This window comes from Perna viridis, chromosome 3 (assembly GCF_037379345.1).
Source record: "Perna viridis isolate PV_CMFRI_1.1 ecotype Kerala chromosome 3, ASM3737934v1, whole genome shotgun sequence".
In the NCBI taxonomy this organism is placed as follows: domain Eukaryota; kingdom Metazoa; phylum Mollusca; class Bivalvia; order Mytilida; family Mytilidae; genus Perna; species Perna viridis.
This window is the reverse complement of record NC_142447.1, coordinates 27225685-27297773: the sequence shown is the minus strand read 5'-3', so window position 1 is coordinate 27297773 and position 72089 is coordinate 27225685. Positions and strand designations below refer to the sequence as shown.

Below are 72089 nucleotides of genomic sequence, written 5' to 3'. Positions count from 1 at the left end.
GGAGCAAAATTTATTTCATTTGTAATTTCCACCCATTTTCGTTTTTTTTTTTTTTTTCGTCGAAATGAAAACAAAACAACTGGATATCTATATTTAACCAATGCTCGATATCTCAATTGTAATTGATTAAATGACATTTTAAGGAATTTCTAACGATTAGAAAATATGAATATAAATCATAAAAAATGCTTCTTAAGAGCAGTGGAAGTGTACTTTTTTTTCTTTGGAAATTTGCGTAAACCTTGTAAGATAAGGTTTTCTTGTTGTATGTGTTTTAGATTCATGCATCATCACATCTGTATAAGTGGTTGAATGAGACGCTACTGCCATACGTGTTTCCTCGGTTTGAAAGTAATGGCAAAACACTTATTGCTGACAAAAGACGTTATGTAGAAGATCAAGTCAATTTCAGGGTCGGTCCGATGCGACTTCGACAAGTTAGGTCTAATTCAGGTACTGCACATTCACCAGTATAAAATATTTTTTCTTGCATTCAAACTAAACAAGCAAAATAAAAATAAAAATGGTCCTGAAGTGGTTGCAGAAGGGTTCAACTGAAAGAGTAACTAAGAGAACAATACTCTAGCGGAAATTAAAAGAATGTTATCCAGGGACAAAGACCGGACATGGAAAACAGACAAACACAACAAAAACATAAAATGACCAAATAAGACATACAAAGCAAAAATAAGTAAATGAGCAACTTGGACTCCACTAAAAACTAGGAGAATAGACTATGTATACCTGTAGAGTAAGTGTCCTCTGTTTTTCTAGAAACACCCACCACGCTGCTTATAAAAAGTCAAGTCCATGGTAAACAAAAGAGGAAAGGAAAACCATAACACGTTAAACATACCGGTTCTCATGGTGAAGATGGATAAATGATAAATGACAAATACAAAAAGCAAATCAAATGAATTCAATAAGTTAAAGATTAAACCGTTTAAACATGTTAAATATATTATAAAAGTACTTATTATAGTATTATAATGCAAGACTATGTTCTTACATTGAAAGTTGTTTAGGGTTAAATAAGGAGATCTTACAGCGTTACAGCAAAATTCATCTTATACTTGTAACCTGATATATATCTCTCATGCATTTTTGTTTTTATTTTATTTATTTTCTTTTTATGTATTATAGAACAATGTGTTGGATATCGCTTTGAAAGCTCGACATGTTTTGAGAGTTATTCAATACTAAATGAAGATAACCAGAACTATTGTGTCGGGTGGAATTCACCACCATGCAACATTGGACAAAATGTAATGTACTTAACATCAGCTGCTTGGAACTTTATTTCATCGATTGATATTTGGGGTTTTCCAGTGAATGGCTTCCATACAATTTACAATGGAGGTGGTTTCATTTCCGAATTCATGGTTAACTTTAATGTTTCACGTAAAATGTTAAATGAGCTTTATGAAAACGCATGGATTGATCGAAAAACAAGAGCAGTTTTCACAGAATTCACATTATACAATGCTGATAATAATGTCTTTACTTATACATCGCTCCTTTGTGAATTTGCGGTTACTGGTGGTGCGTTAACGAGTTACAACATTCAGTTGTTCCGTCCGTACCAACACGTTGGAAATTTGGGCCTATTTGTATTTATATGTGAACTTATTGTTTTTGTTGGAATAATAATCTTTTCGGGTGGAAAGATGATTTATATTTACCGCCATGGCAAGAGAATACTGAAGGAATTCTGGAATATGTTGGACATAATTATTATCATTCTTTTTATTTTATGCACTATAATGTACATTGGACGATGGATAATGATAAACTTGGCAATAGAAAAATTTGAAGAAGATAAGAACAAATTTGTCAATTTTAGCCATATTTCATACTGGGATGAATTGTTCAATATTTTTCTGTCGTTTACAATCTTTTTCACATCGTTTAGGATGATGCGAGTTTTAAGCTATAATGAAAGAATAAACCAGCTGAGTAAAGTACTTGCTTATGTTAGTCGAGAGCTGTGTGGATGTTTTGTTATGTTTTTAATCGTATATGTGCCTTTTACTATGTTTGGATATCTCGTATTTGGCCGTGAACTAGACACATACAAAAACTTAATGGTGTCGTCGACTACCTTGGTCAATGCCATCATTGGAAAGAACAGCATTAATGACTTGTTTTCTATTGAACCAGTATTAGGTAGAATGTACTACTTCTGTTTCGTTTTGTTCTTGTTATGGATTTTAATGACAATGTTGAATGCGTCTTTAAATTTTGGAATAACTGCCATAAGGTCAAAACCAGTACCTTCTTTTTATGGTATTTCTGACATAGTATATGACATTTGGAAAAGTGCGGTTGGACTGATATTTCAAGACAATAAACCTAGTCCAAAGAAGACAAAAAATATGGATTCTGAAATAATCAGCACGGAACGTCCAACTGATATTGACATCATCAAGCCCGTATTGTCAAGAGGATTTCGCAACAAACCTCGACGAATCTACATTAATCAATAAACAAGATAGTGAAGCTAAGCAAGAACCATAAAAGTATTATTTTTATTTCAACTATTATTAATTTGTAAAGTGTTTTGTTTTGTTTGTTTTAACTGTTGAAGAAAACACCATGCGGAAGGAGCTTGTCAAAACCAATCATAATGAAGTGCAGAGTTCAGTTGATCGTGAGTTTTGGGCATTGTATGTGTAATCTTTAAACATTTTAAAAGACTTTTCTTGTATCCATGGTTGTTTTTTTTTTAATTTTGTCTTGTAGCTTGCTGAAGATGAATTCACTAGCGATAGATAACCATGTAGCATGACATGACATCATGTATCAACATGCATAATATACAAGTCGTTGCGTTCCTATTTAACTAATAAAATGTTCGTCTTTCAATGCCAGTATTACAATAATAACAAACTATGAGCCCAAATTAATTATCACTTAATTATCACAATGATTCAAACTGTTCATACATTTTAGCTCACCTGGCCAAAGGCCAAGTTAGCTGAAGCCTTTACTTGGCGACTGTCGTCATCGTCCGTCGTCGTTAACAATTTCTCAAAACTCTTCTTCTCTGACACTACTTGACTAATTTGAACCAAACTTAGTATGAATGCTTCTTGGTGTATCTTGCAAAGAACTGATGTGGGGATTTTTGATCCGTAGAAAAACATGGCCGCCGTTACTAATATAGAACATAGGGATCAGACTAGTTTTTCGCATATATTTCAAAAACCGTTTAGATAAAAGTATCCGACATGATGAGACCTATCTGTGTAAATTATTCGTTTTAATATATTAAATCATGTGCTTATCTCAAAAACCGTTAGGCTGAGCCAAATTCTGATATATAATAAAATTGTTCAGCATGATGAGATCTATCTGTGGTCCAATTTTCTTTTTTATCTTTTAAGTCATGTTGGAGCTATTGCCCTCTTTGATATTTTTCCCATCATAAAACATGACTGCAATAACTAAAAATAGAACAGTAGTTTTTTGTTTCGCTGGACGATCTGTTGGTGAGCCACAGCTTTGGTTCAACAAGTAGACTTGATTTAAGTGCCATTAATTCATCGCCCTTCTCATTTTCTAGCCTATCTGGTCTAGTTTGCTCATTATACCAACGAGGCTTGAAGTTATGCCAATGCTACTATTTGAACTGTATTTTATTTTTACATTTATTAAATCTGCCGTTTAAAAAAGAGAGGGACATAGTAATCACGATGTCCTCCAGTTCGTCAGCTCTTCCCCGATTTCTATCCGCAACGCCTTTGGAATAAATGAATGGAATTATATAAAACTCATTCTTTATCATGTATTGTGCATCGTTTACATTGCATTTCTGTTTAACATTTGAGCTTTTCTGCTTCAAAATATGGAGTTTGTCGTTCATCTTTAGTATCCGTTTGGGGTTTATCTAGTGCAACAATTCATACAACTTGAAGAAAACAAAACGCCACAAATACGAAATCAATAAATGTCGACGGAAATTTAATACGTTATTTGTTTTTCAGCGGTTTTAAAAGTAACTTTACTACGTTCAACAACAATTTTTTTTTAAATTACTAATCAAATAGAATAAAAGTAATTATTGCTGTATATACATGTAGGCAAACAACTATTCATCACGTTTGCGATTAAACATAGGTACCGGAAAATACAAAAACGCATAAATGAACTTGAAAAACGTAGTTTTAAAATCATAAAAAGATATCTTTGAATGTCTTTGATTTATTTGTCTATTAATTAGTGCTTTGTTTCACTCATCATTCTTGCTTTTAGTGCAGTGAACAAGATCTAATACGTTGCACTGAATAGTTTGGATCTATTTTAGGTCCATGTTAAATGAATTTATTGAGTATTATATTTTTTTTCGTTTAAATGTATGAATAAGTGTCAGACCTAAGAATTCACCTTGGTAATCACAAAGGATATTTTATTTAAGAAATAAAACCATCTCCAAAAGCAATGATCACAAGACTTTTTAATTCCTATTTCAATGTAATAAACAATTCTGCCATCGAATAAATCCTACCGATTCATTCCTGAATTCTGAGTATTGATTTTTTTCTTACTTTGAACATTCTAACATACTCAGCCTTCAAACCACAATGTTTTCCATTGTTCTACAATTGAAATGTACTAATTTTAATCCTGACCTCATTTTGAATGTAGCTATCTTTTGCACAATATATCAAAAGCGCAAAATTAGTGGTGATTTATTACGTCAATACTTACGACAAAGGAGAAAGTACGTTTTTGAAGAAAATCAGACCTGATCCTAAATTTTCAAAAATATGCTTTTAATAGTAAAAAGGTGTTCAGATGTCATTATTAAAAATAGAAATTTAGAAGTTGTGTACCTGAGGGATCTTATGTGGTACCGTAAAATAAGGGACCAATATTTTGAATGAAGTTACCTAAAAAACAACATTTTAGGGGACGTCATTTCAAAAAGGGTGGTCGTATATGAAGTATTACGCTACTGTAAATTCTACATTACTATCTCCTTTAAAAAAATAATAATTAAGAACAGCAGTTTACTTAAAATCATTTAACATTCACTTTATTGAATTCAAATATACATTTACAGTGTGTTTTGTTTGGGATATTTCACAAAATCGTATTTTTGACATAACTGAAAAAATCAAAATCATTAATACAGAAAATTATTTCTAAATGTGCAGTTCGATCAAATAGAACATGAAATTGAACATTTTGTAAGTTATTCTTTCGTGAATTTGCCCTCACTGTCATTGGCATCCACAGCATCTGGAATTTTTTAACCATCATCAATATAGTCTAACCACTTTTTACTACCATCATTTCTGAGACCAGAATGTCTGGCATAAGCAAGGTATCATATGATGATTGTAATATGAGCGCACGGTCCTACGAATCTCGCTCCCATTTTGCATTGACAATATATCATCTTTCCTCGTTTATCTACCCCGGACTTGACTTTTTATGAGCAAGTCGGCAGGTGTTTCTAAAAGCAGAGGACGCTTACCCTACCGGTGCACCTGGTCCATGCTCTCAGTGTTTGGTGGATTCCGAGTTGCTCATTTACTGTGTATGTATAATTTTAGTTACTTGATGTTCTTTGTTATATTTGTCTGTTTTCCTTGTCTGATCTTAGGCCCTGGGTAACATTCATTTGATTTCCGCTATAACCTTGGTTCCCTTGATAACTCTTTGACTAATGTTTACTATAGTTGGGCAATTATTTGAAACAAATGTGCTATTAGTCCTTTAACAAATGTAATTAGAATCTACCAAGCTTCCAAGAACGTTTATATCCTGTACCGTATGAAATGAAATTGAGTATAATACAGATAAATCATAATTTTGCATTTAAACATAACTTCGGCGCCATGGATCCCAACTTAGTTTCAGTGTTTTAACTCATTAGTTATTAACAAGATAATAATAATAATAATAATAGTAATGATAATAATAATAATAGTTTATTCAATAAATATCAAGCATGATTAATTTATAAACATAATAGATGCATGTAGACATTAAAGCATAAACAAGTTATCATTCTATAATGTACGTACAACATCTAAAAGTGTCGATAATATTTATAAATGGTTGATATTTTATCAGGGATAACCCATAAAGCTCGAAAGATTGTTTCCAATGTGATCATGTAAAACACTTATACATTATGTAGTTCCGAAACACAGAAATGATATTTAAAATCATTTTTCAGACAAACAGACATCAATGAAATGAATACTATGTTATAATAATACTGGAAAGCATCTGATGCTGAAGCACTAAGGGTTTCTGTTAAATATTCTTTAAAAATGTATTTAAAAAAAACTAAAATTCTTCTTATTTTTAAACACTATTTTGCAATATATTCCAGTATACAACTATTCATCACGTTTGCGGCTAAACATAGGTACCAGAATATAAACAAAACACACATAAATGAACTTGAAAAACGTACTTTTAAAATCATAAAAAGATATCTTTGAATGTCTTTGATTTATTTGTCTATTAATTAGTGCTTTGTTTGACTTCTTGCATTTAAAGCAGTGAACAAGATCTAATATGTTGCACTGAATATTTTAGAAATATTTTTGGTCCATGGTAAATGAATTTTATAGAGTACTTATTTTTGTTTGAATGTATGAATAATTGTTAGACCTAAAAATTCACCTTGGGAATCACAAAGGAAATATTACTTAAGAAATAAAACCATCTTCAGAAGCAATGATCACAAGACAATTTTTTTAATTTCTATTTCAAAGTATTATTTTGATGTCCAAACCTTACAACTTTGCCACTTCCTTAGTCGGGTGTTCACATCGCTTATCCTGGTACAACGAACCGGAATGGACACAACGTACGCAGAATTAAAAATTTAAAAGATTTTGACACAACAGATCGAGGTGTATTTTTTGCCTGTGATCCGTTATGTCAAAACTTACTTAGATAAATTGCTCCGTATCGTTCTATCTACTCCCGTTCGTTGTGCCAGGATTCCCCGGTGTGGTATTCTACATAAAAAAAGGTAACGTCGATGAAAAAAATTAATTCTATAGTTGTAACATGAAAGTCGTTCTTCCTTAATTGAACAAACACATTATCAGTTATTCGATCTCGGATAAATTTATTAAAATATAGGTCTGTGTTAAGTTATGAGTATTCATCTGATTACTTTACTAAGCATATTTCCTTATGATCGAGGCAAATACTGTAAACTTTTGCCGGATAGCATAACAAATCAGTGCATGTTTAATTCACAATGAAGTTTTGAACTACTGAACAACAATTATAATTGTCATCAGACAGAACGATACCTAAGACAACTTTTCCTAAGAAAGTCCTGTGGTTAATCTAAAATGTTGCGAAACATACAACATTGATCCGAAAAAAAGTTACCTTTTTAAAGTTTCAGGAAATTGTTCTTCAAACAGCTGTCAAACCAGTTACAATGATTAAAACCATTACAACATGTTAATATGAGATGCTGCAATGAAAAGTATGTAAAAATCAAAATTTGTTTTTTTTAAAGAACCATTGTTTGTTTTGTGATTGCCCTAGTTATTTTCAAACTAACCCTGTTAAGGTAGAAAAAAATAAGGAAATATGTTAAGTAATCACTAATACAGTGTTGAACTATACTGTAAAACAAAATAGACAAGCTGATTTCGAAGTAATATATATTTCTATCTATCACTATGTATTACATTATTTAAAAAATAAATTGTGAAAAAGATTAAATATACTGAATATTACATGTCATAATCTGTATCACATGTCGTATTAACCCTAGACTCCTGTATCACTCCAAGAGCCAGCGGCTCGCGGGGTGATTTAGATCAATGATTGATACCATATGTTATACAGATATTCACATGTCATGCTTAATATATTATACATTGTAACTATATTTCAAGTATGTTCTGGGAGTGGATGCGGTGTAGGGTATGTAATATAGGTCTATGTATATGATATAGGGTATGCGATATAGGTCTAGAGGAGTGTTGTAGGATATGCGATATAAGATGAACGATTAAAGTTTAAAAAAAAAACACTTATAATGAATAAATGAAAACGGTATATTTTAATCTAAATACATGATATAAGTCATTACCCAAGGATGGAATGCGCTTAAAGAACATCTACAGAAAAAATAACAGAATTCTGGGAAATAGAGCCACAATTTTAATGCCTAATTACAAAATTGCATAAACAAAGCAGAAATGATACAAATATAGTTTTCCATGCGACAAAACATGATTTGAAAAACTGTGATACTTCATACATACATGCACAAATATAATATACTGATTAAAATCACAAATGGCGGTACATCTTTCAAAAGAAAAGCTTCTCTACAAATACATAAATATTTGAGGCTCGAATTATAATAGGTTACAACGAAGAACATAAAATAACTAAAATTATACACACAAAGTAACAAAATTAAATATGCATCTCGGACTCCACTAAAATCAGGGAGCCTGTACCATATAATTATATAAAACTAAAGCAATAAAGTTGAAAAACATAGCACTTTCCGTACATACATTCGCAACTCATTGAGACCTTTGTCTGTTTCAATGTTTCTGTTTTTAGAAAAATGTCGTGTTTAATGACTAAAAGCGCTGAAATGATCCCCGGTTTACTATTTTAAATGAAATTTACTAATATATTTATACAGCTCGTACAACAGCTAATCAAACAAAGACTTGACGCCACAAATCGATATGACGCATGAGCAAATTTTTGGCATTTCTGAGCAAAACCCTTTGATATTTATACGCAGTTCGTACTCCATAGGGACAAACAAAGCGGATAATAAGGTAGTGAATAAAGTTTGTATTTTTTATAGTGTGTGTGTGTGTGTATTTTGGTCTCAATATCTTATTTGACATTGATTTTTATGTCATATTTTCCTTTAAAATTTGTCAGAAAGTTTAAGTATTATACATCTTTGCAGCAGTTACATGCACCTTTATCATTTTTTTCTAATGAATGAAAGGTAAGGAACAAGTGGCACCCACGTCCATACAATCGGAAGAGTTTAAATTCAGCATGGGGTTATGCAAGTTAACACTATGTAAAGTTGAGTTTTTAATACAACATGACTGTAACTAGAACGGCTGAGTAGTTCAGATTGTAACTTTACTTGTACAAGAGTTATCAAGGGAATCAAGGTTATAGCGGTAATCAAAAGAATGCAATCCAGGGACAAAGACCAGACACGGGAAACGGACATACACAACAAAGAACACAAAGTAACTAAAATCATACACTCAAAGCAACAAATGTAAATGAGCAACTCGGACTCCAGTAAAACTGGGAGCATGGACCAGATGCCATGGCAGGGTAAGCGTTCTCTGTTTTTTTTATGTTGTAAAAGCTATGTGCAAGCTATGACAAATATCATTGAAATAAATAAATAAGCAGTAATGATATATATATCGACATAATGAAATTATAAAAAACAACACAATGCATATATGCAAAGGTCAGACCTTAAATTATAAGATCTAGCAATTACTTATTATGAAAGTTCTTGATCTACAACTCTAACAGAGTCAAAACATTAATTTCCTTAAAAAACAGTCTTAGTAATTTGAAGGTACGGGTATAATGTGTTTACATTAGGCCAAAGGTAGTGGAAAAGAAATTGTATTCGTTTTCAATAATGTTCATATTGCAGCACTAACAGAGTCTATTACTTTGTGACTGGTTAGACCAGTTTCTAATTTAAAAATTAAGTTTGAGTACACCCAATGTAAGCAATGACAAAATCTTAACACCAAAATCTTGAGATAAATACTTTTCCATCTTAAACTTGTTTTTACAACTTTAAAAGAAATGATAATTTTTCTGTACTATAAACAGACACATACATAGTTAAGATCAAGAAAATACTGTTAACCACGTACACTAGTAGCCCATTTATTTTTTCCGCTGTAACAGTAATTTAATAATAATTGGCATACATCAAAAACTACAAAATTTACCCAGTATTTCAAAAAACAGTTTTTTTGTCTAGAAAATTTAATGGTCATGGAATGTATATCACATGCTAAAAAGCAAATCAGATGTGACTTATTTATGCAAATAGAAAGTGAAAATACTGACACAAATATATTTAGGGATAAAGGTCAATCTTTGAGATGTGCACGGTCACTATGTAGGTTATTTGGACTTACACAAGCTGGTGAACACCCCTCAGAATTACATTTGTCACATGAACCAATCAAAAGTGTCAATTCCCCTAAAACTGATGGTCTACAGCTAATTTTAAATATCGTGGATAGGCCCACCACCAGAAACTATGAAATTTACAAAACATAATTCATTTAGATAAATTACATGAATTTGTTTTTCAGGCTACCTTAAGCAATTTTATGAAAACAATTGACATGAAATGTTCACATGTGACCTCCATGTTTACTGCTTTGTCATCAACCGTTTTATGTTATAATGCCAGATTGGTATCTATCGGGGTCAAAACATTTAAATTGATCTGTGATTTTTGCTTGTGTTTCCCGTTGAAAAAATACTTTGCAATGGTTTATTTTTATTTTTTTTATTCTTTTTTTTCGTATAAATATTAACTCTTAAATCTTTATAGAAATATATACTTACTTCAATTCTACATTAAAGATAGAGTCATAAAATTGCGTCATTCAAAGTACACTTAAAGGACATTTCACTCACTACATTTATAGGTAAAGTTGTAATCTTAATGTATATTCTGATTGTTTCAAATTTGAAATTACTTTTATGAGTTTTTAATGCTTACTGTTGCCAGGTCTAATTGATATATAGAAAGGTTTTATGTCTTGAACAAAACGTAAACAAGATGTGTTTACAGTGATACCTTCAATTCATTATAATTATCAAATCAAAATTAAAACTAGGCTTTCATAAAAGACAACCATCTCTAAATCGATTTTTAAAGCATAATACATTTTCAAGATGAATTGAAGTATCTAATTTTTACTAACTATGTCTACTTCAGTTTTTAAAACAATTTTATCAAAAATTGACCAAAATGAGTTTATTTTGGAAAGTAAATATTGAGAAGTGTTTTCGAAAGGAATGCATCAATTTTATTACTTAAGCAAGAGAAGGTAAATAACATACAAAGTAATATATTATCAGTCAGCTTCATTTCCAATACGTTCCACAATTCAATAAGTGTATGTGTCTTTATTTATATATTCACTGAATATGGCCCACTTATTCAACAGCATAATATGAACAACGCTCTGACATTGTTTGCGAAGAAAAAAATATAACTAAGATTATATATTATGTCTGAAAAGACGTTCAATAATAATTATTCAAAATTCAACCCAAATTGTCTGTTTCTATATCACTTTTTGGACACAGTAAGTGATCGATTTCACTAGACAGCATTATGTTAAATTTATTTAATTTTTATGTAAGAGTATTCTATGAGCACCAGAATGTTTTAGATTTAATTAGTGAAAAAACATAACTGAAGAGTTTTTTTCTAATGGAGGACTTCCTCAGACTTGAAAAATACAAAGTTTTCGTCCATCGTTTGGTAATCTGCTCACTTATCCTTGTAATATAAAAATATTTATACAAAAATGATAATCACTGTTTTATTTTCCACTTAAGTATCGCCACACAGAATGGATAATATTACTAAGCACAGTTTGCATATGATTAGGCTAATCGATTGGCTATTGGTAGAGCTTATCTGCTTTGGTACAGTTCTGCAATTTGCTTAGACATTATCTATCTTTTGATTTGTAAACTATATTTTGTAATTCCGCATTTAAGTACACCGGATTCTTTACTAAGAAGATAGATACTGTCAAGAGTAACTAATAAGTACATATTTAATGCTGACAAATTCATACAAAATATGTCAAGAATATAACAAATTCAAGGCATTTTCAGACATTTGATACTTTGCAAAAAAAAACGTTTTTAAGGGCATTATTTTTCTTCAAAAATGGCTAATAAAATCACACACTATTATTTGCGCCACCTTAACAACATACATTTTCATTAAATAAACTTGCTATATTTTAAAGTCTACTGTTACTGCATATTGTATATTTATTTTAGGCTTGACCTGATTATGAAATGTTGTTGTCACCTTTATTGAATAAAATTGAATAAACCCTTTCGCTGTTTCCGCACTTTAGGATTTCTTTCTCATTCATTTGTCAATTGCCCCAATCTCCATTACTATTTTTTCGCACATTTCAGAATTAACTGATCGTCCTTTTTCACTCCTTACTTCCAAAATCCACACTCCCAAATGGAACCACAATTCTTCATATCCCACTAGCATAAAATAAGCAGATTCTCCCATGGGAAGGTCTTAAGTATCATAGCTCAATGGCAATATTCTTATAGTCTCTTTACATTATCTTTACATATTTTTCTTCGATCAATGAATGCTATGGATAATATTTTACTAAACTGCATTTCTTCGTTAATGTAAGTACTATTTGTTGTCTTGTTATATCTATAAACTTCAAAACCATTTCAATTTTTTAATTTCAGTATTATAGCATCTAAGTCATGGCGTACCTTGATCGGTACAGCTTTTTGTCGTCGCTGTCCCATATTTTGTTTATATCAATCAACACAAACTTTTGACGAGTTCAATCAACCTGCCACAACCTGGTTTATGCTCTTGTTCTTTCTCATATATCTATTGTTTTGTTAACACGCGATGAAATTCGTTTGGTTTTCATGCATTCTTTTTCTTAATTAATTCCCGACTTGGAATGAAAATTATATTCTTTTGTATCTTTCAATTCATTTGCAATACAAAAATACCAATTATATGTATTGCAAATTTCAATATGCTGTTCTCATATTCTAAGGAGTAATCTCTCATCAACTGCATTAGAATCAAATATACACAAGAAATATTGAAACATATGTTTCAAAACAATTGAAACATATGTTGAGGGCCGATTTAGCAATATATCTTTTTTGTCCATTAAAACTCATGAACTGCATATTTTGTCGGAATTAAAATGAAATGGGAAGTATTCAATTACCTATCAATATTTTAGTGGGAGGGTATCATATATTTATGTTTTAATTGAATACCTATGAAAACCATATGTTTTTCACATGTTTCAGAAAGATGAAAAAAAAAACATATATTGCAATTTTCCCGTTTATAGGAAGATCTAGTCGATGTAGTTGGGACACAATAAATATAAAGGTCAATGGTTAATTTGAAAGTTTAGATGCACGTTTTGCCCATCCTTTTCCTGAAATCATGCAGTTTACTTTGCTCTAGGCTGTTTCAAAAACTGTTTAGGAAAAGAATAGCAGTTAGCAATAAGCCAGTCTATTGGACGTTAGAAACTCAATGAAAATTACTAATGAACAAAAAATCCTTTGTAGTATTTAAGGGATGATTTTTAAATCATTTGGGAGTAATTCATCAGGTTTAGATTTTGTGGCAAATATTTGAAAGTATATAAAAAGATTATGGAACATATATGGATTGTTTCATTTATTCTTCTCATACTCGGTAAGAACTGCTTTAGCTTTTATCATTTATTCCTAGTCATAGAAACAACATACTTTTTATATTGCTTTTTTCAGATTTATAACAGTATTAATTTACTTCGAACCCTTAAGAATATTATGGGATTTTTTATGTAATCGCCTTGGTCTCGTAAAGAGCAATTTAACATCCATTTATGAATCTGTATACAATTTTACATGCTGTAAACTTGCAAATCTTTTGCAAGTTAACACCCCAGCTTAAATAATTCAATATATAACAGATGTTTTTGACTTGCCTGCGGCGGTAAATTATGCGTTCAAGATTTAAATAGTTAACTATTTTAAATGAAGAGATACCCGTTTAACACACAAACTAATGTAAAATGTTGGTGTGAAGAGACTTTTGTTAATACCAATAAAAGCAAATAGTAAGTCCATAGGCGATCTGTCTCTTTTGCAAAGATGAACTTTGCTTAAAATTTCAACCAACTATTTTTGCTAAAGTGTCTAAATGAGAGAAAAAACATCGATCAATTGTGCAAAAAATATAACAAAACTGCAATCTAATCACGTAAAGGTTGTTATTGCAAGGATTCAACAATAATATATCAAAAAAAATTATTTGTATTCGACCCTTAACTGTTTCATCAAACATAATCTAAGAACTATTCTTGAATCGGACAAACATGTTACAAAATAGTATTCAGTCTTTCGATTTTTTCATGTAACTCCTCTCAGTAGAATTGCTTGAATTTGGTGTATTAAACTCTTAGAGAATTTTTTCTTCATTTCCGTATATTTTGGGATCTAATGTTATATGTTACATAGCATTGTAAAGTTTATTTGCGAACAATTTTGAACATGGCCCTGTAAGTTTTTCCTGAATGTTTGGGTGCAAAACTAAGGGTTTCTGAAATAAAATAGACAAGATATAGAATAAGAGTGATTTTACAGATAGGGGTTTTATTCTAATGACAAACAGTAATATGGGTGTAATTCTTTACGTATCTTTATTTTGGTTGAACAACAAGACTTTTTTATGAAAACAAGATTATGTATCCCCATTCTTTTTCATCTAGGGTGTTGCCGACATGCCTCTATACCCATTTATGTCTGCATTTTTTTACACATTTGAATTAAGTATGAATTGGTCTACTATCCAGATGGGAGTGATTATCGAATCTCCATATAATCAACGAAACTGCTCAAATGCATTTGTTACTGACAAATTCCCAACGATGTTAGAACTGTCAAATTTGCGATGCATGGTAGTTCCCTCCGCCTAACTCGAACTCGTACTGCTGTGACATCTATGACAACACCGCCTGCACAAAGTCCAGCGCTCTAGAAACCGATAAAGATTTTATAAGATAATATAAACGAGGAAAGTTTTCAATCAACTTATGACCTTCTTTAGTGCTGGGCATAAACTGAGTGTGTGGGGTGGTAAATGTCGTGAACACAACTCACTGCACAACTAAATTGGCTCCAAGGAGAGTGAGAAAAGGAAGCGAGAACTTAACTTTAGAATCTTTTATAGATAATGTAAAATCTGACCTGATTAAAATTGTTAGAGTGAACACAGACAGTAACGAAAACTTGACAACAGGTGAGTGCACTGCTCTACAAGACCTAAGAACCAAAGAAGAAAGTATAATAAGCCTACAAACAAAGGCATCGCAGTAGTGGTCATGGACAAATTCACCTACATCCAGCAGGCCGAGCGTCAACTTAGAGATGACCGTTTTTACACTAACCAAAATGAAAACCCGACTCAAACATTTGTTGACGAAATTACAACTGAATTAAACAAATTGTACGAAAATTACCAGATCGACTAGGAACCACTTGAATATCTTAAACCTGAAGACCCAAAACTTGGTCGATTCTATCTACTTCTAACGGCCCACAAAGTCAACAATCCATGTAGGTCAATAGTCTCTGCTAACGGTCATCCTACCGAATATAATTTCGGAATTCGTGGCCTACGCCATCTACGCCCACATGTCGAAAAACTTCCATCCTTTATAAAGATACCACCGATTTAAACAAAATGCGAGCTCTGGATCCTCTTCCTCCTAATACGACCTTATTCGGCTTAGTCACTATGGACGTTACTTTACTCTATACCAACATTCTTTATTCTGACGGCAACAAAGCTTGTAGAGAAGTTGGCGATTCTTGGGAGGTCGAAAATCCACCTACTGACTGCCTAGTAACATTTTTACCCAATGGTTTAAAAAAACAACTTCACTTTCAATGGAGACTATCATTTACAAATAAATGGCACAGCTATGGATACCAAAATTGCTCCATCTTATCTTAACATTATCATGGGAAAGTTTGAAAAAGAACCGCTTGAATCTTCGCTTGAAAAGCTTCTGTCCTGGTAAAGGTTTATTGATGAGGTAGACAGAAAGTGGACCAATGACGAAGAAGAGCTTAACAATTTCATCACCCGGACAAACAGCCAACACCCGTCTACCAAGTTTACTCATGGAATATCTACCACAACCATCTGATTCTTCGATACCTCCTGTACATTATCGGAGGATGAGCTGTCCGCAGACCTATACTCAAAACCATCTGACACCCATCAATTCCGGATTCAACTGTATGAACTGTTTATTAGTTAAACTCACAGCCGCAATTACTGCTTAACAGGAGCTTATACCCAAGAGCTGTCATCCCCTGCACCTGACTTAGAGTATACCATTTAGTCTCTTAGCCCAAGACGCATTTGTACCAACTATGAATCTTTAATGAGGAATTTGCATCAACTAAAAATTAAGAAGATGGGGTATCAGAATAGAACCATCAAAGAAGGTTTCCGGAATAATCATAACATCCTAAGGAGTAGCCTGTTACAGTATAAAGCAAAGAAAAAATATATAAAAACTCCTTGTTTCCTTACATACATGTACCACCATTGTCTAAAAAACAGCCACACTACCATTCGTTAGCACTGGACCTCTGTCGAGAAAAATTATACACTATCCAAAATATTTCCTGAGCCACCTATGACTGCTTTCCGACAGCCAGTTTTAGTAATCTGTTAGCACGGGCAAAAATATCTAAGCCTAGCTTACCTTCTGGTGCAAGTCGATCATGTGATGACAAAATGTGTAAATGCTGCAAACAGATGTACCAATCGTCAACAATTACTAGCACGGTCAAGGGGAAACGTTACAAAATATTTTGTTATGTGCACTGTAAGATTGCAAATATGATTTATTTACTTCGCTGTCCCGTCTGTGACCTCCAATATGTTGGCAAATCCAAACAACCATTTCACAAACGTTTAAACGGATGCAGGAGCGACCTAACATAAAAGCCCTTACTTCCAATAAGTCAACATTTCAGGTAATCAAACCACGACCTCGAGAATTTCAACAAAATGTAAATTCTAATCGTGGAACCGAATACGATCTTGAGCAATCCACAGAGGCTGAAGCTGAAGGGTTTTAGATAAAGAAACTCCATGCCATCCATCCACACGAAAGAAATAAAAAAAAAAACATTAAGTTACACACAGTTCAAGATCATCTCAAATTTGAGTTTCAATGTTTTACTTTCGACAATAATTTTAGTACCTCACAGATATTCACTTAATGATGCAGTGAGTTGTATTCACGATATTTACCATTCTACACACTCAGTTTATGCCCAGGACTGAAGAAGGTCATTTTGCTCGTTTACAATCTCTTATAACATCTTTATCGGTATCGTTGGACTTATATATATTGTTTTTTTGTTTATGCTGTATTGTCATGACTCGACAATCCGGTACTTATTAAGTTTACTAGTTGGTTACTTCCTTTATTCCCTTAAATATATATACAGTTTTTATTTCTAGTATTATGACTGCGATGTACAATGTATTTAAGCTGACCCTGTTCAATGTACTCTTTTTTAGGTGAAGTCTTTCTTGTATCATGCGAAGAAACGATTAGTGCTTGGTCTGAATGTTCGAACAACAAGGGACATCAAGATCAAAACTGCTATGGTTCTCAAAATAGAACGATTACCACCATAACATATACCTTTTTTGGACAAACAGTGTCTGTAGAAACCGAAACCAAACAATGTCTTTTGACACTAGGTATGCAAATATGTTTACTGTATAAAATAAACCCGCATACGTAAGTAGGTAACGTATATTGTGATTGTCAATCTTTGTGTGTTCCTCCTAATATATTAATTCAATTATTTTGTTTTTGCATCTTATAGATAATTATATTTAAAGTTTTGTTTTCTTAAAAGTAAGTGTACTAAAAGAATAGGATGACAAAAGTAATTTTGAACAATCCAATTTTAATTCCCCAAGGTACTTTCCATGTGGGTCGATTCATCTATCTTCACCATTTCTCGGGATTGAAGAAATGTACTTAGTTCATATACATTATTTATTATTGCAAAGGCATCTGAACGCATCAGACCAAATATTGTTTTTTTTTTGTTTTTGTTTTTTTTTTTTAAATTGAAATTAACATGATGAACTTGTTTTTCGTTAAGTGAGATTACTGAGAAAAACTACGTTCATTCGTCTATCGTTATACCAACTACATGTAGTATATTTGGACAGCGGGGGTTTGGTTAATCGTTCCCCTTAAGGAGGTAGACCTAGGGTAAGGGACATAACTCTTGAAATCAGTGATATTTTGGTATCATGTTCAATTTCACCAAAGGTTATCAAGCTTTCATTTGAAACAGAATGAAATCAATCCTCGTTACTTTGATGCTTACATGAGATTGATCTAATATGCTGAATATAAACGTCACTATGATTTGCAAGAGTTATGTCCCTTACCCTAGGTCTACCTCTTTAAACTATTAGAAAGGGATTTATCACAGTCCTAAATACTTTGCAAATTATTCATACTGTAAACGGAGTATCGTAAAGTAAAATGACAACTTTTTTAAACAAAATCTTCATAAGATGAGAATTCCTGACTTAAAAGGACGAATATTTTAATATTCTAACCAAAACTTGGAAATTTATAATTTTTCGGTTCTCATATACATTGCATGACATCTGTTTAATTTTTGATTTCGAAAAATCATCATAACTATGAACTGAATTACATTTTGATTTCTTAGAAGAACGATATATTAGCTAATCTGAAGAAAAAGCTCAGATAAATACGAAGTATAGTTCCGCAAAAAAGGTTGGCTTATTGACTTTTATCATGCTTATTAAAATAATTATAAGTAGTACAAAACAAAAACAAAACACATACGAAACAAATAAATTGAATTATACAACATACATGCCAGCTGACCTCGTCATAATTCGCTTTTGCAACTGCATCCCTGAGCAGAGACGCATTACACTTACTTCGTTTTAATTTGCACTTCAAACAAGGTCAAACTGTTGTGAGTTTGACTGTTATTATTGCTGCAGTATTGATTGTGCAAGTAACATCCGGGCAATACCGTCGAACTGTTACCAAATGTCTCGTTTTAATGAAAACCAAGATGAAAATGCATTTTTTTTACTCTCGATTTGATCGTGGGTTTTAATGAACAACTCGGCGTGTGTTTCTAGAAAAAGCAGAGGACGCTTACCCTACCCGTGCTCCTGGTCTATGCGCCCAGTTTTTAGTGGAATCTGTGTTGCTCATTTACTTTTGATACTTTTTTATTAGTTTGGTTATTTTGTGTTCTTTCATGTGTTTGTCTGTTTTCCTTGTCTAGTCTGTCCTTGGATAACATTCTTTTGATTGCCATTAGACTATTGGTTGCGTTGATTGCTCTTTCACTTTATTTCAATGAACACCAAAAATTGTATTTAATACTTTTGGTAAGACTACGGTTCGACAACAAAACCATTTTGTTACTAAAACTTAAAAAAAATAAATAATGATTTGAACAATGATAGCAATATAAATACACAGAAGAATCCCGATGACCAAGTTAGGAGCAATAAAAATAAAAAAAAGAGATTATTTCCTTGCCTAAGATTTCCGTTGAAAGGTTTAATATTGTAACTTAATTCGTTAACACTGGAGATACATGGGAGAGAAAGTATTTCGTTCATTGCTCCAAACTGTAAGAAAAAAATGTGAAAAAAAGTACACATGTTAAAAATGTCAAAAATGCATTTTTAACGACTAATGCTGCAAACATGTGTTCTTTTTTTTCACAAATTTGAATTTTTGGGAACACTACCTGTGGTTAGAGTCCTTAGGGAAATGGCCTATCCCTTTGTTTTCAAGTCAAAATCTACAGTATCCGAAAAGAATTTTTATAATTTGACCTTGCAATGTAGAAGAATGTATTGAATTAATGAATTAGTTGCGGGGCCATAAAAAATTTGAAGGAAGAGAAATTAGAACATTGTTTATAAGAAAGCGTAGGTACGAATAATTAAACAATCAACTCAAAGGTATAATAACAACAACAATAAAACATTCTTAGAGAGAACGGGTTTCATGTCAGAGCATTTTAATGATGTCAAGAACCGTCTGTCTAGTTGCTATAAAAAACTACTCTAAATGATAATTCAGATTTATGGGGAAATGCTTATGCTCTTATCTACCAACAATCGCTAGAACTTCTGAAAGCACTGCATTAAATGGACGACAAATATGAAAGTGACATTAATCGATCTAAATAAAAAAAACAAAGGTTACATGACGAGACACTTCAAACAATCGTTTCTGAATATGGAGTACAAAACACTGTAGAAACTCTCACTATGCCGATAAAGTCATACCACAAAGCATTCTATAATTGGTAGATGTCCTGCCTTTTCCAGCAAACACGGTGAATACATGGGTAGATAAGAGTTACAACAAGTTGCTTTACCTTTGATTAAAATAGTATTTTAGTATTTTGGCATTACTTCTAATTGGTGTTTGTCTATTTTCTACGTCAAGTACCTAAAAGTATATAGATTTGGCAATTTTTCGGTCTTTTTAAGAGATAAATTAAACATACATTCAATAAATCAACACAATTTACATATTTCTCATGTGATGTATTAGATATTTATCTAATTACGAATTTTTAATTGAATTATATATAGAGAAAACCGATGGTGGATATACTCCTTGGGGTGCCTGGGATGACTGTTCAAATAAATGCGGCCAGGAGACAATACGAACGCGATCATGTAACAATCCAACACCTTGTAACGGAGGAAAAGATTGTAGCGAATTCGGGCGAGATTATCTGACGAAAATTTGTCGTATGTAGATTTCTAATGACCTCTGGTATTGAATTTGAATAAGTAAACAGTCAATCATGTCTTAGCAACTAATAACTTAAAACTGTCATCTTAACGTATTTCCTTATACTGAATATGCATTTGACTGTGTGTAATACAATGGTACCAATAACGTAACATTGCAAATTTCAATTGTATATGTTCAAACGCGCGTTTATGTAACTGATGTAGATGAATAATATAAAATGTGAAACTTAACATAACAGAAAATTAATATCATAAATTAAAAGATAAACACCGACAGTAAATGAGTGTTTGTAAGACATTAATATCGTGATAGTAATAGCGTTTTAACTGCAGAAGTTTGCGACTGTTCTCATATCAATTTCTGTCACGTTTCAACATACCTTGATCCAGACGAACACATTTAGTTCTCACAAAAAATAATTTTGATTGATCGATTATGCATGTATTTAAAGGTCTGTTCAGGAAAATTAACTAATTATAGTAACTTATTGTAATATATATCTTATGATTGAGTTTAACTGCAAATAGAAATATTACAAAAAAACTATAATGTTTTCAAACATCTTCATCCAAGGCCCTGCGATTGGTGAGTGGGGGGATTGGGAGCCATGGGAAAGCTGTGAAAGGTCACCAGAATCCAGTAGTTTGTACGGAACTGGTACTCGTAAACGGAAACGTTATTGCGACGATCCACCTCCGGTATGTGGCGGTGATTTCTGTGTTGGAACAAATAACGAGACGGGAAACTGCAGGGGTACGTGTTAATATTATGTATTATATTGAACATATTTTGGTTGATTTAAACAAATAAAAATCCATATTTTGTTCAAATATGGAATAACTGTTTGCTTCTATAACAAGTAAAAGATTTTCCTGAACAAATGTATTGTGATGTGCAATATATATGCTATATAAATAAGGTGCGAGATTTATTTTTACCATTCTAATTATTTTGTATCTTAATGACTTATTGTTTCGATCTGTCTTGCCACATCATTTAAATGAAATACCCTTTCTGCATTTTAGTTATACCTCCGTGCTTAACTTACCAAATGTTCAGCGAAAAGTTTCTCCGAGAAGATAATCCATTGGTAATTTACACATCATCCCAAGTTGACGTGTATTTGTTGACTAAAAACATTTGTTCTACGAAGGTAATAGTATCTACATATTACGAATTATATAAAATGAATAGTTCGGCAACTGAAATGGATGAAACTATGATCGGCACAAGGACGTGGAATGTAAGGTTTATGTTTGATCCTGGCAAATATGACCTCGGGCTTTATCGTCTGTATGCTTGGATAGGATACACAAAGGATGGCATCAATCATTGGATGGAAGAATCTATGTATGTCAAAATAGAACATCCTCCTCCACATGCTTTCATAAAAGGTGGAGTTGGTAGAACTGTAGGTCAAGGCCATGTTAATTTTGATGCACGATCAGTGTCTTACAGTTTAACGAAAGGTCCTGGCGACCCCTCTGGTCTCACATTTCAGTGGCGATGCTTGGGATTTTTAACTAAGGGCATTTATAAGCTTCTCCAGTTCAATATAGATTCAAAGTTGGTCTTCAGTGATATTCCTGAAATTACAAAAAAATGGTACGAAACAAAGTTTTTAAAGTATATTGAGAACAAAGTATCTTTTATAAAGGGTTCTTCTTTGAGCAATTTAGTAAACACTTTGAAAAGCTCAGAAGCAAGCTGTGAAACGGCTCATGATATATATGTTAAGATGGAACTTAACAAGTATAGAAAACAAAAGGTATCTGATGATACAACAGAACCAATGGCTGAATTAACAACTACAGTAGAAACTTCTACAGAACCATGCTACACGAGTATTACCGAGTGTTTAGATGTCGTCCAATGCATAAATAATACAGAATCCAACTCACTTGAGTGTAACAATGTAACACGGTGTTCGGATAATCTAAAAGCGTGTACAACCACTCCAAAAACGACAACTGAGTCACTTACTTACGATCTGATACCTTTGACAAAATTTTATAAGATAACCTATATGTATGAAATGGAATCTTTACCTCCTCTATTGCATTCTGAAAAGCATATTCTTCCTTTGCCGGAAAACAATACACTAATAAAAAATGAGTTTGACGAATTCATACAATCTCTGAACGATGCGCAATCTATCTCGTTTCCCGATGACACACGTGAATTCTTTGAACTGTTATCCGGGAGTTCTTTGACCCTTAATAGTTTATATCAGCTGAATGGGTTGACGGGAATACCAGAAAGTGCAAACGAAACATTTTTCATTGCCCTGAACACTTGGTTACAGACTGCCAAGGTTTCACGAGAATTCGCTTATAAATTGGTTGATTTGTTTAAAAACTTCCAGTCAGTAGGTGTCTATATTTCAAGTGCATTGGAGTTGGTTGACATATTAGGTATGAATGATTTTCTTCGCCTTTCGGTTGACGAGTCCGGGGAATGCCTGTTGAACCAGTTATATGATTTATTTGAAGGATTTAAAATGATAGACTCTTTTGATTGGAATGATATGAAGTTAAAAGAGAAGTTTTACCTTGACTGGATGGAAGAAGAGCTATTGAGTTCTAGCGCCTGCAAAGGGTTTTCTAGTGACAACAGCGGCCGTGCTAATTTAATTGTTTCTGCGAATGATGCCACTCTTGGTCTTGGTTTCCTTGTTTATCTAAGAGTAGAATTTGATGGATCTGTCAGCTATTTTATACAGCATGCACAGACTGTAACAGGCGAACCACTTGATATTGAAATAGAGTAAGTTATCATTCATTAAATCTACTGAGTGATTTTTTTCTCAACAGCCTTCCTCGTAGTACGGTAAATCATCAAGTGTCAAAAATGGGAGCATGGGACCTGTGCAAACTGTAGTTTCATGGTGAGAAAAGCAATACTGTAAACCGAGAATCAATCAATAACCTGTAGGAAAGTTTTAAATTCATAATCATTCCTCAAGTCGTATTACGATGTTTTTCGAAAAAAATACTCACGACAGTAAAATAATCGCGTTACATTTCTTATCTAGAAAATTTCACGGTTTACAGTATACAAATCATCATTGCCACCTTCAATCGAATGATTATATTGTTGTCCTACACATGTAGGAAATAATGTGTGTAGATTATCAACAAGCTTTAAAAATTCCTTATAATTTGAATGCCATTTTGTTTATTGACATTATGTGTATCTTCAAGATACATGTGACATACTAAGTCCATAAAAGCGGCAAAGTTTTGATGGAAGTTATGCAGAGCGAAGGCAAAGATGTTACCGCTGTTTCGAATTACATTTGGAGTATAAAATTATTATTTATGTATGCGTTCACATAATAAATTTCGGGATCTTGACAATTGAACGGTTAATATAGTTATGTAAACATAGATGGTGCATCGATTTAGAATGCGATACATTTATTAGCCCACGTGAAATTTGGTGGTTTCATAAGTTTCAGTTTCTGTTTTTAATTAGTGAAATGTACTTAGTCATGTTGGTATTCGATTTAATTTAGGTGCAGACTCAACTGTATGAAGAAGACTGCACTTACTTCTATCATGTCTTTAAAATCATCATGTCCTACCTGTTCAGCACATGAGCAACGAAACGCACGATTTTGGTGGGATGTCAAACATTTCGATCTTTTTACTCGAACAGTTGCTGTAAACGACCAGTGGCAATCATGGATGTTGTCTGGTACTTACATTTTATCATTTACATATGTGTGTGTGTGTGTGTGTGTGTGTGTGTGTGTGTGTGTGTGTGTGTGTGTGTGTGTGTGTGTGTGTGTGTGTGTGTGTGTGTGTGTGTGTGTGTGTGTGTGTGTGTGTGTGTGTGTGTGTGTGTGTGTGTGTGCATTGTAATTCTAGTAAGTGTCATACGTGCATCACTTGGTATATTTTTTTTCTTATCTTCCGTCCACGTCTGACATATAAATAAATCGACAACGGAGGTACTAATAAACATTGAATTTGACTGTGTAAAACTTTTTTGTCACGTTATTTTACTTCAAGGTCGTTGGAGATGAACGTTAACATTTTATGAATGAGACTGAACTTGAACTTTAACCTTATATACGAATGAGACTAATGTAATACGTCAGTGAGCAAAGATGTTGAATAGGATATTTAAAATGAGCTTCTTTGTTCTCAGTCTTAATTTTCTTTGAAACCAATGAGGTATATAGGCATTGCTTTTTACTTCTATTTTTTTTTGTTCCTCTTAAAATTGATGAGGATGCGTTTCACATTGTTCATAGACAAATAAATGTGAGAGAGGTGTTTCCCCCTTTTTCAATATGGCTATTATAAATGGTAGTGAGACACCCTCAAAATGGAAGATGGAGTGACTGAAATCCGAATTTCTCATTGATTGACCACAGTACCATTTATTTATTCATAAGCACTGGATTGATTGATTGATTGATAAATAGGGTTTAAAGCCCGCGCAGCAATATTTTGGCTATATACAGGCGATGAACATGAAATGGGTGATAAAATGAACATGAAATAATGATGAAATGAAAAATGAGATGGGGCACAAGGATAGTAGGATCGACAAATTTTGATTGCCGCTGGAAATAGGGAGAGGTGGGTAGTGTCGGACAATTTAGCCTCCTGTGGCGGAGCCCTATGGTTCCTACTCCAAAAGAATACCACAGTAGGGTTTCTTAACGTGCGAGGAACCTGGCATCTTTCCCAACACGGTGCACCACTATGGTTTGCGGTCAGGTTTTCCGCATTATAGTCTGACAACCCAAGCATGTTACACGCCAGGGGTACCCCATTCCACCACCTGGGGCACACAACCCAGTTGCTCTATGGGCAGAGCGCCCTAGCGCCCGGCCCCGATGGGGCACAAGGGTAATAGGGTCGACAAATTTTGATTGCCACTGCGAGGAACGTGGCATCTTTCCCAACACGGTGTACCACTATGGTTTGTGGTTAGGTTTTCTGTATTATAGCCTGAATAGGGTACCCCAGCATGTAACACGCCAGGGGTACCCCATTCCACCACCTGGGGCACACTTAATAGTTCTCTGTAGGCAGAGCCCTCTAGCCCCAGGCTAGGGTTCAGAGAACTATTAAGTCGCCTTATACGACAAACCTAGCGCTACTGTGGGACTATTCTTTTGACAACCGGACCGGCACGTGTCCATAAGCACTGGATATCTGAGGATATATGAATAAATATGGCATAGTATGTTTTGGTTGAAAATTCATATAACATGTATTAGTACGACACGTGTATTCCACAGTGAAGAATATCTGCTATCGTTTCATGAATTTAGTTGTAGTATTTATACACGGCAATTCAAGGGTGCAATAACTGCTTTGAAAGTTTGAAAAAAAAGTCCAATATTTTTTATCGGAAAAAATTTTTGAAATTTTTGCAACGTTACCGCTTTTATTACCCGCCACAACACAAGGTTGTGTTCATGATTTTTTTTAATTGTAGTGTTCTACGATTCTGTTAAGTCGAGATTTTAGATTATAAATTAATGCTTCTTCCTTCGATCCATTAATAACTGGACTGGAACTGGTATATGTATAAACGGGTGTATTTTATACCATTTCCGTGATCTTATTTCTTGATAAATACTTATTGTTTCCAGAGTTAAACACCCAGAGGTTTGTGATGAAAGCCAATGTCTTGAATGCTAATTCGGGATATATATTAGAAGCGTTTGTAGAAGTAAACGGAAGGAAAGGTTGGGCTGTTTTGACCATTGGCACGAACATTTTACCATATGACGGCTCATGTCAACTGAGAGATGCTCGTTGGGGTAATTACATTTCAAATTTCAACAACTATTTATTAACTTATAGGCATCTTTTGTTGTACTTGATAAAAAATCCAACTAAATAAGATCGCTTATAATAGAATATTTCGGATTTGCATATTAACCTTTATGTGAGATTAAGGTCAAAATAAAGGATGCACACATATATCTATATGTCACAAGTCACTATCGCTTATACATAGTAAATAAATTCCAATAAATTTCTTCATTTTAAAATACATTTTGTTTGTTTTTGTTTTGTTTTTTATGAAATATGAAATGATATGATATGAAATATCAATTTGTAAAAAATCTAAAAGATTTCTAGACGCATTTTAGGTGAAATATTGTGAGGGCACGGTAAAATAAAATTAAAATTTTCAAATGTGCAGTTATTAAAGTTTAAAAAAAAAATTTAAGTAGCAGAAATGGCAGATAAGTTCCGAATGCAGTTGTAAGTGTAAACGTTTTGTATTTAATTTAAGGTGAAAAGAAAATAACAACATACGGTTGGAAAGACGAAGGTTTCCGCTCGTCTATAGACAAGTCTTTGGACTGGAAGGAACAATTAAACTACCGCATCATGCAAATCACTTCCGATGGAAAAGAAACGTTGCTTTATTATGGGTGTAAGTGTTTAAATGATAAATTATATATCTGATTAATAACCGCTCTTAACTGGTATTTAATTTTCTATCTGAATTTTGATTCAGTTGGATTTACGTTGGCATACGTAGTAGGTTCTATTTTATTTGTAGTATTAGACATTCAATAAAAGAACCCTATATGCAACTTAAAGAAAAAACTTATTTGTCTATTGTTGCAAAACTTTCGTATAATCAATTCCTATAATTATGTAAAAGAAAAAAGAAAAAATTAAGGACTGCCTGCTTGAAATGTCCGACGCGCCAAGTGAGAAATATAACCCTTTGGCCACAGGATGGATGGTTCTTCTTTATGTATTATATTTTTTTTTTATTATTGTTTACTTTTGTTTGTTTATAGTTTTTTTAATTGTTTTGTTTTCAACAAACGGTCGTACATGTCAGTGAGAACAAATTGTGCTCCTCTACTTGCTAACCTATTCCTTCACTCTTTTGAGGCTGACTTGATAGATGATCTAATCCAAAGAGAGGAGCATCGTTAAGCCAGATCCTTTCATTTCAGTTTCGCTTTATAGATGATCATGACGTTAAACAATCCTAGGTTACACATCGAACTTTAGATAAAGGACACCACAGACACTGTGAAGTCAGCCGTCACTTAGAAATCGATGGTAAAAGAAAACTTTTGACCAAACTATACTTTTCATACCGTATTGTAAATTTTCCTTTCATCTATGGCAACATCACTTCAGCACCTGCGTATGAGGTTTTCATATCACAACACATACTATAAGCCCTGGACTTCTTACAACAGGGTTATGTTGCTACAAGATTGATGTCATTACTACAGAAGTTTAACGGTCGTCATCATGAACTTGTGGATCGCCTAGGTGTATCCATCTGCACGATCAGAACCGATTTGATTGACTTGTCATAGTTTTCTTTTATCTTTCGTCTACCCCGGACTTGACTATTCATGAGCAGTTTGGTGGTTGTTTATAGAAAAGCAGAGGACGCCTACCCTATCAGTGCACCTCGTCAATGCTCCCAGTTTTTAGTGAAGTCCGAGCTGCTCATTTTCATTTGTTGCTTTGTACGTATTACCTTGGTTATTGTATATTCTTTGCTGTGTTTGTATTCCATGTCGGGTCTTTGTCCCTAGATTTCCGCTAGAATCTTGGTTCTCTTGATTACTCTTTGTTTCCTAAAAGACCACCAAGCAACATGTATTATTAAAAGGTTCAAATTAAGATAATAATTGCAAAAAAAACAACATAACATTTTACTATTTTAGCCGAGGAACAGAACTATATTAAACTGAAGCCAGGAGTTGTGGAAAATAACTATGAGGTTATGGTTAAAATCCAAATCTATGATATATTCATTGATTACGCTGAATGTAATATTGCAGTTGGACAGGTAAGAGATAACATACATATAATACATTTGCTCTAATATACAACCATCCCATGAGAAACAACAAAAACAAGTACGACTTCTGTTTTATGTCCAAAAAGATAGTGTAACTTACATTGGGGGAAATCTAAATTAAAGGGTACACCCAATCAAGTTATCGCTGTGTTGAACCTTTTGATAGACAACAGATTAATTTATTTTAATCCAAAAAATCAAAAGTTTTGTAGATTATCGTCACCAGTCTCATTTGAATGTAATATTGCAGCTGGACAGGTATTATTCCCTTTGACTATTGCATAGATTTTATCAGTTAAGTAATTTAATTTTGTTATTAAACCTTCATAAATATACAAAAATACCAATTTTGATATGCTGTACACGTGTAACTGAACATTTTAGCAGATTTGCCTGAAATTATTTTAATTCGATGAGAAGTTTTGTAACCCTATTACAACAACATCCTGGCGGTCCATGTATAATGGAAGGCTTCGAAAAAAAATGTATAATGGAAACTCTCACCATGGTAAAGATCACTTCCATTACCATAATGTGAACTCTCATTATGATAAAGAAGTATGTGTGGTACAGGTACGGCGTTCCATTGCACCGGGTGTAGATAATGTGGTAATCCAGTGGTGATATTCCTCTTCCTTCAGCAAACTCTCACTGCATGTCTTTTAAATGAGGCTATACATGTAATAATAAGAATGTATTTTTCAGCCGTAAAATGATGTACAATGATTTCGTTATTATCTTTTTATCACTAGGCGATTTTATTCCTAAGTTTGCAACAATTATTTTTAAATCAGATATATCCGGATTATCAGACAGATGACAAGACCAGTGTTTCTAATTTCTTGGACGACGCTGGTGATAGCATTGATTATTACTGGAACGTAAGAAACTTCAAACAGGTTGGGATGAATGCAGAAGTAGCCGGTACGCCCGTCCAGAATATGGTTTGTATTATATTTTATTTGCAAATGGAGATTATTGTTGTTCAAATAGGTAAACATAAACAAAAATGCCAAAAGCACATACAGCATACAGGTGGTAACAGAGAAACAAATCTAGCTGTTTGCAGAGTCGAGTTTGAGTCTAGTAAGAATCAGTTTAATTTGGAAAAAACTAAACAAAACCTACTGATCTGACAATATATTTTTACTCAAAGAGGTATTCTCTATATGAAATGACTACAGCTTTTTCTGTATTTCTGGATATGTTCGGAAATTTTTCATTCGCATTTAAGAAATTGAGGATGAAATGTTCACTTGCAATGCATTTTAATGGAATATAAATCATAGTACCAAATTGATATGGAAATTTTATTTTATACCATGTTTCACCCACTGCATGCTTTAGACGTTGAAATATTTGTACGTGTTGTGTAATGAAAGGACACCAGATTATTATACTGCTTTTTTCCTTTAGAATATAAGCTTCACCATTCTAGACACAGATCCGATGGATTGGTTGAACCTAGGAGTAGTGAGTAACTCTGATGGTTCAAATACTACTCAGACATTTGATGAGTTGTGGGAGTCATATCTTAACCCGGATTTTGGAGACGTTGCTACTCAGAATGTCATTAAAGAGGTAATTTTTCCAATTATGATCGTTTACTCTGTATTTTTAATTGTTCGGTGTTGTATTTATTGCTTTTGTTGACGTTTTTCTAACTGAAGTTCTAAATGATATGGTCCATTGACCAAGCTTTAACGAGTTTTTTTATAATTTCAATTGGAAAAATACCATTTAATTATTGGAGTTATTAGCCTGTCACTGTGTATCTATTAAATGCTTGTTTATCAAAGAGAAGATAAGAGTGGTTGATTGTACAATGAAGTATGGTATACAAAGGTGTAGGGTCATTAAGCTATGAATATTGCTTAAAATATCAATTTTTTGTCATAACGTATAAGTTGTTCATAACTTAGTAAAATATGTGAAATAAGGAAAAATTATTGGTTTTTTTTGTATTAGTTCGTTGTAAACACGTCATAACGGTACCCTAATTATACGTCATTTAGCAAAAAACTACTGAGAATTTTTAATTTTGTTGATTTTTTTCAAGTCTCCCAATTCACAATTAAAGCATTTAACACTTTATGATTAATTTTCACTTGAATTTTAGACCAATAAAACCCTTCATCTCCTCTTCTCATTTTGTGAAATTAACCCAAAACTTTTTAACACTAATGAATACCTAAAATAATTGCCACAAAAAAAACCCAAAATTATATAATGTTCTGATTTAACCTCTTGTTACAATTTATTTGCAGAAACTGACGAATTTTTCAGGCTTATTAACGAATGTATCTGACTTAGTTTCTGGTGCTTCAACTGTCAACCTGGAGCAGATTGCTACGAGCATTGGTTCCATAGTTGGAAACAAATACTTCACAGAATATAAATCAGCGGTAGGAGAGAGTAATCAATGGAACCAAAGTTATAGCGGTAATCAAAAGAATGTAATCCAGGGACAAAGACCAGACATGGAAAACAGACATGCACAACAAAGAACACAACGTAACTAAAATCATACATACACAGTAACAAAAGCAAATGAGCAACTCAGATTCCACTAAAATCTGGGAGCATGGACCAGGTGCACCGGTAGGGTAAGCATCCTCTGTTTTTTCTAGAAACACATAAAAATATATACTCAGGAAGTATCGACAATTATCAATCAAAGGAGTTCAGTTTTTGCTCTCTATATTAAAAATGAAGTACCCTTTAATTAAATTAAGTATGAATGAAATATTGTAAGAAACAAATGCCTTTTTGATCGGAACTTTATAAAATTTATCAAAAAATCCGATAGCACTGTTAGTGTAAATTCCCACGTGTTATTAATAACATTCCCTTTTTTAACAGCACGCGCAATTTTAAATTAATTAAATAAAGAAATCAAACCATAAAGAGTGGCAACAAATTAATTTTGAAAGCCACGCTAATTGTTGTTAAAACACACTTTGATCATGGTTTGTAATAAAGCAATCAGTTTTCCGACTAATTAGTTGACTTTGAGACATCAGGGTTAATTAACCTCGATGTCCTATCGAGGGGACTGATTGATTATCTAGAGTTATTTGATTACTTTACAAAATATTAATTTACTACAGGAGAACGCTTTCACAGCAGCCCGTATGTTGGTAGACAAGCTAGAATTACTAGCCTTTAGTGAAACATATCCAAAATTTGAGGATTATATACAGACATGTGAAGGTACTTTTAATTGTCAGTGTTTGTAAGAATCAGGAAAAATCAGAAACATGAATGTCAAAACACCACCAATCTGATAATGAAATATCACTCAAGGATGCCTTCTCTATTTATGAAGACCATTATTTGATCTCTGCATCAATAGCTTTGCTCACACATTTTTCAAAAGAATGAGGTTTTTTACAGATTTATCTCTCTTGAAATGTTCATTTTCAGTGCATTTCAATGAAATTGTAACTCAGTGGTCAAGCATGATATGATAATCTTGTCTGTTTTCCTTGATTCTGATGGTGCATATTGTCAAATAACATTATCAAAATGATGTGTTTTTTCATACCACGTTTCACCTACTGCCTGATTCTTACAGGGACTGACACTTAATCATTATTTTGCTTAATCGTCCACTTTAACATTATTGATTCCTGTTACGTACATTGCATACAAACAAATGTATTATTCTGCCGTTCTACTTGTAGCTTTAGTCATTAACGCGCTTTATAGCCTTTCAATGCTTTAAAATAACACATTTTTGAAATCTGAAATATTCGTTGGAAGGAGGGAAAAATCGTTCTGTTTGAAAACTTATACTTCTTATTAAAATCATTCCAAAGTTCTCGGTTATATGAGCGCTGGCACACTGAATACCTTTTTTGGCTCCTAAGGTCTCGGTTGAGAAAAAGACAATGACTCGTTTAAATAGATGACGCAAATTGATCGGGTTTAGAATCTTTGTCACTAGCATTCCCACCTAAGACGAGTTATCTTCAATAAAATATGCCGAAATAAATACAATAGTTTACAAGTTTACAAGTTTGAAAGTGTTGTATAAGGATAATGAAATTACCTATTAACTTTCATAACGAAAACCTCCTAACTGCAAAAATAGGTATAAAAAGCTAAGCTTGATATGTTCATTGTTGTGTTGTACGATTTGGTCCTTGTATTATATTGTCCTTTCTTTGTTGTTTCTAGCGTTGAACCATCTATATTTGTACTTCTTAATTTCAACAGGAGTACTAAGGATTCTAAATAATGCCTTAGAGGCACTTTTACCTACCACGTACGCAGATTTGCCTAGCGATCTAGATATGTACAGTATAATGAATGACATCTCTAGTCGTGAAGCACTTTCTACTGACTCTGGTGCTGATTTGACTACCATCGAGAAATCTTTTATTGCTCAACAAATTGCAATGAAAAACGAGTTGGATAAGTCATACAAAGATGATATTGTAAGTCAAAAACATCAGTTTGAATGGATTGAGACTTTATGGTTTAGTTTTGTAATATTATTGATATCCTAAATTTTTCATTTTCTTCATATGACAATATTCGTGTTTTATTCATTTATTCTTTTTTTTAATACATTGTATTCATTTTGTCTACAATAACAGTTATTCATATAGTTACAGACTAATCAGTTTTTACTTGTATATAAATAGTTGTTAGTTAATTGAAGTCTACCATTTTATATGGACTACATTGATCTGTTAACAAACTGTACAAATTTGTACAACAGGATATTTTCAAAATATCATCATGAACTTTTTCTTGGATTTACTTCGAACTATTATTTTATGTAATAGAAATGTAGATAAATAATTCATGAATAAAATAATAGACAATCAAAGTGTGTTCAAACAAAGGTTCATATCCACCCTTTGATAAATTTTACGAATACAATTGTTTTCTCTTTTCATCTGATTTCTGTTAAAATTAATTTTAGGTTCGGAATAAAGTACCTACTCTCCTGGAAGATATTCGTAGATTAGGACATATTCTATCGATGCTAAACTTTAGAAAACAAATGTCAGTGTTTGTCCAAAACGGGTATATTATTTCTACAGAAAACAAGAAGGATATTAGCGAGCTTCTTCAGAAAGGATATCAGACTAATGGGGTTAACATAAACTTCACTGCATCACCTACTGCTCCTACGGGGGAGCACAATGTGCAGGTATCATAAAATAATCAAATTTGTAATCTAAGGAAGTGAACCAAGGGTAAGGGGCACAACTCTTACAAGTCATTGAAACGTTTGTATTCAGACTGTCCATACCAATCTCATGGTAGCATCAAAGTAACAAAGGACTGATTTCTTTCTGTTTCAAATGAAAGCTTGTGATGCTTTGGTGAATTGAATATGACAGAAAATTTTCAGTGATTTCAAGAGTGATGTCCTTTAGCCTTAGTCTACCTTATTAATACACAACGTACATATAAGTATAAAAAGAATTGTGATAGACATAAAGAGAAGAAAAAGTATTATGCAAAGATAAATCTGCCGTTTTCGTCTAATTTTACATTACTTCACGAATCCGTGATATAACATTATTTATTTCACAGGTGACTTTATATGATCACACACCTTTTTGCTGGGACAGGGAATCAAATTTTATAACTTCAAAGACTGTGTCTGTTAATATAAGAAAAAATAATTTGACGGACACAGGAATACCATCCACGTTATCGATTCCAAGTCCAAGTACAACTGCTGTCCCTCAAACTATAAGACTGGCGATTCCAATAGACGACGAACCAACATCACAATTGATTTTGTACAAGTTTTTTTGGAAGACGCCTTCAGATACTGCTATATTTGAGATAAGGAATGCGCTTACCGGCATGAATCACACAGTTTACCTACGACAGAAACTTCCACCAGATCCAAGTGAAAATGTTTATGACCAAGTATTCCAAATAGGGCCTCTAGACTGGGAACAGGACAAAATAAAAGTGGTGATAGCTGGCGATCTTTACTCAAAACCTACAAATGTCTACATTGTAGTTTTAGTTCAACAAGGTAATCCGTTGTACTGCTATCAATTAAGCTGTTACCTGTCGATCCTATTGTATATTTAATGTTGGCACCGATACGGACGTACAAATACAACAAATATCATTTCATGTGCACATACTTTTTTTTGTTCCAACAATTTAAGTTCAAGTTGCCGGAACATCTTTTACTGTAACAAAAAAAACTTCAACTTGTCCAAAATATACTTCTTACATCTAATTCTACTGACGGGTGATTGATCATTGCAATCAAAAGGGAGGGAACAGGTTTACTTGTTTGTATACACAAACAACAAATTCTGTCAATCGGGTCGATAAATATACTAGGACCAACACACGCATCCCTCATACTCATGTAAACATTCAATACATATATATTATATATACATGTACTTGATGGAAGCCATCGATGGTCTTGAATAGTATTATTCTGCTTCTGGTTTTATTTCGTTGATGAAGTAATGATAAATAAACACTTATTGTATTTAATATCCATTATGTTCTCATATCGTTAATTTATCCACACAGACTCTTATAACCTACCGAATCAGGTACTTTTGCACTTCAATTCCTCATGCTTGTCTTCATAATTTTGCATGTGCATTTGATGATTCCAAACTTCTTCATGAAAAAGAGGCCATTTACAAAATTATGTGAGAGATGCAAATAAATACTATAAAACCCTCAGGAAAATTGCTACTCAGAAATTACAGCAGAAAACAATCTCAATGACAATGAAACACACTGAAGTAATATTTATTTATTGTCCGTTTTTTAGAGAAGATTTCTTCCTTTTCACATCTACCCTGAACTTGACTTTTTATGAGCAACTTGGCGGGTGTTTCTAAAAAAAGGCAGAGGACGCTTACCCCAACGGTGCACCTAGTCCATGCTCCCAGTTTTTGGTGGAGTCCGAGTTTCTCATTTACTTTTGTTACTGTTTATGTATGATTTAAGTTACTTTATGTTCTTTGTTATATTTGTCTGTTTTCCTTGTCTGGTCTTAGTCCCTGTGTAACATTCTTTTGATTTCTGCTAGAATCTTGGTTTCCCTGATTAATTTTATAATACAAACATTTACCAGTAAGGCGTAGGACTTATTAGCTTCATATTCAATTAGGTTCCGTACAAGCGGTATTGTGTATGTGCGTAGATTGTTTAAGTCCTTGAGGTATTATAAAATGCCAAAAATATCTCATTTGTGCTTAAGATATGTTTAAGCGTCTTCTCATAATTGACTCCATATATTATTATATGCGATTACGAATTATACATATACTTGTAATTGTCTAATAACTGCAATACAATTGTCTTAAAAAGTATGTGTAACAGTTCCTAGGTCAAACATTGGGAGTGTTATTCAACAAAATTGTATTATTATTGAAAGTTATATTTTACAACAAGTATTTAACTAAGCCCATTTAAAGACACCGTTCGTTACGGTAAAGTTTTTTACCTGTCTTTCTATACTCAGGAAATTATACTTCTATTATAAATCGTCGGCGACGATCTATACCAACGACGACGTATATTGACTATGAAATAACTGCCAGTACAACGGGCTGTCGGGTGTGGGATGACACTACACAAACATGGGATAAAACGTCGTGTCAGGTAAGAAAGTGATAGTGTCAATATAAAAACATTATACATGTGTTTAATGGTCATGAAGGGAACAGTAAATTTATTACTCCGGGGTACCTACTTCTACACCGAAGGTAAAAGTATGTATCGAGGGTTACCAAATTTACAGTTTCCCAAATATAATTCCGAACCATGTCTTCACGATTTGCAAGCAGCAAGCAATATGCGCGACCATGTTTGTTCACGCTGTATCGGAATTTAACGCGGTTGAAAAGTAAACCCAGATGACTCCTGAATTTTATAGTCCAATGAGAATCGGGAAAACATCTATAGGAAAAGAGGTGGACGGGGGTATTTCATCCCCGCTTCACTCCCACTACACCACCGCCTCCCGACCCCTTTCAGGTCTCACTAACCACTTCTAACGTTTCCATTACTTGATATGTTAACACAGTAATTTTCAAAGTTTCACGGTGAATGCATATGACAAATGACAGCATAGACAAGTTTCATACCATTTCGAAGCTCGAAAAATATAGTTTTCAAAATCATTATGCTAATGGTACGATGATTGTAGAAATTCATCACGCGATTTACTTGCATGAATGATACTGAAACTCCACTTTTTACTTTTTTCTGCTAAATAAGGGCATGAAGGCAAAGTACTCACACACGTTAAATAATATTCATAGTTACACTTCTGTAGAAAATTACAAATATGAGTTTAAAGTACACATTTTCAGCTTTATTTTGACTACTTTTAATCAGAATATATATAAATAGTGGACTTACAATGCATAGGTCTAGGTTCAGTGTGTTTTTGGTGCTAAAAAGAGGGACATCATGTTTGATATTGAAGTGGTTAGTGAGACCTCATTTTACATCCGGGGTTATTGTTCCTAACCGTGTTCACCACTTCCCGTCTTTTTCACCGTTCCCCGACCCCTCAAACACCGTTCAAAACCCCTTCAACCATCGATTCAAGTCCCCTTAACCCTATGTTCTTGTCCCGCGTCCACCCTCCCATAGGAAATAAATGCAGAAGAATAATAAACAGCGTTATATACAGTAAAACCTTTCTAAACTGAACCCCTTTCTGACTAGAATTCGGTCAGATTGGTCAGGTGTACGGTTTATCCAGGATCAAATTACATTTAAACTTATACATGGGACTTTAAAAGCTGTCTGGTGTAGGCAGGTTTTCGGTTAATTCATCGTATGCTTTAGACAGGTTTCACTGTTTCACTTTTTTTTTGTTAGTCCTGTTTGATTTTACCCCTTAACTATTTTGGCCACTATGGCTGGCTTGTTAACCATTGACCTGGTTTTACCCACCATTTCACTTTGAAATGCCTGTGTCAAATCAGGAACACAACGACCAAACCCATTTTAGGTGTATCCTTGATTTTGTTGTTTTGTGTACTATTACTAACATATCACAATTTCTGATTTATTATTATGAGATCGGTTAATTTGTTATCATATTTATTAATGCGTGTACAAAACAATATCATGTACAGAATTTATTTCGATTACTACTAATACCCGAATAATATTTCATCCGTTATTTTTTTCTACTAATTGTTCAAAATTCTTGTTTGCTGAATTGTTTGGTCTAAACATCAAAGTCTAAATAGTTTTCACTCGCTTTTTCAAACATACGCAAAGATAAGAAATATGAAAACCAATCCATTAGAAACTGTTCCATTTCTTAATAGGTCCAAAATCCAAAATAATGAAAGAAAATGTCGATATATTAAAACCATTTACTTCTTAATAGTTGCCATGTTTAAACTTATAGGCTACACACTTGGAAGTGGTTTGCCTTAGCAACTAATAGTGTTACATTTGTTGTAGTCTACAAAGGAAATTACCCTTGAATTGATGCACTGTGAATTTGTATGCTTACTTTTTAAAATATTTATTTTTCAGGTATCCTCTTCATCGACTTTTTCTGAAACAATCTGCGTCTGTTCCAACCCACCAGGAAATAACTTTGCAACTACTTTCTATGTTCCGCCCAACACTATTGATTTTGGCACTGTCTTTCAAAAGTTCAATTTAAAAGACAACGCTGCTGTTTTGGCAACAATTATATCTCTCATAGTTTTGTACTTGATGATCTGCATATGGGCATTTAGACAAGACAGAAAGGACATTGAAAGGGTTAGTATATCAATATTATATCTGTTGAGTGACATAATTACAATAATGAGCTTTCGTTTTGTAGTCCAATATAAATGAAATATAAATAAAATATGTGTTAATGTACCTATTAGGCCAACTAGTTACAGTAACTTTTTGCATGAATTATTACTATAGCCCGCTTTTCGGGAAGTATAAGGTGATCGTTGTGTCCGTCTATCCGATTGTTTTTAAAAAAATATTTCTCAAAGCCACTTTTTATTTTGACAGAAGCTTTATATTTGCTTGCCATATTGTGGTGTTTGATTTTAGACTAGTAAATCAACTTCCAGTTTGCCAACTTTGTTGTTTATATTTTACCCACTTAGTTAGTGGATAATGATATCCTTTGGTGGGCTTTTTTCTCACAGTTTTTTCTTGTTATGTTTTAAATGTAAGGCACATCAAAAAAGCTTTTATTCTGTTGATCATTTTAATATGTCAAAAGTGTAATCAAGAGAACCAAGGTTATTGCGGTAATCAAAAGAATGTAATCCAGGGACAAATACCAGACATGGAAATCAGACATACACAACAAAGAACATAAAGAAACTAAAATCATACATACAAAGTAACAAAAGCAAATGAGCAACTCGGACTCCACTAAAAACTGGGAGCATGGACCAGGTGCAATGGTAGGGTAAGCGTCCTCTGCTTTTCTAGAAACACCCGCCGAGTTGCTCATAAAATTCAAGTCCGGGGTAGACAAACGATGAAAGGAAAGCTATGACCCGTTGAATAAATCAGTTTTCATGGTGCAGATGGATACACCATAACGATCCACGAGTTCATGATGACGACCATAACACGTCTGTAGTGATGACTTCAATCTAGTAGCAACATAACCCTGTTCAAGAAAAAGCCTGTTTAATTTTCATATTCCATTTCATTTGTAAAGTATCATGTCTATGTCATTTTTTTCTCTAGTGGTCACTGTCGTACCTAGTGGACAATGTATCTTACGACGAATATCTGTATGTACTGACTGTGTTCACGGGGTTAAATCGCCATGCAGGAACAACATCAAAGGTTTTCTTCATGATCATTGACGGGAAGAATCGACGCAATGATAACTTGAAAATTCGTTGCCTTGACGACCACAAACACCAGGTTATTATTTTTATTGGGTTTTTTTAAATTTTCTTTGGTATAATGCTTTTAGTTTTTATTACAGTTTCCCCTCATTTTAGGATGCCACTCCCTGTTGTTTGTTAGACACTTAACAACCTGTTGCTTACAAATGTGATGTAAAGGTTGGCAATGTTAGATTTCTTTATTTTTTATCAGGGACTGGTTACGATGTTTATGATGATGAATACTCAAATAACGTATAAGTTATAGAATTTGACTAACTTTTTTTTTTTTACGAATTCCAGGGTTTTGGAGTAGGGAGTGTTCGTAGATTTGTGATGAGTGTACCGGCTAAGATCAAGGACCCATCGGTTATAAAAATCTGGCATGATAATAGTGGAGAAGGGAACTCTGCATCATGGTATCTCGATAAAATTGTTTTGGAGGATGTTCAAACTGGGGACAGGTTAGTTTTTAAAACCTTTATTTCATTAAGATAAATTTATTCGAAAAAAAAAATATTTTTAAACACAATGGACCTTTTCAAAAACTGTATTGCATTCTGGGATTGCCATTATTCATGACATTCCTCATTGGTCAAAACATATTTTACGAGGACGCTGCGACGAGGACCGAAGTTGAATTTCTGAATTGGTCTATTGTACTGTTTTCCTCAATTCAAGGGCAGGATGCAAAACAAAAAAATAAAGTAAAAGTAATGTAAATGAATGTTTTAAAATAGATAAAAAAACAAAAAAACTAAACGGAATAAAACAGATGAAAAAGGGGAAACTCGGCAAAACTAAAACAAACATTTAAGATGGACCAGACATATGAACGCTTAGCACACGTATACAAATTTCATGTAAATTTGCTGACGGATGTAAATCTCGTCATGTGAATGGGGCCTTAGAGTCACTTGAATATTGCTAGGTTCAATACACATATACAAAACATGCAAATTTGATCAGTTTCTGCTAATGTATTTAGTGTAAGATTTTGTAAGAATAAGACAAAATTGGGAAAAAATCAGGAACTTGCATTTCAAACACCCATCGATCTCACAATATTATTTCACTGAAGGAAGCTTCCTTTATTTGAAAAGACTATTATTTGACCTCTGTATTCTTGGGTTTGCTCGGAAAATATTCGATAGAATGTCATAAAATTAATGTTTTTGACAAAGTAATCTGTCCTTGAGATGTTCATTTTTACTGCATTTCTATGAATCTATAACTCGATTTACAGACGTGATTTGGAAAATGTGTGCATATAATCAAGTTCAACTTTTAAAAGGGTAGCTTTGCATACCATGTTTCATCCACTGCATGATTCTTACAGAGACTGACACTTCAGTTCTAATTTTGTTTTATTTCCGTTGAACGACTCTTTATTGAGGATTACTGTTATCAGTTTCATTTTAATACCGAATTTCTACTGTTTTAGATTACTCTTTTGTACTTTTCTTTCATTTTGTTTGTTTTTATTACAATAATATAATTATTCGTATGTTTAACAATCTGACTTTCAGGTACATGTTTGTTTGCGATAGATGGTTGTCTCTAGACGATGATGACGGATGTATAGACTGTGCTATTCCTATTTGTAATCAATCTGATACCCATAAATTTTCTTTCTTGTTTAACGAAAAATCTAAACAAAATACGACAGATGGTCATCTATGGCTTTCTGTAGCAATAAGACCAGAGGACAGCAACTTTTCAAGAATGGAAAGGCTGGCATGTTGCCTCGCTTTACTGTTTTTGACAATGATATCCAATGCTATGTTTTATAGGCAAGACACAGGAGGAACAGTTCGACTCGGACCAATATCATTCTCATTGACAGGGATATACATATCGATTGTAAGCGCACTAATTGTAGCGCCTCCAATTTTTTTCATTTCCTTTTTGTTCCGAAAGTCAAGAAAACGTATACGAAGACATAGAGAAAAAAAGAATGAATCACATCTACCAATAAGGATAAAAAAAGAAAATATTAAAGACGAAAAAGATGACATAACTAATAATTCAGATTTCCCATTACCATTTTGGTGTAGATACATTGCCTGGACTGTTATAACCGTTACTGTTCTACTGTCAGGATTTTTCCTTATCCTATACAGTATGGAATGGGGGAAGAGCAAGGCTGAAGCGTGGCTTGCATGTTTTTTCATGTCATTCTTCGAATCAATGTTTATTGTAGATCCTTTGAAGGTTTGTATGAATGTAACATTTCCTACGGCATTGGTGTTATAATATAATCTTTATACAGAAGAAAACTATAGTTTATATACGATTTCAACATCAGAATTAAATACCAGCCTGTATTAAAGAAAACCACAATGCGGTATATAAACTTATATAAATGATGTACTTCTATTGAATGAAATGTCTTTACGCTCCAGATTAATTATCTTAGATATATTTGGTTTCATTCAAGCAAATTAAAACAAATAATAGACACAGCAATCGGCCTTTACGGTATGATTAATAGATACATGTAAACTATTAAATATGCTGTAACTATGAAGACAAACATGCAATTGAGAGTTGTTTAGTTATGATACCTCAGTTATTGGTGGAACACTTTCCTTTGGATAAAAATGTTAAATTGTATATTATTGCAAGGGTTGATTTAGATTAGATATAGGCGTGACGGGCATGTGCCTTTTATTTTTTATACACGGGTTTTCAACACTAGAAAATGGCTAATCAATTCTTGGAACCCAAGAACTTCAATTTTCGTCGTAGTAAGGAATGTCCCTGAATCATTTATTTTTTTATTTTTGGTCACATTTAAGGTTCACATTTTTTACAGATTATTTTGATGTCAGTAATTTTATCTTGGATCGTAAAGAGTTACAATGTTGATACCATAAAGTATGATAAAGACAAGTTGTTACGTGAAACGAAACGGCAGGCATCAAAACCTTCCTCATATTTGTTGAGTAAGTAAAAATTAATAATATAGAATATAAATAAATAAATAAATAAGTTTGATTCAGAGTCGGCATGGAATACATAATAATGAACAAAAGCTCTATTGAGCTGTTGACCGACATAAAGGTCCTTGGTCATTGTTGCCACAGTCAGTTATTGTTTTCATCGTTAGCGATTGTTTAAATGAACATTTTTTAAAATTTTTAAATTCGATTGTGCATGGTGCATTTAATCAAAAGTGTTGAGTATTTTTGATCTTAGACATATATTGTGAAAGAGACTTGTTGAATTATTCACATGGTGTTTTAATCAATTGTTTAATAAAACGGCTTCTAAATATGAGGTATTTATGTATGTCATGGGGTAACATATTTGACAAAGTTTTAATTCTATTTTAAAAAATATATACTTCTTAGTTTACCATCTAATACGTCTCTTTTCTTTATGACATCTTAGTTTTACACAAGTAAGTAAGTACACAGGCAAATGTTCCATACATAATCATATGTTTCGGTTTACACATGATAATCGCATGATTATCATAAGATAATCACATATTTTTTCACAAACATATGATAGTCATATGTTTTCAAGCCAAAATTAACATATGAGAATCATATGATAATCACATGACTGTCATGTGTTAAATCTCATATGGTTATCATATGAATTGAGCACCATATGATTATCATATGTGGAACATTTTCCTGTGTAGTGGAAATAGTTTTCGGGGACTAAATACCACAAAAGAAGCGAACGAATATCCTTAATGAATATTCACATCGTGTACAATGTAATCTATACTTTAGGTACAATTTCAGATCTCTACAAAAGACAAGTAGCACCTGTAAAACCAAGCAAGGTAGAGAAGATGAAAAAAAGAAGAAAGTTTAAACTAAGAGTCCAGAAAACCTTCATAGAATTTTTGTTGTATACTTCCTTTCTGACTGTCCTTTACCTGGTCAGCTATAGTAACAGGGATTCTAGATGGTATAATCTAAAGAACCATATCGATCAGCATATTATTACCCCTACACTCGTTTCTGCAGGGGCATCAACTATTAAATTCAACCAGGTATAAATTCAAAAACTTTAAACCCATTGACTTGTTAAAGTTTATTTATATAAATTTGAAGGAGAAATACATTTTCGTTGTTTGTTTTAACGTAAAGTTTATTTTATTATTTTTATATTTTTAGTATTGTGGACATATTTTTCGGATTACATGTAGAAAGTTACGTGCTATGTTTTGAAGCATATTTATTGATGTGTAAAACTTGATGGATTTTTATTTGTTTTTGTTAGTAAATGGTTTAATTTTACACATCGATAAATTTTGAAGTGAAGAAAAGTGTTTAGACCTTTGATCCTTCAAATGATCCTTCAATCTCAGTTTCCGCTATATAGATGACGTATTATCTTTAAACAATCCTAATTTTGGGGATTTGATACATCGCATCTACCCACAAGAACTTGAGATAAAAGATACTACAGACTCTGTCAAGTCAACCTCATATCTTGACCTACACATAGAAATCGATGGTAGAGGATAACTATTGGCAAAACTTTACGACAAACGAGATGAATTTTCATTGAGAATTGTCAACTTTCCTTTCATCTGTGGCAACATCCCTTCGGCCCCTGCGTATGGAGTGTTTATATCACAACTCATACGTTATGCCAGAGCTTGCCGAAACTACGCAGACTTTTTGTATCGCTCTAGAACTCTAACAAATAGGCTTCTGGAACAGGGTTATTTTGCTACAAGATTGAAGTCATCACTACAGAAGTTTCATGGTCGTCATTATGAACTCGTGGATCGTTATGGTGTATCCATCAGCACCATGAAAACTGATTTATTCAACGGGTCATAGTTTTCCTTTGCTCGTTTGTCTACCCTGGACTTGACTTTTTATGAGCAACTCGGCGGGTGTTTCTAGAAAAGCAGAGCACGCTTACCCTACCGGTGCATCTGGTCCATGTTCCCAGTTTTTAGTGGAGTCCGAGTTTACTTTGTATGTATGATTTTAGTTACTTAATGTTCTTTGTTGTGTATGTCTGTTTTCCATGTCTGGTGTTTGTCCCTACATTCTTTTGATTACCGATATAACCTTGGTTCCCTTGATTACTCTTTGATAATCTTGATGTCTAAATTCAAGTCGGTTAAAACAAAACTTGTTGTACTTCAAACATTAATATTTACTTATGAATTGTAGGTTCATTCAACGTCACATTTGTACACATGGTTGAACCAGACACTACTCCCATTCATGTTCCCTCGGTTTAAAATTAATGATGATAGAATGAAAGCGTATGATAGACTTTATGTGGAAGATCAAATTAATTTCAGGGTCGGTCCGATGCGTCTACGACAAGTAAGATCAAATTCAGGTAAGGTTTACATTTTCCCTGTTAAAATAAGATCAAAACCTAGTTCATTTATACCAATGGGTGGAGAGCCCCATTGTAGTTTGTGACGTCACCTAGGCTTAATAGATTCAAAATAAGTTAACTTCCAAGAAAAATAATAAAGTAATTTGATAGTTCGAACCAATAATACTATGATCGAGACTTTTCCTTTTTCCGCAATTTGAGACATCTACAATTTTTAATGACAAAGGCTTGCCCTCAAGGCAAAAATTCAGTTTTCATGATGCTTGTAAACGATACAAATACGTTAAAATTTATATCTTATAAATTTGTTACCTTTTCTGTTCTTTATTTTCAGAAAATTGTGTTGGTTATCGCTTCGATAACTTAACATGCTACGACAGCTATTCTATACTGAATGAAGATAACTTACAATATTGTATCGGGTGGAATATTCCACCGTGCACCATTGGACAAAATGTTAGCTACTTAACATCAACTGCTTGGAATTATGTTCCCTCGATTGATATTTGGGGTTTTCCCGTCAGTGGATTCCATACAATGTACAATGGGGGTGGTTTCATTTCAGAATTAATGGTCAACTTCGATGTTTCACGTAAAATGCTTAATGAGCTATACGAAAACGTATGGATTGACAGAAAAACAAGAGCGGTTTTCATTGAATTCACTTTATACAATCCAGATAATAATGTTTTTGTATATACTTCGTTTCTATGTGAGTTTGCTGTAACCGGTGGTGCTTTAACGAGTTACGACATTCAATTGTTCCGTCCGTACCAACATGTTGGAAGTTTAGGTCTTATTGTGTTCATATGTGAACTGGTTGTTTTTGTTGGAATTATGATCTTTTCGATTCGGAAAATGATTTATGTTAACTACCATGGCAAGAGAATATTGAAGGACTTTTGGAACATATTGGACCTAGTAATCGTAATACTTTTTCACATATGTTCTGTAATGTATATAGGGCGATGGATCATGATAAACACGGCTATGGCAAAGTTTGAAGAAGATAAGAACAAATTTGTCAACTTCAGCCATATTTCATACTGGGATGAGTTGTTTAATATTTTTCTGTCGTTTACAATCTTTTTTACAACGCTAAGGATCATGAAAGTTTTGAGTTATAATGAGAGAATAAATCAGCTGAGTAAAGTGCTTACTTATGTAAGTCGGGAACTATGTGGATGTTTTGTTATGTTTCTAATCGTGTATTTGGCTTTCACCATGTATGGATATCTCGTCTTTGGACGGGAGTTAGACACATACAGGAATTTAATGGTGTCGTCGACTACATTGGTCAATGCCATCATTGGAAAGAACAGCATTAATGACTTGTTTTCTATTGAACCAGTATTAGGTAGAATCTACTACTTCTGTTTTGTTTTGTTCCTGTTATGGATTTTAATGACAATGTTGAATGCGTCTTTAAATTTCGGAATAACAGCCATAAGGTCAAAACCAGTACCTTCGTTTTATGGCATCACAAACATAGTATCGGATATCTGGAAAAGTTCAGTTGGTCTTATATTTCAGGGCGTAAACAATACTCAGACAAAACATGTAAACGCAAAACCACTGATAATGCGGAAGGATGAAATTATACACGACAATGATGTCATTAAACCAGTATGGTCAACTAAACTGCGCAAGAGACCAAGACCACGACGTATTTATATAAATCAATGAACAAGATGACAAAAACAAACTTTATTTTAAAAGTATTTACATATATTTATTGTGTTTCTGTCCTGACAAATACAAAATGATTATTTTGTTGAATAAAGATTAGCATTTAGATAATTTCATTCAAGCCAGGCTGGTGCCTTATAATATTTGTGTTATTTGTTAACTTACATTTGCAGCGATGCAGACGCAACTATAAGTTCTGTTTATATTTTGCTCGGGCGTTAAACCCCTACAATCAATCAATCAATCAATTGCTTATAAATTGCATGCTTCAATTGGATCTTATAAGTTTATATTTATATTATATCCGTTTTTATGCGGGTGATATATAATAATTAGGTTTTGCGTTCGTCCGTTACACTTTAGTGCACCTTTTTGAATTTTGATTACAACGAATTTTGATTCTCAGTATCAGAACATTCTATTTGTTATTGACTATGAAAATAGAGAGTTAAACGCGACCCCTACTTGACTGTTTAACTGGAGTATTGAGCAGTTTCAGTGAATCGTTAGTCTGTAATGCAATTTCTTAAATGGGAAAATTAAACGTGACACCTGCTAGACAATTCAACTGAATGTTGGGAAAGTTTCTGGGAATCATCAATCTGTAATGCAATATCTTAAATAGAAAAGTTACAAGCGACCCCTGCTAGACTGTTTAAATGAAGGTTAGGAAAGTTTGCATTACAGAGGGATGATTCCCTGAAACTTTCCTTTCCTAACATTTCAGTTTATCAAACGCCAAACATAAGAAAATAGACATAGTGATTCTCTACAGTCTCTAACAATTATTTGTGTTCATTTTTTTGTAGTCACTACAATTATAGATAAATCTTATTTTAAAAGTGTCGAATATTTTTTTACGAGTATATAAAGGGGAATAAGGGTATTTTACGTAGGTATACAAGGATAAATTTGAATTATTTTGCTCGAATGTGGATAGTTTTTGACGGGACTTCTTTGTGACTCGTTTCGGGGAGTTTAATGATTGTGGCTTGACTATTACCGGATTATACTCGCTTGCAATATGACGGATGCTGCTGGCAAAGAAACACATGGTTAAGGGAAATAGTTGGATGGTTGGGCTATTACTTCGTTGGTGTAGAAAAAGAGACCACTGGGTTTTATTTGTTTAAAAAACGAATACAATGTTACGTTAACGGTCGACTTCCGTTAGTGACGTTTGACAATGTTACTGATTGAGCTTATCATGACACTGGGGCGCGAAAAATAAATGCAAAACTATTTGATTTAAAGTTAATAAACTGAATAAAAGTTCACAAAGTGTTTCCTCATATGAAAAATTGTACTGAATGTCCATAGTATGGAAAATCTATTAAAAACGAAAATTGAATCTGGTAATTAATTAAAATCCATAATCACTTTATTCAATTTTGTCATAAATTTGTCTAAGGCTGTGCGACGTATGCAACTTGGTTGATAATTCAAAGAGTTTCTGCATAAACGCGTTGACAATGGTTTGTACTTGTCCATAGCTTTTTCAATAATATAATAGCTTGCTCGTAGTAGGCACAGGTAGGGGATAGTCTCACAATACACATGGCGCCATCGTGTTGTACTTGGGATTTAGTCCCTGAACTTAAACGTTTTTAATACTGGATTTAGGTGTACCGTGATCTTAAATGATTCACGGAAAGTAAGTGAGAACGTCTCCATGAAATGTTGGTAGATTTTATAGTGGCAATTTGTGGTAGAAGTTAGCTGTGGGATTTGCGTGTGTGTAGGCGTAAAGCTGAGTGTCTCTCGGCGTGGGTTGTATCGCTGACTGGGCCGTAGGACGGGTGGTTTGAGCATTGATTGGTATTCTGGTTCGTATCATTAAAGGGGACGGCAAGTAAGTAAGTAAATTGTGGAAAACAATTTCGTAAATAAATCTAAATGTATAGAATATTTTAACAGCAAAGAAATGGAAAAATATTTCATAAAAATTTACAATAGGTGAAGGTAATAATATACCATTGGTTGATGAAGACCTTAAACTGTAAGGTTGACAATGATTTTGCAACAGTTAATAGTTTTGAAATAATCCATGAACAATTTTGTACATTGATATAGATTTTTGTAAATTTACTTGATCAAGAAATGATAACCATTTAAGTAAAGAAAATATAAACGAAGATGATACAGAATAATCACAATCTAATATAATTCTAGCGACTCTTTTTTTTTTGCGGCTCTATAATTGTTTCAGCGTCTTGTTTTGAAACACACCCCAAACTGTACTACAATAATCTATATAAGGTAAAAAGTAAGAGTTGTAAAATACAACCTGTAAAAATTATGTGTGACCGTTGCATTGTTGCGTGACGTGAGCTGCACAGACGTGGTATCTGAAATCGTACTTCACAATGAATGGAACTATCCAAAGATCATTACATGTAGTTACACGTCACAAACATGCACAACGAATACAATCAAAGTTTGGATATGTCCTATGTCCATCTGGTCATCGGCTTACATCCAATCAGATTACTCAGTTTAAGCACATTATCAGTTCAGTGAATTAATGACCTAATTATATTCTACTGTAAACAAATGACAAAATGTATTTTAGGGTAGGGAAATGACCTTTAGTTTAAATTTACCCAATCGCTGAAATATATACATACCCGTTTAAAAAAATCAACAAAGTAAGTTTGAAAAACAACATAAAATTTCTTTCGAGGCAGCAATTAAAACATGTATTCCATGTATTTTCCTAATGTTTAGTGTAATACACAATCGTTTGTGAAAGGATTTTTGAATGAATTATTTCATCAACAAATAATACTTTATTGAATCGAAAGCCAATTATACTAAATATTTACGAACTTGACACGTACATTTTTCTGATCAGAAAAAAAATAACTCTGAATCAATACATGTTTGTAACATCAACTTAAAAGAGCATTTGTATTTTTATATTGATCTCAAAGGAGAAACATTTAACTTTGATGAAGAAACCTAAAGGGTATGGTCTAAATTTGGGACGGTAAACTCAAATAATTTTTGTTAGGCCTCGGAAAAAAATGATTGAATAACACAAACTGAAAATTCATTTTTTTTTAATCAGTTCTAAAACGCCTTTGTAAGAAGTCGGCAAATTTCGTAAATCACTGCATCCAACTTAATACTGTGGCGGATCAAGATTTTAAAAGGGATTCCAGGGTGAAAGCGGCTTCCATTTTACAAATGCGTGCATACAAAAAACTATGAACACAATCAGGCTTGATTAAGATGCCGTAAAATTTTTAAGATTGATTGAAATCTAAACAACACTATAAAATTAATGGTACTGATAAATGGAATTATTCACTTCAACTTTGTAAAATTTCTTTTATATGTATGAGATAGCATAACAGTGTATGCGAAAATGGGTTTTCAGCTTTGGAACCAGGAGATCTTGTTATTGATGATAGCTGTCAGTATCTTCTTAAATTAAAATTTGTACTGGCTACATTTTAGCTCGCTTCTGGTCTAAACTGAACATTGCTGAAAACAATTTCTTAAAAATTAAACAACAAGAGAGATTTTGACGTCGTAGGGACAAACTTAAGAAGTTGCTATTGGATAGGCTACAAATAATAAGAAATTACGGTTTATGACTTGAAGACAAGATGCTAAAATGTTCACTGATATGATAATTGTATGACATCTATTTTGTTCATATTTTGTAGTAAATATCATTCACAGAAAGGCTTTTAATAGGAAAACTTGTGTTTTAATTTGTCTTCTGCAGGAACAGATATTGTTCGTTTTTTCAAGAATGTACATAACAGACAATATACTACCTTCATTTTTTTCTTTTTTTTTATTTGTACATGAGAAATGATTCCATCCTTAACTGGTGTAAAATACATGTATTGGATTCAGAGCGTCTGTTTTTCTTACAACCTCGAAAGTGACGCAACCATAAAATCAAAGGCTCCATTGGGGCAATTGGTGTCCGGAATATTTTCAATCACTTTGATGTATTAAATCAAATTGTAAATAGTTTACTTGTTCAATTAATTGAATTATTTATTGAATTACGAAACATAACACACACAAATTCACCGAATAAAATCTAAATCGGATTTAGTAGTTTTACACTGACAAAGAGAGAAAATGCATTGGCTATCTTCCAATTCAAAGGTACTACATTGTTCATATTTGGAGATTTTTAGGATAACGTCTGTGTCTTACTTTGACTTATTCTCCCTCACCCATAGGACGAAAACAGTGTCCTGTCCATTACTGATCGTTCCGTTTCTTTTTAGGTCTGATCAGTTTTATTTATTTCATTTGTTTGTGAGTTTTCTACGCCATGTGTTTTTGATTGTCCCCCTTTTTTCATGTTTATCATTTATTTTTTTTCCAAAAAATATCATTTGTTGATGACTTTTTGTTTTAAGAAAATTCCCAGACGATTGTGTTGTTAAACAACCTGTTGATTGATTTTTTAAACGGGATGTGTATGGTCAGCGATTATGAAAAAAAGTCAACTTCCATACCCTAAATACATTTTGTCTTTGTGTGTACATTTGTAGATTATTATTAGCTCATTGTTTGAAGTGAGTCATCTGATTGATTATTAGCCGATGACCAGACTGAGGTTATACATCACCGACATTCGATTTGGTTCTTTGAATGACCTTCGTATTGCACTGTTGTGACGTATATCTGATCATTCGAGTGTTTCCATTCACTGTGAGGTACTGTGTCAAAAGCCACGTCTGCGCAGCTCACTTTACGCAACAATGTAGCAGTTACACATGATTTTACAGGTTGTAACAGTCTCACGTGTGTTGGCAAATACACCTTTAATTTTTTTTAAATGAAATTTTTAGGAGATAATCCTTACTACAAATTTTGCTTTCTTGCACATTCCAGTCTAAGTTTTTAGCAATTTCTACACCAAGCAATTTTTGTGAATAGACATTTTCAATAACATCATTATGGATTTTTATTTCTATATCTGAAGATAAATTGCTGCGTTTCTGTCTGGAACATTAATTAAAACACTTACTTTTTTAATTATTTATCTTCATACTAATGTTTTTACAACATGGATTCAACAAAGTTTACACCATGTTGTAATTTAGTACTTTTACTATTTATATCTTTGTAAAGTACATAATTGCCACCAATAACAAGAAACATTTCATAATTTATAACATCCGTCTTCTTAATTTTTTCTGTCAAAATTTTAACTTTATATATACCTTTGATAATATAACTTCCTATGATAAATATTTTCTGTTTTCTGGGAAGTTTATTTTCCTCTTCTTTTTTTTTGCCAAACTCACCGATATCGCTGTAGGTTGCACCTATGACGCAGTGTCATTTGTTTTTTCTTTCTTTCGTTACTTCCGTGAAATTTGCTGCATGTAAGTCTAATTAAGTCTAATGTAATTGCGAAAGTTTTACCCGTTATACGGCTAGGGATTTCCTTCACTTCATCGGATGTATTTTGAAGTTTATTGTTTAGAATTTGAAAGTTTTTATGCTCATCAGCTTTCAAATTTTTAATACTTCTATCTATGTCCTTCAAATTTTCAATTTTTGCACACGTGTCGTAAATTTGTCAAATTCTATATCATGTATCAGAAACATGTTGATTGTTTTTTTTTTTTTTTAATTTTGCATTTCATAGTCACATAGTTGGACCTGTGTGTCACCAGAAGCATTATCATCCTGTTGCTCTCCTGTACCTTCTTGTGTTTTAGAATTTGCATGTCATCACAAATAGCATGTTTAAATTCGACTTTAAGACTTCCTTGATTGTTGTTACTCTCGATTTTGTCTATATTTTTCTTGTTGTATCCCTTTGGCATTTTTGTTTTAATATACTTTCGGGAATTATCTCTTGTATAAACTTGTTCAACACATTTAGATCTATTATGTTATTCATTCATTTCGTAGTTTTACATGTTTTTCATGATTTCTGGCATGTGAAAATGTCTTTTTCCCATTCACTTGAATAGATGAGGTAGTATGATGCATGTTAATACAAAAGCAACTAAGCTTCACATGTCTTCCTCTCTAATCCAATTGTATTTTATTTTGTACTGATCTTCTACATTTGATTCTTCTTGATCATATATCTTTTTATGTAACCTTTGACCCATGATCATTTTTTAATTGGTCATAAATTAACTTGACCGTCCATCTGAAAACTTCATAAATTCCGGCACTGAGTCCGCCGTCCGTAAAGCTGTATCTAAAATGGTTATTTTGTGTTGATCAAGTTTGTTCTGTAGCGATTTTTGCTCATTCAACAAATAGTTCGTAGTTGTTGTTTCTTCTATTATTGAATGTTGGTTATTTTGTGTTGTTATGGACGTCGCCATTATGTCAAACGATGGTTGAGATGAACATATTAATCTAAAAGATGACATTCCAAAACTTGGATTCATTAGCAACATACAAATATCAAGTCAACCGTGTTTTTTTTTCTTTTTTTTTAAATGGAATGAAGTGTTTATATCTTAAACTTCTCACTGAAAAAAATGTTCCTCAAAATAAAGCAAACATCGTCAACAATATTCGTATTTTAAACGTACGCATTACAGAAATAACGTTTAGGAGAAGTTGAAAGTTCCTGCTATTTCTCTATTCTGCATCCGGAATTAATGTCCAAAATCTGCTTTGACTGGATTAATTCTTTAAAATCCCGAATTGTCACTTCCAAATTCAAATGTAAGCGTTATGCTATTTCATCATGCTCAATGTCTTCTCCTCCGTCTGTGGTGGCGTCCAGAATTTTTCATCAATGATTTGAAGTTATTCATGTTTCTTTACTAGGTGTCGATGATCGCGGAATTCTCCGATGTTTTCACCTGATCATCCTTCTGGATTTTTCTCGGGTTATGTTCATCAACCTGGTATTGGCGCCTTTTGGGTCCTCTCGTCTGTTTCGGCCTGTCCATTTTCTTCACGGCACCAGAATTTAAGGAAAATAGTGGTCTAGCTGGGTTAGTTATATACTGTTGTAGAAAAGGAGACCGTTCAATTCGCTTTGTATCGTAAAAAACTTAATACAACGTAATGTTTACAGCATAGTTACGTTAGTGACGTTTGATGTTAATTTTTCATATGTAAACTATTTCATTCGGTTCGCTACATATGTTTGTAGGTCGTCTTTGTTTCTCGTGTTCAGATTGAGGCCATGTTATTTGTACTTTATTTCATTTCATTGTTTGAATTATCCAAACTTTTACCTTTTGAAATACCTTTTATATTCATTTCTGGTTAATTAAAAGCATGTAAGCTCTAACTGAATACCAAATGAATATCAAACGATTTTTCTTTTCTCTACGACATTCATTTGACATTTGTTTCCTGATTACATTTTGAATACATAACGGATTTGAATATCAAATTGAAAATCAAACTGGTATCTTTAGTCAGTTCAATATTCGTTTGACATTGTTTTCTGGGTTATTTATGGAATGTAGATCGGATTTGAATTCCAAATTGAATATCAAACTGGTGTTTTTAGTAAGTTCCATATTCGTTTGACATTCGTTTCTGGATAAATAAATTTGATAAAGAACGGATTTGAGGACTTTTTGGTGGAGTTCTAGTTTCTCATTTACTTTTGTTGCTTTGCACATATTATTTTGGTAAGTTAATGTTCTTTGTTGTATGTGTGTATTCCATTCTGGTCTTTGTCCCTAGATTACATTCTTTTGATTTCCCCTAGAATCTTATTTCCCTTGATTACTCTTTATACGAATTGTGATTGCATTATTTTCAGTTAGCTTAAAGGCCAAGTTAAGTCTTATTGTTTTGCATAAATCCTATTGTTTCCATAAATATAGCACAATGTGTCATGGTTGGCGTAGCTCTATTGGATTTGATCTAACGAAATAAAATACAACCTATTTTGATAAACCTGATTGTGTATGTACATAGCGATGGGCAGGAAAAATGCGGCTCGTATTTCCCAACCCTTAAGCCACACTAGTCAAGGCTGCATTTTGACAATTTACTATAAATGTATGTTTGTAGCAAAGTGCATATCATTGTCTGCATCAACACAAATTTATTGAGATTTCACGAGTAACAATGAAACTGAATACCCGTATTTGTAGATTGATGTATCGAAAAGTACATTAAACTGTAAGTTCGTTTTTTTTTTAAATTTTGGGTATACATAAAGCTTACTGTAGTTTTCAAGGAAAACTATTTTATTTCTGTGAAAAATGTCTAGTTTTGACCCAAAAAATGCATTTCTGAGATATAGTCCTTCGATCTTGAGGAGTCACGTAACATTTACTTTACAAGGCGCTGTCTGATTACCACAGTTTAAATATTGCGGTAACCTACCATGGCCTTTAATTGCGACAGTCGTTTTTTTTGTACTCTTCAAATATTTTCTACTCCGACAAAAAGGAATGATTGTTGATTAAATTAATGTTCTTTTGGATGAAGATATGATGGCGAAGTGTAGCGGTCAGAGTATGAAAACACTGTACTTGTCGTTTTTGTTCTAACTAAAGAAGTCGAATTTTTTCGAGTTTTCCTATTTACCGACGGCATTTGTCCTACATTGTAAATCTTATTTATCAGTCTTAAGATATCAGTAGTTCCGGTTTGTGCTTGTTTTATCAGCAACCTTGATAATAAGAAATGTAAATTTCTCCACTATGGTTCGTTGTATATTAAAATAAATCTGCTCGTTTGTTATTGGTGTATAAATGAATCGATAGAACCCCTTTTGTATAAATCGCGAACCTACACTTTAATAATATAAATTGAAAGAAATATCAGAGCTCTTGCTACCAAGTTTCAACAAGGTATCAATCGAACCTTCTATCTTGTTTTATTTAGGCAGTGAACTCAAATACATGCTTCGGTAAATTAAATTCAGAGTTGATCACTGATAAAAAATTATGTTAAACAAGTAAAATACATGCTCTCAGTGTGACAGTAAATACAATTCTCTTAACGATAAAAATCTTAGATGTGATGCTATTGAATGTGAACTCCGGGGGGGGGGGGCTACTATTAAATTCTCAAAGACTAAAAATAAATAAGAAATGGAACAAGAAAAGTTACTGATTAAAAAACAGAGGGATTTGACACAAGGCTATCAAAGGCTCATAAAGATAGTGAAATAAACTTGGTTTTAAATGAGATAAAGGAAGTACAGGAAAATTAGAAGTAGAAGAAAACAGGCCAGAGCACTGTAATAGCTTTGAGAAACAGACAAAATATTTTATTGAAAACAAATGCATTACAAAATTATTTTTTTCATACTCAGCTCATCAATTGATTTTGATAAAGCCTTCGACACGATAGAAAATGGATTAAACTGTTGCACACTAATATTTTCAACTATGCCGGGGACACAGCTCGACCACTTTCTCAATTAAAAGAGAAGTGAGACAAGAATGTCCGCTTTCTCCTTTCTCTATTTTTGCTGCTGAGATCCTTATTATTAAAGGAATGATGAAAACATATTTTGCATTAAGATAGGTGATACTGGAATCAAGATTTCATATATTGCTGATGACAACTCCTGTTTTCTAAGGGACGTATATTCGGCTAGAAGGGCTTTTGAATTTTTTGATAACTATGGTAAAATATCTGAACTTCAGGTGAACTTAACAAAAACTGAAGCAGTGCGGATTTGAAGAGAAGGATATAAAGAAGGATCACTGTCAATAAAATTGACTAGATCTTTTAAAACATTAGGTTAATTATTTCACATGGCCAAAAACATGTGAGCTATTGCCATCACTTCGCGTCCGTTTACAAATTTTCAAAAATCTTCCTCTCTGAAACTATTAAGCGGAATTATATGAAACTTTGCACAGATGTTCCTTAGGGTATCTTGCACCAATGTTTTTAGCGATTTGGGTCAGACAATAGTTTTTTGCATATATCCAAAACCTTTAGTTTAAGCCAAATTCTGACATACGTTTAAAGTGTTCAGTATGATGAGATCTATCTGTGGTCAAATCAACGTTTTAATCTTTTTAGCTATGTTGGAGTTATTGCCCTTTTTCAACGTTTTTTTTTTTTTTATTTTTATTATACTTATTTCAGAAATCTTCTTTGACACTACTTGAGGGTCCTCAATAGAACTGATGTTGGGATTTTCAATCCGTCGAAAAAACTTTGCCGCCATTACTAAAAATAGAACACAAGGGTCAGACAGTATTTTTTTACATATATCTCCAAAATTGTTAGTCTGATATAAAGTAAAATGTTCAGCATGATGAGATCTATCTGTGGTCAAATTAACGTTTCAATCTTTTAAGCCATGTTGGAGATATTGCCCTTGTTCAATGTGTTTGTTTTTGTTCTTGTTCTCCAAAACTGTTAGGTTTAGCTAAATTCTTTCAATTACTGAAATGATCCTTATAATCAGGACTAAACATCTGTAAAGGATAAAAGTTGTCAAACGACTCTTTGTAAGAGTTATTGCCTTTGAAGGTTGAAAAATGACAGTTTTTGTTTTATTTTCAGCCAATATCTTGAAAGCTATGGTAGAAAACATTTCAATTGAAGAAATGCTCCTAATAAATCCTACCAAAGTCTTATTGAGTCAAATATGTTGGACAATTCCTATAAATTAATTGTCATTAAAAACGGTTTTCAAAAAGATGAAAAAAATTTTAGAGTGGAAGACAAAACCCCCCTTCTTAATAGGCAAGATAACAGTCTTAAAATCATTAGTATATCCAAACTTATCTATGTAATAAATTCGGATAGTGTACCTTCAAAATAGGTAGACATGATTCAAAAGATCATCCAAGACTTTCTTTGGCCCAATACCCCCCTCCTAAATTTAAGAACAAATTTATTCAACTGCAAATAAAACATGGAGGACTAAATGCTTCAAACTGATTTTTTGCCTATAGCTTCTAGAATCATGTGTTATCAAGAGATTTTTGAACAATGTTAAGGATAATTTGAAGACAATGGAAAGGTGTCTTATTACAAGAAACACCTCCAGTGGACAGTCAATCTTTTAGAATTGTTGACAATGATAAATGGTCATACTGTAAAAACGTAGAAACTATTGAACATATTTTTTAGAATGCAGATATGTACAGACATTTTGGAGAAACATTGTTGAATGGTGATTCTTTATATTTCAAAGAAGAGTCGAACTTGCACTTGACAAAATTGTCTTATATCAAAGATATTTGAAAATCTTAATTATTGTTCCCTATTATGTAAACTATTTATCCATTTGACAAAAGATGTCAATTCGTTATGTGTATCAAAATTTCTTAGATATTTCAAACAGAAACTTGTAATACTAAAAATGTCTATCTAAGGAAAGACAGAATAGAGAAATTTACCAAAAGAGGTTTACCTGTATATCAGATAATCTTGATGTATAACGTATGAAGTCTCCGTAGTCTCGAAACATTGTTCGTTGATTTGTAATTGATATATCTTCCAATTTTATATAACTTATTTCATCATCTATTTACTTAATTGCATCATATCTTATATTGGATAAACATTAGTGTGCTGTGTAGTTATAACAATAAAAATGTAATAAAAAATTAAAGAAATAAAAGTAATATCAATATATAGAAAAACTTATTTTGACGTCTTTGTTTTCGTTTCGTTGACTAAAGTAATATGACAAAGAAATATGAAATGTTTTATTCGTATAAGTACACTGTTTATGCTTGCATATCCAAGAAAAAAATAATCTATAGAAAACGAATTCTATTTTTATTAAATTTATTTACTTTAAAAATTATGTGCAGAAAATGGTGGAATTTAAATGTACATTTTTAAGCTTCTCCATCTGATTCTAATTCCTGCTTACATTAGGCATTGATATGCACTGAATGATGTAAATTTTCTTTGTCCAAAATTCAATAAAAATATTATACTTTCTATTACATCAACAGTAAAAACAGCTGCTGCATTCTGTGTTTAACATAATCAATACATTTTTACAGCATATTTCATGAATTTATTCTAGAGTTAATTCTTATCGTTTCAATTTTTTGCTGCCCTGGCCATCAATAGGCGTCCGCCGTCGTTACCAATTTATCAAAACTTTTCTCCTCTGAAATTACTTGACCAATTTGAATCAAACTTGGTTTCCTGGTGTATCCTGAATATGAAAAAATATGGCTGCGCTGATAATAGAACATTGGGGTCAGACTGTAGTCAAACGCATATAATCCCAAAACCGTTATGTTTAGCCAAATTCTTTCAATTGCTGAATGATTCTTATAATAAGGCCAACAAAAGTCTACGAGGGATTAAAGTTGTCTGACGTCTCCATGTAAGAGTTATTGCCCTTGAAAGGTGTAAAATGAAGAGTTTTTTCTTACAGTTTTCAGCCAATATCTTGAAAACTATGATAGATAGAATGAAACTTTAAGTTGCTGAAATGATCCTTATGATAAGGCCTACAAAAGTGTATGGGGATCAAAGTTTTCAGGTGACCCCCTGTGTGAGTTATTTCCCTTGAAAGGCAAAAAATGTTTTATGCCGTTTTTAGCAAATATCTTGAAAACTATAATAGATAAAATTAAACTTTCAATTGATAAAATGATCCTTGTGATAAGTTCTACCAAAGTCTTTTTTGAGTGAAAAGTGTCGAATAACTCCTTGTTAGAGTTATTACCCTTGGAATGCTCTTGGGGACCTCCTGTTTGTTACAAGGACGCCGCTATCGAAAACAAAAAGTTCCAATAACAAAAATAATATATTTAAGAATTTATCATTTTTCTTCCTTGATGTATAGTAACAGAGTATTCATGTGTAACAATGCAATTGGATACATAAATTGGTAGATTGACCTAATGCATTAAAATATGAAATAAAAACTTTTAATGAGAAAATCGACGGGCGTTTCTAGAAAAAGCAGAGAGATGACTCTTACCCTACCAGTGCACCTGATCCATGCTTCCTGTTCTTAGTGGGGTCCGATTTGGTCATATTCTTTTGCTGCCTTGTATGTATTATTATTTTTTTTTTTTTTTTGTCTTAGGTTTTTGTCCCTGGGTTACATATCGTTTGGCTAGATCATTCCATCTCAGTTTCCGCTATATAGATGATGTATTATCTTTAAACAATCCTAATTTCGGGGATTTGATACATCGCATCTACCCAAAAAAACTTGAGATAAAGGATACTACAGACACTGTGAAGTCAGCCTCATATCTTGACCTACACTTTAAAATCGATGTTAAAGGAAAACTATTGATCAAACTTTACGATAAACGTGATGACTTTTCATTCAGAATTGTCAACTTTCCTTTCATCGGTGGCAACATCCCTTCGGCTCCTGCGTATGCAGTGTTCATATCACAACTCATACATTATGCCAGAGCTTGCCGAAACTACGCAGACTTTTTGTATCGCGCTAAAACTTCTACGAGGCTTCTGGAACAGGGTTATTTTGCTACAAGATTGAAGTCATCACTACAGAAGTTTTATGGTCGTCATCATGAACTCGTGGATCGTTATGGTGTATCCATCAGCACCATGAAAACTGATTTATTCAACGGGTCACAGTTTTCCTTTCCTCGTTTGTCTTGACTTTTTATGAGCAACTCGGCGGGTGTTTCTAGAAAAGCAGAGGAGGCTTACCCTACCGTTGCACCTGGTCCATGCTCCCAGTTTTTTCTGGAGTCCGAGTTGCTAATTTACTTTGTGTGTATTATTTTAGTTACTTTATGTTCTTCGTTGTGTATGTCTGTTTTCCATGTCTGGTCTTTGTCCCTAGATTACATTCTTTTGATTACCGCTATAACCTTGGTTCCCTCGATTATTCTCCTCTGTTTATGTATTATGCATATCTATTTAACCTTGATATATCAACGTAAATAACAAAAATCCTTTACACTTCTGTGTGTAAGCAATATGCACTTGTTGAAAAAAAAAGAATACACAAAAATCTGTCTAACCCGAACCCTGAAAAACCTGAAAAATGTATAAACCCCTATATACAGGCCAATTATATATCAGTTTAAATGAATATTTAACCTTGGTTAACCGAGCTATGTTCAAATAGACCTAGTCTCAGTCCAAGGGAGATTCGCACGTGTTGCTTCTTATTTAGTCACAAAGGCATAACATTCTTTGGTACATTAAAATCTAGTGTAAATGACCTAGTTTCAAATCTGTTTTTTCCAGTTCATTTACGTGTATGGTTTTGCTGATTTCAAAATCGATCTTATAGTACGAAATTTTGACAGTTTTAATTGTTTTCATATAAGTTTCCATAGTTGATATTTTTATCGATTAACCTACGAATTATGTTTGGTTGGTTCTGTTTCGATTGTGTTCCGTTAACTTGGATTGTTGTTTTTAACATTTTTTTACTCATAGCTGTCATTACAAATCAACGTCAAACTGATAAAACAAACAAAACATGTTAAAAGTGATATATTTATAGAAAATAATATTGATTCTTTTTTATCCCCATAGTTTCATTTTACATACAAAACTAGACTTTGTGTTGGGTGCTGCTTCCCATTGATTCTTTAGAACAGCACATACAGGGTAACCTCTGTAGTAAAATGACTGTCGGGGGTTCCACTTCCAGTTAACGTACGTCAAAGGCTTGAATTTTAAGGCATCCACCCATCCGTTTCCATTATTTATTGCACCGATGAAGATTCTTGATGTTCCTTAAACAAGAATTAATTTGTGTTAGTTTAAAATCAAATTTAAGAAATCAAACGAAAGAGCGTGTATGTCGGTAAAAAACATATGCATATGAAGCATATTATTTTATGTTATTTTTCGTACTGTAATTCTGATGTTGAATTTTAAATATTACATGAAAAATACCCGCTGAAGTACTTTGAAGTATAACAAATTAACAACTCGAAAGTATTTTTAAACAAAGAACAAAGACGTTACTTACTTCTACATTTGTTGGCTTGTAGCCACGTATTCTCAGCATGGTCATTAATCACGACCAAATATCAACCCCTGTCTTTACATTACTCCTTAAAGTTAAGTTTTAGAAATTGATACAACCCTAATCACATACACTAAAACTTGCAAACAATGATTAGAATTTATTATTAGGAAATGGCAGGAAATTTCAATTGAATGACACAATAAGTGCTCTATTTGTTAAACAAAGAATATGTGAGGAAAATAGAATAAAAAATAAAACCACCAGGTGTATGCTATTGAAGATGTCATATTGTTTAAGAAAAGGAATGACTTTATAAAAGTCACAACGAGAGACTTTTAACAAAAGAATATGTGAGGAAAACAATAAATCCGATCCATATTTTGGCTGTTTGAAATATTACTTTGATCTAGAAAAAGGAACTCCGAAGTATGATATGAAATTATTACCATCGCTTCTGAACATGTTTTACGTTGTTTGGAAAAGAAGTAACAGTGGTCATTGTAAATTTTCCATTCCTTCGTTGGACACCGTGCTACAACAAATTAAACAACAATACTATAAATAAAATGTTTTGATAGATCAAAGAGATTGTCAAATATACTTTTATAGCAATAACCAATGTATGACTTAAATAAACCACTCTACCACAACATCGAGTTCCTTTTGCTGAACACGCCTCAGGAGCTATAACTCCTCCATCACAACTAGTCTCACAAGTAAAGTTTGGTCCCTTACTTCCACATAATTTCAAGCCTGAAACAGGAATTATATAGATAAAGTTTTTTTTTTAAATTTGTCTTAATTTTTTTTCATTTTTAATTGAATCAAGCAAGATGTTTTTATCTAACACGGTACTCTTTAATCATATTGTCAATTTGAACAGTTGAAATCATAATAGCTGCAATTCATTGGTACATACAAGACACATTCGATACATTTAATATAAAAAAATGCCAATGTATACGTGTTTCAAGGGGATAACTCTCATCAGTATCATTAAAACCAAGCTGATTGAGGCGTCATTCCTTGTATTTCACTTAGTAGAACTTCTCCGTGCGGGATTTTGTTTTCTGTTTAGATATTTTGGGTTTTAAGAATTTCTTGTATACAATTTATTTCTGAATTGTGACATTTTAATGTACTTGGTTTTAATGATACTGATGATTGGTTATTGCTATAAAAGTATATTTGACAATCTCTTTGATCTATCAAAACATTTTATTTATTGTATTGTTGTTTAATTTGTTGTAGCAAATTTACAATGACCACTGTTACTTCTTTTCCAAACAACGTAAAACATGTTCAGAAGCGATGGTAATAATTTCATATCATACTTCGGAGTTCCTTTTTCTAGATCAAAGTAATGTTTCAGACAGTAAAAATATGGATTGGATTTATTGTTTTCCTCACATATTCTTTTGTTAAAAATCTCTCGTTGTGACTTTTATAAAGTCATTTCCTTTTCTTAAACAATATGACGTTCTCAATAGCATACACCTTGTGGTTTTATTTTTTATTCTATTTTCCTCACATATTCTTTGTTTAACAAATAGAGCACTTATTGTGTCATTCAATCGAAATGTCCTGCCATTTCCTAATAATAAATTCTAATCATTGTTTGCAAGTTTTAGTGTATGTGATTAGGGTTGTATCAATTTCTGAAACTTAACTTTAAGGAGTAATGTAAAGACAGGGGTTGATATTTGGTCGTGATTAATGACCATGCTGAGAATACGTGGCTACAAGCCAACAAATGTAGAAGTAAGTAACGTCTTTGTTCTTTGTTTAAAAATACTTTCGAGTTGTTAATTTGTTATACTTCAAAGTACTTCAGCGGGTATTTGTCATGTAATATTTAAAATTCAACATCAGAATTACAGTACGAAAAATGACATTAAATAATATGCTTCATATGCACATGTTTGTTACCGACATACACGCTCTTTCGTTTGATTTCTTAAATTTGATTTTAAACTAACACAAATTAATTCTTGTTTAAGGAACATCAAGAATCTTCATCGGTGCAATAAATAATGGAAACGGATGGGTGGATGCCTTAAAATTCAAGCCTTTGACGTACGCTAACTGGAAGTGGAACCCCCGACAGTCATTCTACTACAGAGGTTACCCTGTATGTGCTGTTCTAAAGAATCAATGGAAAGCAGCTCCCAACACAAAGTCTAGTTTTGTATGTGAACTGAAACTATGGGGATAAAAAAGAATCGATATTATTTTCAATAAATATATCACTTTTAACATTTTTTGTTTGTTTTATCAGTTTGACTTTGATTTGTAATAACAACTACCAGTACAAAATGTTAAAAACAACAATCCAAATTAACGGAAGACAATCGAAACAGAACCAACCAAACATAATTCGTAGGTTAGTTGATAGAAATATCAACGAGGGAAACTGATATGACTCAAAATCTCGTACTACATGAATCGGCAAAACCATACACGTAAATGAACAGGAAAAGACAGGTTTGAAACTAGGTCATTGACACTAGATTTCTAATGTACAAAAGAATGTTATGCCTTCGAAATCAAATAAGAAGAATCACCAGCGAATCTCTCTTAGACTGAGATTGGGTCTATTTGGACAGAGTTCGGTAAACCAAGGTTAAATATTCATTTAAGCTGAGATATAATGTGCCTTTATAAAGTGGTTTACACATTTTTTCAGATTTTTCAGGGTTCGGTTTAGACAGATTTCTGTAACAGGCTTTTATTTATCACACACAAAAGTGTAAAGGATTTTTGTCATTTATGTTGAAATATCAACATTAAATTGATACGCATAATACATAAACAGGGGAGAAATTGAACAAGGCCCTAGAAATATCTACACCTAATATAAACATAGCATTATTCGTAATGTTATCGTGCATCTAGACGCATAAATCGAAACTCAAGGAAAGGCGTTCAAATAAAAAATAACTATTAAAAATGTGTATTATTTTTCACATCAAATTTGAAATATTAGAAAGACCTTTTCAACTGATATTTCGTAGGCTTTGATCCCCCTACATAAAGTTGTGTGAAGGTTGAGGGCCCACAAGGACTCATTCTGCCTACTAAAATAATCGGTAAAAGATATCATAAATTCGGAAGAAAAAATAATAATAATGTAAATCATCTAATAAATTCAATTTTTTGGTTTTTTTTTTTTTTTTTTTTTTTTTTTGTGTGTGTTTGTTTTTTTTTGTTTGTTTTTGTTTTTTTTTTTCCTCTTTTACTATTTATTTTATAGTAAGATCAAGCGTTAATAACAAAAGATTGATACTGAAAGTGTGCATTTTTTCATTCTTTCTACGGAAAAAGGATTGTTGGTTAACTCTGGAGCTCTATGTGCATTTAGCAAGAAACTTTTACATTCTTTTGATTACCGCTATAACCTTGGTTCCCTTGATTACTCTTTTAAAAATTACGCTTAAAATCGCTTAAAAAAATGACTAAGTCCAACATCACTTGTAAATGTATCATGTGACATTTTTTATTCAAAAGCCGGAATATATTTTTTATTTAAATAAACATTTGTAATACGCAATACAGGATGAACTGAGAATGGTGTCATCTCCTTTTCAAAATAAGGTGCCTAGTTTTAAAGGTATGTAAGACAAAAGGAAGGACAACACCGTATATTTTGTCAAACAACGAAAATTGAAATTAATAACTCACTTAAATCTAAAATTTCATTTGGATCAGAAGGAAGAAAAAGCTAGTTACCGTTAAACACCGTTGTAATACAAACACTGACCAACTCTAAGAACAATGAAGGGAACCAAGGTTATAGCGGTAATCAAAAGAATGTAATCCATGGACAAAGACCAGACATGAAAAACAGACATCCCAAAAAAAAGTGCATTAAGTAACTAAAATCATACATACAAAGTAACTTCTTGTATGGTTGGTTTTGTTTGTAAGGGAACTGGAGAAGTAAGAGTCGGTTATAAGAATGTTGTATTTTTGCTATTTTTTATACCACATTTTGATATAGTGCAATGTGGTTCGTCATCGTTTTAGTCAAATATATCATTTAAAGTGATGAAACATTGTTTGATAATATTGAAATAGTCAGAATGTTTGTCCTGGAATAGACGGCCTGCAGACTGAACGTGTAATAGGGTACCTTTTGTTGAATTGGTCGGAGCACTTTCCATACCAGATGTGAGCGTGCTAACATTCCCTTCTGGGGACACGATATTCTTACAATACAACAGTGTGTCCGATCTGCTGTAAGGTTCGAACCTTTTTATACTGGGCGACGTCCGACCCAGTTTTTCTTTAATTCCTCATGTTAAAACAATTCATTGTAAAATTGTATTACTGGGTTGATGATACCCTCGGGGACAATATCTACCAGCAAAGGTATCCACCCAGTGGTGTGAAAGAGCTCGAGTTATCAAGGGAACCAAGGTTATGGCGGTAATCAAAAGAATGTAATCCAGGGACAAAGACCAGACATGGAAAACAGACATACACAACGAAGAACATAAAGTAACTAAAATCATACATTCAAAGTAATAAAGGCAAATGAGTAACTCGGACTCCACTAAAAACTGGGAGCATGGACCAGGTGCACCGGTAGGGTAAGCGTCAAATCCGGGGTAGACAAACGAGGAAATGAAAACTATGACCCGTTGAATAAACCAGTTTTCATGGTGCAGATGGATACACCGTAACGGTGCACTAGTTCATGATGACGACCATAAAACTTCTGTAGTGATGACTTAAATCTTGTAGCAACATAACTCTGCTCCAGACGCCCATTTGTTAGAATTCTAGCGCGATACACAAAGTCTGCATAATTTCGGCAAGCTCTGGCATAACGTATGAGTTGTGATATTAACACACCATATGCAGATGCTGAAGGGATGTTGCCACAGATGAAAGGAAAGTTGACAATTTTGAATGAAAAGTCATCATGTTTGTCGTAAAGTTTGGTCAATAGTTTTCCTTTACCATCGATTTCTAAGTATAGGTCAAGATATAAGCATGAAATAAATATTGCTTTTAACGAATCATTTATAATTTATGCTTATTGCATTCCATTTTGCAGTGTTAATGGTTTTAATTGATTAATCAGTAATTATCTTTCTCTTAATGTTAATATAAGCTCGTCATTTTCATTGCACAGTGATAGTAACGGGCAAAAGAATTGTTTTTACCTACGATTATTTTTGTACTTCTTTCTATTTTTTCTCACCTTAAATCGATGAACAATCATATGTTACAGAAATGTAATGAATTAAACAAGGTCACATTTTTTTCAGATATGTTATATTTCACTGGTTCACAACAAAGAGATTCAATTATTAAGTGTAAGTTTTTGTAAGAATCAGGCAAAACGGGAAAGACCAGAAACAAGCATGTAAAAACCTATTGATCTAACAATATAATTTCACTCAAGGATGCTTTCTCTATTAATTTGTATTCTGTATCTAAGTGTATCATAGAAAAATTCAAAAGATCTTATTAAAACCCTAAATGCTGGATTATCAACAGAAAACTAGGTCATTTAACCTATGGTGTTTTTAGTCGGAATTTTTTTTTTTTTTTTTTTTAATTCATTGCGAACCAATTTTCGTTACAGGGACCCCAGGAATCTTTATTGATACCTTAAATTATGGAAATGGATGGAAAACTTAAATACAACTAACAAAAGATAATTTTTATATAAAGCTATACAAAAGATGATTTTTATATAAATCGATACGAAATATCAACAATAGAAACTATTGTGAAAAACACTATAACAACCTGACAAACTATCATACGGGAATCTATTTTAAAATCAATACACATTAATGAACTTGAAATAAAAGTCTTTGACCTGGAGATAACATTGAATTTCTAACACACAAATGAATGCTACGTCATCATGACCATAACTACAATATACTGCAGAACTTTATTTTTTATGGAAATTCGCACAGTTTAGTCTTACCTGTTGCGTCTTAAAACAACATATAATTCTCATTTTCTATGTCATTCAAACGACACAGTAAGTAGAGTTACAACAGCTGTTCATTTTGAAAATGGCTCTGAAACTTGTGGCCAGCATTCTGTTAGCTATCGTATTCAATATTTCCCTAGGTTATTTACGTTTCTTTATCAACTCAAATGAATTTTAAATTTCGACATTTTGATTCTTTTCCTTCAATGACTTGTTCCTTGTATGTACTTAGGAAATGCAGCTATTATGATTTCAATGGTTCAAATTGACATAATGATTAAAGAGTACCGTGTTGCAATATATTGCTTGATTAAAAAAAAAATGAAAAAAAAATTGAGACAAATGTTAAAAAAATCTATCTTTATAATTCCTGTTTCAGGCTAGAAATCATGTGGAAGTAAGGAACCAAACTTTACTTTGAGACTAGTTGAGATGGAGGAGTTATAGTCCAGGCATATTCAACAAAAGGAACTAGATGTTGAGGTAAAGTGGTTTATTTAAGTCATGGATTGGTTTTTGCTAGAAAAGTATCTTTGACAATCTCTTTGATCGCTATTTGTAAACCAGTTTGATCTATCAAAACTTTTTATTTTTAATTATTACGCTGTTGTTAAATTTGGTGTCCAACGAAGGAATTGAAAATCTATTATGACCACTGTTACTTCTTTTCCAAACAACGTAAAATATGTTCAGAAGCGATGGTAATAATATTCATATTGTACTTCGGAGTTCCTTTTTCTAGATCAAAATCATGTTTCAGACAGCCAAAATGTGGATTGGATTTATTGTTTTCCTCAAATATTCTTTTGTTTAAAAAATCTCGTTGTGACATTTATAAAGTCACTTTCCTTTTATTAATAAATATAACGGCTTCAATAGCATACATATTGTGGTTATATCGTTGTATTATTTTTTCCTCCAACATTCTTTGTTTATTAAGCAAAGCACTTATTGTGTCCTTTAATTGAAATTTCTGGCCATATTTTAACAATATTTACAAGTTTCGGTATATGTAAAGTTTAAGATTTTGTTAAAATAAAATACGAAAAAAAAACATTATAGAATGTGCTTCATATACACATGTGTGTTAGGTAGCGACATACACGCTTTGTCATTTGGTTCTTAATTTGATTTTAAACTAAAAAAAAAAATTTCGTGTTAGGAACATCGAGAATCTTTATCGGTGCAATAAATTATAGAAACGGATGGGTGGATGCCTTACAATTCAAGCCTTTGACGTACGATAACGGGAGACGGGACCCCCGACAGTCATTCTACTACAGAGGTTATCCTGTATGTGCTTTTCTAAAGAATCAAAGGAGTGCGACACCCAAAACAAAGTTTACTTTTGTATGTGAACTGAAACTATGGGGATAAACAAGAATCGATATTATTCAATACATATATCACTTTTGAAATTTTTTGTTAGTTTTATCAGTTTGACGTTAATTTGTAATTAAAGTGAAAGATTTTCAAAAACAAATATAAAAATTAAGGGAACAAAACAGAACCAACCAAATATAATGCTCGATGAAAAATATCAACGATGGAAACTTACATGAAAAAAATAAATTAAAACTGTCAAAATTTTGTAAATGAATCCGTTTAAAAAATTGAAAAACCATACACATGAATAAACTGGAAAAGATAAATTTGAAAGAAGATCAATTTCACTAGATTTCTTATGTAGGGACTTCAGGAAAAAATCAATCTACTCGGAAATCCTCTTTCTCTGTTTAATTCAATTTATATGACCTTCACCTGCAACTTCTACTGCACAGGTAACCATTGGACAGTATAAATAAAAAGAAACTCTAATGTCTAAATATAGGTCCACAGCAGCGAATTCAGAAATGTCAACTTGGAAATATTGTCAAAGAGGCATAACTCCAGTTGAAAATTCAAGTTAAAATACAGTTCAGCAAATTATAGTCCATTTCAAATTCAGGCTCTGAAAATACACAAAAAAATATTAAATGGAAATGTAAATGAACTTTTATAAATTAATGTGCAAATTAATTTAGTATTCAACAAGGGCCTTATAGTCTGTATTTAACTCCTGTCATGATAAGATATACACATACATATATATGCGTGTGTGTTGTTGGTGTGTGCTTTTACTTTCTTCTCAATACTTGAAGGAACTACCTCCCGTTTATTTATTTTTGTGGCTAAACATACCCAATGATGTAGGATATTTCTAGATTCCTTATATCTCTTTGCAAAGTTAAGTAACTGGATGGCATTTCCATTGGTAAAACGAATAATAGGGATGGGTAAAGGTGGAATGTGTTCCATGTTAGTATTGCATTACCTCATTTAAAGAAGCTATGGATAAAATGATAAGCAGTGTGATTTTTAGAGATGCATTTAATGAAATACAGTTAAGGCTTTGCAAAGCTAGCTATCTCACCTTTATCACACACTAATATTTTGTTTTGGATTTCCAATTAATGATGACACTTTATAGACGTATTATTCTTCATTGGTTCTTACATAATACCATACAATACCAAAGAGACTTTATGTTCAAATAAAAAATAAAATTTACACTATACTTCTTATTACAGTGATTGCTATATACATATGGAGACATAAACATACATGTACATGTAACATGTTGAATAAAAATCCATTTCAATTATAGCTGGTTTTTTTAAAAAAATTAGAACAAAAAAACGTTTTAATGTGAAATTCTTATTCAGAATCAGACTCAAAATATTTTTATTAAGTTATTGTAAGAAAGGGAGATAATAAAACTCTTTTTTCTCAAAATAGTAAGAAAGGGAGATAATAAAACTTATTCTCAATAGTAAGCATTAATATTTAAAGATGAATTTACTGGTTTACGCTTGATATAGCTGAAGATATTATGAGGTGAAGAATCTCTATCACTTTGCTCATCACTATCTTCAGGAATAATCAAGGGAGGAAGGTGAAATTCTAATTCATCACTGGAATCAGATAGTAAATTTAGAGCAGAGTCTCTGCAACTAACCTCATAGCCAATAAGAGGCTGAGTTTCATCATCACTGCCAAATGTACATTCTGATTCAGGTGAAGGCAAAGGAGAATCAGTCTGTGTAAGAATCATTGAGGCATAGAAACTGGTTCGAAAACAAATTGGAGGTTGTGTTTCATCTGAATCAATGAAACTTGCACTGACTGATTCACCTGCATGGTCATTGGCGTACTCTGACTCTGACAACAGTTGACTTTCAAAATCATTTTCAGAATGTTTTAAAAGTAACTTTGTATCAGAATCAGACAGGGTATCATCACCAGATGAAAACCCTATGACGTCAATCAGCTGACTGTTTTCTGATGAAGACTCATTTGATGATGTCTCTACAAAATCTAAATAAAAAAAATCATCATCATCAACAGAAGCAATTATGCTTGCCTTCTCCCCACATGTACGGCAATTACAGCTCCTAGATATGTGCAGGCATCATGAAGTTCCTCAGCTATATTTTTATCTTGGAGAACTCCAAAATATTCACTAAAGATAAATCTGTACATTAATGCTGCATTAGCATCATCACCTTTTGGAAATTCCATCCAAAATCTTTAAATAAGACCACTTCTAGCATTTTCTGAAAAATCACTGAATATGAACGTTTCATTCTTACAATCCTGCTGAATTAATAAAATACAACCCTTTCCTTATAGTTAGGTTACTACAACAAAGTAAATCTTAACAAGCATCCAAATAAGATTTTGTTTTCAATATGGATTTAAATATATATCAATCCAAATCATTTAATAGAGTTAATTAATTCAGTGGCGGACCTGGGGGTGTGCAAGGGGTTAGTACCCCCTCTTTTTTACTATACAAATTAAATCATGTCATAATATCATCCCATTTTTTCTGAGGAACCAAAGCTTGCTTCCAACATTTTCAAATTGTATAGATCCGCCCCATGCTAATGTCAAAATCTAAAATAGAAGATGAAAAAGTTAACTTTGTAACTGTAACAAATAGGCTTCTGGAACAGGGTTATGTTGCTACAAGATTGAAGTCATCACTACAGAAGTTTTATGGTCGTCATCATGAACTCGTGGATGTATCCATCAGCACCATGAAAACTGATTTATTCAACGGGTCATAGTTTTCCTTTCCTCGTTTGTCTACCCCGGACTTGACTTTTTATGAGCAACTCGGCGGATGTTTCTAGAAAAGCAGAGGACGCTTACCCTACCGGTGCATCTGGTCCATGCTCCCAGTTTTTAGTGCAGTCCGAGTTGCTCATTTACTTTTGTCACTTTGTATGTATGATTTTAGTTACTCTATGTTCTTTGTTGTGTATGTCTGTTTTCCATGTCTGGTCTTTGTCCCTGGATTACATTCTTTTGATTACCGCTGTAACCTTGGTTCCCTCGATTACTCTTTTGTATTCCTATGCAGCAGGTAAGTCTAACTGTTCTTTCTAACAGAAAGTACAAATATGCTGCAAAGATAAATCATATTAATGAAATGTTATTACATGAACACGGTATAGGTTTGTATTATAAAATAGTATCTTAGTTCACATTTTAGGGGGAAGACAACATCCAGAATAAACTGCTTATTTTTTTCTAATAATTTACTTTTATGTGCATTCAATAATTGTTTACTATTATTTTTTTTTTTTTTTTTTTTTTTTGGCAAATTATTTGAAAAATTATCTTCCTAAGTTTGGTCACACTGTAATTGGCATTTATTGTAATGGTGTTTTGCATTATCCACAAACTTTCATATGATATAGGATGGACAGATAATTAAAACTTAGCTTTGGTTACCACCCCTATCTTTAATTATGAGTTTGAAAATCTACATAAAATACTAACACACAAATAGTAAAATGTTTGTATTGAATATTCAGTACAAATATATATATCTTAAAATAAGCTGAGTTATGTGTATTATATGAACAAGACTT

General features: G+C 32.8%; 2 protein-coding genes across 2 annotated transcripts in view; both read left to right on the top strand.

The window, feature by feature from the left end:
• Nucleotides 1-2865, top strand: part of LOC148621673 (uncharacterized) — a 51845-nt gene extending 48980 nt beyond the window's left edge. The window contains exons 24-25 of the mRNA XM_088576293.1: nucleotides 279-453; nucleotides 1144-2865. Coding sequence (XP_088432419.1) covers nucleotides 279-453; nucleotides 1144-2486 — 1518 coding nt within the window. The 3' untranslated portion in view covers nucleotides 2487-2865. The remainder of the gene's footprint in view (nucleotides 1-278; nucleotides 454-1143) is intronic.
• An 18855-nt stretch (nucleotides 2866-21720) lies between these two features.
• LOC148621672 (uncharacterized) lies at nucleotides 21721-46459 on the top strand. Its single transcript, XM_088576292.1, has 21 exons — nucleotides 21721-23438; nucleotides 24190-24371; nucleotides 26290-26460; nucleotides 26943-27086; nucleotides 28357-28481; nucleotides 29288-29437; nucleotides 29910-30074; nucleotides 30761-30898; nucleotides 31604-31706; nucleotides 32715-32935; nucleotides 33430-33660; nucleotides 34050-34506; nucleotides 35974-36113; nucleotides 38016-38249; nucleotides 39195-39377; nucleotides 39644-39804; nucleotides 40870-41554; nucleotides 42159-42288; nucleotides 43102-43355; nucleotides 44497-44671; nucleotides 45009-46459. Exons 1-21 carry the CDS (start codon nucleotides 21724-21726, stop codon nucleotides 46358-46360), a joined length of 7116 nt encoding a protein of 2371 aa, XP_088432418.1. The 5' UTR covers nucleotides 21721-21723; the 3' UTR covers nucleotides 46361-46459.
• The last annotated feature ends 25630 nt before the right edge of the window (nucleotides 46460-72089 follow it).

Bases quoted from the DNA above. Each gene is read 5' to 3' on its own strand.
- LOC148621672 (XM_088576292.1), top strand. From the start codon at position 21,724: ATGTTCAGCGAAAAGTTTCTCCGAGAAGATAATCCATTGGTAATTTAC. The intron at 23,439-24,189 runs GTAAGTTATCAT...GATTTAATTTAG, and splicing joins CCACTTGATATTGAAATAGA to GTGCAGACTCAACTGTATGA. The intron at 43,356-44,496 runs GTATAAATTCAA...TATGAATTGTAG, and splicing joins CAACTATTAAATTCAACCAG to GTTCATTCAACGTCACATTT.